Here is a 60,948-nt window from a genome sequence, read left to right as displayed (position 1 = left end):
CGGACGGTGATCGATCACAATAGCTCATTCTGAGCACCTGGAGCTAAAAATGGTAATTTCAGAATAAGTGATACAGACATTTTCAATATTTTAATGTTGTTAACCCAATAACACATTGTGCTCGTACCTTTCAAATACACTTTATTACTAGTAGCTTTTCATTACTTTAAATAAATTTCCCTACATATTGCAGACAGTTTTGCCAAGTACTTTAATTTGCAGTGTTCATCAGTCTTTAATTTTCGTCACACTATTCTTCGTTAATACAATGACTACATTTATCAAATCATACTTTCTTAAAACATCTAAATTAAAGTGTCCGTAGATAATTCTAGAGTTGTTTCTTCTTTCTTCACTTTCTATAAAATATTTTGAAGTGTAACACATGACCTTTACTGGATACTGGATACAAGAAACGAAATACCACTTTTCAATAGTTGATGGTTCAACTTAGACAGAAATCTTTTGATCGCGCAACTTTCTCTTCATCACGAAAGATATAAGCACAGAAAAGTATTACAGAGTATATTAGGATTTGTACAATATTAAAATGGGCATATTAACAATATTTTTTTCTCATGTTGGTACTGGTCGAAACAGTATAAATGATTATTGTCTGTATTGAAAAGAACGGAAAAAAACTGTTTCAGTTTTTAATTTGATGTTTATATGTTGATATGATAATAGAATAAAGAAGGACAATGTCAAGATTAACATTTTATGATTCTCAGACACATATAGACGATGCATTGTTATACGATCTTCTGTAAATCTTTTTGGTTTTGGCAAGACGTTCTATCATTTGATATATTCCATGAATATTGGTCCTTTACGTCACTTCTGAAATAGGTATGAATCCTGGTAAAAATATAAATACCTTCTTTTTGTAACTTTTCCCAGTATTCACTGTCTTGAGACATATCATGTAATGCCGCATCAGGTTTTTCTTTGAACGATCCAAACTGCTCACTGGGCTCTTTCGGTCTCACAGTTTCTCTCGGAAAAGAGGACGCTTTTGAGAAAAGTAATTGATTAATTGAATTAATCGGTAGGCTAATAACACACTTTGATTGTACTTTTCCTCTGTCAAATGTAAATAAAAAGCGATATATATGTTCATTGGTTTTTCTTTAGCAAAACATGTTTGTGATCACGTTTTTTACAAGTGACGAGATAATTAATATAGTCAGAAGTGAAACTGAACATAGCAGCAAATTTATCAAAGAACGGAACATATTTCCACAAATTTTGAAAATTCATTATAGTTCTGTTGATTCGTATCTAGAAATTTTGTTAAAACTTATACCTGGAAATTGTCTTTCAGACAACTGATGTACCTGCCGAGTAGTACCTTTCGAGGCTACGGTAGCATAATCCATGTGTTGTTTTGAATTGGATGATCTGTTGTCTCGATTACCTACTAAACATGATAGGAATTTTGCATATTTAACTATTTATCTCAGAGTAAACATATAGAGAAACCTTGTCATAATGCAATTCGCAAAAATAAAATAATTATTGTTGGTAACTCAAACGTTGTTTCTCGAATTGCCAGTGTAATAAAGTCTTCAATATGTAAAAAGTATTGTCGGTAGACCTTGCACATGGAAATAAATGACAATTCATAACTTTGCTTACGTAGCTACAATCATAACAAGGACAAAGTGGACTCAATTCATTCCCGCTCGATTTTGTTAATACAAATACATAAAACATGCAGTAAAATAAATTTGAAAAGAATACAATAGGTCACAGAAACTAAAGTTATTATATAGTACTCATCTATTAAATATGTACTATCGATTTTTATTTCTTAGCTACTTTTAAGTCAACCGTAAAATCAGTTACCATTTTCCAAGAAATTATCAGGCTCATTTGTAGAAGAGATTTTAACAGAAGTCACGACTACTCCTCGAATAACACTAGACTGAGCTTTCGCAGGGATATCAGAAGGTTGATCACTCCATGAAGTCTTCAATTGCGGCTGTGTATCCGTAATATAGTGCTCTAAGACATACAATATATTCTATATAAAACAAGCAAATTTGATGAATTTGTATTCCCCGCTGAATGGGTTTGTGGTGAGGAATGACAAAGAAAGATATATGGCAAAATGTTAAGAATGTTTCTAAGAAGCAATCAATTTCATTAGTCAGGATCAATTTAACAGAAAACGAATGTTTTAAGTGTACATAATAAATGTATGTTAAGTTGATCCTGACTAATGAAATTATGAATGGAATATGTTTACTGTAATAGACTTAGCTTTTAGAATTATATGAAGTTATTTGAAATGTGAGCTTGCAGTGTAACTAGAACGAAATATTGTATTTGAGTAGTTTAATCTGTGAAGACCACAATATTTACAGTGCCCATCACTTTGTGTACTGCAAGAAGTTTTACCTGTCCAAGCGGGGGTGGGGGCGTGGGTGAGTGGGGAGGTTTACAACTTCACATGTTGATAAATATTAATTATATAATAAATGTTCATGGAAAAATGAAAGAAGTTTTATGAAATTCTACCAATTGGTTAGTTTATGTACAAATATGTGGATTTTTAAACTATATCCTTCCGCCTTTGGCGGGGGAAAAAACGTCGCATTTCTCTATTTTCAGACTTACAGAAATGTTTACAGCAGCTTTCTAGTCAACGTTGTTCCTTGGTTCTTATCTACGATATGTCACGGTATAGGACTTGAATATTCAAGAAAGTGTGCAGCCAGACCGGGACTCGAACCGGGGCCTCGGAATACCGTTCCGATGCTCTACTGACTGAGCTACTGGCCGCCTACACACTTTCTCCCCGTTTTAATATTCAAGTTCCATACCGTGACACATTTCCCCACCAGTTTGAAATTCGTCCTCGAATTTCAGCGGGAATTTGGGTGTCAAATGTCACAGGGTGAGAAAAATGTGCAGCCAGACCGGGACTCGAACCCGGGGCCTTCCCGGTTTAATATTCAAGTCATACCGTGACAAATACTCACGTTTTGGAAGAAAAACAAAAGTTATTTCTTTCTGGTACATATATGTTATGGTAACTCCAAAACACATCTTACGCCGTAACTGTTTATTCTAATAATGATCATCACTGTCGCTGTAAAAAGGTATGCACTCAGCCAAATAATGTTTGATTAAAACAGTCTCCTCAGTTAAATTAGAACTATATCTTTATAACATGACTATTTGCTTTAAAACTTGAAAGAAATTTCTTTCAGAATATCAATGTAGTGTTACCTTCTTTAGTTTTTTCATTCCAAGGCAATTTGTGGATCGAGTCTTGAATGCTACATCGGGCCGCATCTCGAGAATTGTGAGAGTGTTCCAATGGAAAGCTTGCAGACCAAACCTCACTTCTTGTAGATGGTTTAGCATTCTTTGATTCTCCTATATATTCAAATAATCAAATATCTCCGTTTCAGACATCGACTAAGACAAGAGCACGTTGAACACGAAGTGCCCCCACTTTATGCATTCGGTAACTGCACAAGGAACAGAAAGTATTTGGTCACTGCGCACTGGACGTTTGACGTACTGACCTCAAATCAATAATTATATGTCATTTACCAGTCATAAGTGACCTCCCTATCAAATGTGATGTTAGACGATACCATTCCCTAGTTATTTTGCCAAAGAAGTTCTACTGTTCTTGGTCAATGTGCTCTTGACCTTTGACCTACTAATCCAAAAATCAGTAGGAGTCATCTACTGGTCATGGCCAACTATCCTATTTTGTGATTCTAGGCCCAAGCGTTCTCAAGTTATCGTCCCAAAACGGTTTAACTGTTCCGGGTCACTGTGACCTTGACCTTTGACCTACTGATCTCAAAATCAATAGGGGTCTTTTGCTGCTCATGACCAACCTCCCAATCAACATTCCTAGACCCAAACGTTCTTAATTTATCATCCGGAAACCGTTTAACTGTTCCGGGCCACTGTGATCTTGACATTTAACTACTGATCTCAAAATCAATAGGAGTCATCTGCTGGTCATGACCAACCTCCCTATCAACATTCATGGTCCTAGGTCCAATCTCTCTATTAGGTTTCGTGATCCTAGACTTAAGCGGGGCCTCCGTGGCCGAGTGGTTAATCACTTGCCTCTCATCGATGTGGGTTCGAGCCTCACTCGGGGCGTTGAATTCTTCATGCGAGGAAACCATCCAGCTGGCTTACAGAAGGTCGGTGGTTCTACTCAGGTGCCCGCTCATGATAAAATAATGCACGGAGGGGCACCTGGGGTCTTCCTCCACCATTAAAGCTGGAAAGTCGCCCTATGACTTATCATGTGTCGGTGCAACGTTAAATCCAAAAAAAAAAAAAAAAAAAAAAATAGGCTTAAGCGTTCTCAAGTTATCGTCCGGAAAATGTTCCGGGTCACTGTGACCTTGACCTTTAACCTACTGATCTCAAAATCAATAGGGGTCATCTGCTTGTCATGACTTAGCTCCTATCAACTTTCCTAGGCCCAAACGTTCTTAAGTTATCATCCGGAAACCGTTTAACTGTTCCGGGTCACTGTGATCTTGACATTTAACCTACTGATCTCAAAATCAATAGGAGTCATCTGCTGGTCATGACCAACCTCCCTATCAACATTCATGGTCCTAGGTCCAAGCGTTCTTGAGTTATTATCAGGAAACGGTTTTGCTGTTCCAGGTCACTGTAACATTGATCTTTGACCTACTAATCTCAAAAACAAAAGGGATCATCTGCTCGTCATGGTCAACCTCCCTGTCAACTTTCATGATCCTAACCCAAGCGTTCTTGAGTTATCATCCAGAAACCGATTGGTCTACGGACGGACGGACGGACCGGCCCACCGACATCTGCAAAACAATATACTCCTCCTTCTTCGAAGGGGGGCATAAAAATCAGACAGGGAGAAGAAGCTATGATTTATTTTAGTTTAATCAAAGACAGACTACGATCAATGTGGCACTTCAAAGAAGGTAGCAATTACAAGTTAAGATTTCCAAAGGCAAACCATAGAAACACGCTAATAATGATACAAATTTATGACAGAAGACCGAATTAACTTTTTATTATTATGAAAAATAGAGCAAGTGCACTAACTTCACATGCACATATAATAAATTAATCCTATATAGGGGACCGAATGGTTGTTAAAATATTACAACGGACAAGTCACAACAGACTCAGGTGAGCGTTTTATGTGGACGTGTCCACCTGCCATGTACCAATATCAAAATATTTATTACCTTCCGAATTAGACGAACCTTCTCTACGGCTGTGCGCTTTTCTTGACCTATTTGAAATGTCTGAAAAATAGAATACCTCAAAAAACAAGAGCTCGTAGAACACGAAATGCCCGCCTTGGTGCATTCAGTAATTGCACATGGAACAGAAATTAGTTGGTTACTGTACACAAATGTTCGACTGTTCTGGGTCAATGTGACCTTGACCTTTGACCTACTGACCTCAAAATCAATAGGGGTCATCTGCTGGTCATGATCAACCTCACTATTAAGTTTCGTGATCCTAAGCCTAAGCAATCACAAGTTATTATCTGGAAACCGTTAAACTGTTCCGGGTCACTGTGACCTTGACCTTTGACCTACTGACCTATAAAACAATAGGAGTCATCTGCTGGTCATGGTCAACCTCTCTGTCAATTTTCATGATCCTTTGTCTAAGCGTTCTTGAATTATCATCCGGAAAACGTTCAACTGTTCCAGGTCACTCTCACCTTGACCTTTGACCTGAAAATCAACAGGGGTCATCTGGTGATCATGATCACATTTTTTTTTATAAGTTTCGTGATCCTAGGCCCAAGCGTTCTCAAGATATCGTCCGGAAACGGTTTAACTGTTCCGGGTCATTGTGGCCTTCACCTTTGGTCTACTGACCTCAACATCGATAGGGTCATCTGCTGGTCATGATTAATCCCCCTATTAACTCTCATGATCCTAGGCCAAACGTTCTTAGAGTTATCATCCGAAAACCGTTTAACTGTTCCTGGTCACTGTGACCTTGGCCTTAGACCTGCTGACCTCAAAATAGATAGGAGTCATCTGCTGGTCATGACCAACATCCCTATTAATTTTCATGATCCTAGGCCCAAGCATTTTCGAGTTATCATCCGGAAACTGTTTAACTGTTCCGGGTCACTGTGACCTTGACCTTTGACCTACTGATCTCAAAATCGATAGGGGCCATCTATTGGTTATGTCAAACTTTCTTATGAACATTCATGATCCTAGGTCAAAACATTCTAGAGTTATCATCCGGAAACGGATTGGCCTACATACAGACCGACCGACCGACATCTGCAAAACAATATACCACTCCTTCTTCGAAGGGGGGGGGGGGCATAAATATCTTTATAGTTAAAGATAATTTTCTTATCTTTTTTTTTAGTAGTCTTTTCGGAAAAGCTACTTTATTTATAATCTTAAAAAGTCGAATATTTGGCCTATTAAGCCCATATTTATAATCTTATAAAATAGAAAAATCTGGGCTGTTATGCCTATATCTAAAAACCAGAAAATACTTTGCCTGTTATATAAACTTTCTTTGTGACAGTTTCACAGGAGATAGTTTGATCTCAAGCACTCTTTTTATGTGTGGAAAACTAGTAATGCATGTATGAAATCCAGGAACACTGGCTCGATAAAATTATCCCTGTTACGTTTCTCATAAGATGGGGCATCAAACCAGACCAAAAAATATATCATGTTTAAATTCTAGTTATATTTTCCAATACCGTTTGTTGGAGAACTTTTGCGCTGGTAAAGAGTATAGTCTATTTCCCTTGGTTTAACATGTACTGTAGCCTCAGACTCCTCAGGCGTATCCACGTTATCATCACCTCCACTGCCGGACAATTCCTCACCTAGATAATTAAAAACAAAAGTATTTCAATACTGTGTTTCAACTTTGTATTCAATATAGAGACACATACATATTGAAATATTTTGTTCGATATACCTATTCCTCACGTAGTAATGTTTAAGAAATCACTGTATGGTAACTACAACGGTAGCCGTGTGTTTGGATTTGTCCAATATGGCCGCTCAAAGCAAAAAACAACGGAAGGTCGTGTAAGTTCTTACAGACATTTAATAAGTCTTGCTACGTTCCGTTACCAAACTCTGTTCAGTAACACTGGTAATGTCCAAAGAAGTAATCGCCGGACTGACATGGCGATCGGAATCGTATTTACTATTTAGCATAAATATATCTTATAAACCCATGGAAATTGTTCATTTTCGCGTCAGATGTTCCAAAATTTCATTTTTATTATCTATAATCACTGTTTGTACTAAATGGGTGTAAATGTACTATATTATAATCTCTAGTATAAGTATGCATAATCTGTGATATGTACATAGCACCTAAGCTTCAAAAGGACTCAAAACGTGTAGTGTCGTGAAAACATGAATGTAACGGTGTACACCGGTTTGGATGATTTAATCTCTTTGGATGTTTGCGGTTTGGACTAACACTTTTAACTGCTAGTTTTAAAATAATGTTTGTTTCTAAGTAATGTTTTAATATTTTACAATGGTACATGTTCAAATATGTCTTGCGACAGACGACCATTTATTTTAGATTATATTATATATATATGCTTATAAAATACTCATATGTTGATCAATATGGATGCTACCTTTTCTAGTGTATTTAATCAAATCGATATTACTGCTAACAATTTTGAAACCAGACTTTTCAAGATTTTTTTTAAATGAGTATACAAATATCCTTGCTAGTGACCAGAAAAAAATGTGTTAAAACTGAGCAAATGATCAATGCATACTGAAGATTGCTTCAATTCTCTATACATTAACGCACACCTCACAAGTAATATTTGCTTTAGAAGTTACCCAAATGAATATTCTCGTAGGAGGCATAGCTCCATATTCTGTCAGACATACGTTAAGCGACAGTTTTAATACATAGTGTTTGCTATACAGGGCTAACACACGATTACACCGTGTTACCTTTCAGTATGTACTAAAAGGTTTATACCCCAGCGGGGGATTCAGTGTTGTTATATTTTCTGGTCCTTTGGGATCATGGAGTCCATTCAACATATGTGTAATAGAGTTCCGCTTAGGCCGGTGCTAGAGGGCTTGAGAGGTGTTGCACATTTCATTACCTCTCATGAACAGACTCAGTCAAATCGAGTCTGGTTTTTTTTTATTCTTGGTTGCATTCCTTGCTTCCAAAGGATCTTTTCACAGATTTTATTTGCTATTGACAGTGCCATTTCGACGTCCACATGTTTCTTTGTTTCTTTCTTCTATGTTACATATACGTTACAGTATGTATATATTATGAGAGTTTAATACATTTATATAACATTTATGCATGCACTGCTGTAGGCTTTCGTGTTTTTTTTCCTCCTATTGAATATATTTCTCTTTTTATAATTTCTTTTCTCAAGCGCAGCAGTGAAATTTTCTAATCTAAAACACCAGTGAAGAGGAGTGGCCACGAAAAGCAATGGTCAGCACTTTCAATCTTTGTATGAAATTCAAACTCACAGGCCTATTACTGAGTAAGATAGGCTGCAAGTGCAAGAATACTATTGTTGAATTATGCATGATTGTTAATTCAATAGTAGGATCACATTAAGATCCTTGTTTCCTGTCTCCCAACCTCACACTTTAAAAGCAAAGGATTCACTAGCTTGTTTAAATATATACTGACTTCTGTTCCAATTTCACGACTGTTTATATACCTTTCGATGAAAAAGGGCAAATATCAAGTATAATAGTCGACTATTTAATTGCCATGTCACAAAGAAGCTAACTGAATGAATGAATGACATAAGTAAGACATATGTTTTAGTCATATGTAAGACATATGTTTTAGTCATAGAAATGTCCCCTCTTCTGATGCTAAATAACACTAAGATACCTGCTTACATACATGAACATAACCATAACTTGCTATGTCAAGTCAAGTCAAAATAGCGATATATATTTGTTTTGATAAAGCAGGAGAATCTTTGAGCCTTTGCATTGTATGTCGGATAATTAGAGTGAACAGGTGTTTGAAGCATCATTTCATTCTTAAAAGTGGTACGAGAGATACCTGCTTACATACCAAAGCTACAGCAGTATTTGTTAGCTCAATGAAGCGGCATAACTCTGCAATGAAGTTAAAGTGTCAGACTTGCAGATCCTTACTTTGCATGTTAGATCATCCTAACTATTGATTATTGAGATACCTGAACAAAATTCAATTTAGTGAATCGGGAAAAAGAGTCATGCATTTGTAAAACAAGAGGGCCATAATGGCCCTATGTCGCTCACCTGTTATCATTGCGCTTAAGGACAAAAAGCTATTTATAGTGAAATAAAAGGGAAGTAATTAGAAAGCAATATTGTAAGTGAACAAAAGAAGGATCTGCCAAATAAAAGCAAGAACACTGCAATGCAACGCAAATGCAGAGCAATATACACACAAAACAAAATCATATGACCTTTGACCCCTAAGTATGACCATGACCTTGAGGTGAGCCATTCGAAACATGTGCTCTGCACGTCGTTTCGATGAGGTGAACATTAGTGTCATGTTTCTTTGAAATCCTTCAAGGGCTTCAAGAGTTACAGAACGGAAGGGAAATTGCTAACCAATAGACAGACAGACAGACAGACCGGCACCGAGGCAGTAACATAATACGTCCCTTCGGGTGTATAAAAAGGAATCAAGATCTTATGATTATACAAGTTGTGTGCAAGTTTGGTTAAAGTCAAATCATAAATGAAGCTGCTATTGTGCTATTTCAGGGGCCATAACTGAACCCATTCTGGGATCTGGCCGGTTCAAGAAAGGAACCAAGATCTTATGGTGACACAAGCTTGTGCAAGTTTGATTAAATTCAAATCATAAATGAAGCTGCCCAAGTGCAGACAAGGTCAAAATAGCTAATTCTGGCCCTATCAGGGGCCATAGCCATAACTTTGGAACCTATAACGGAATCTGGCCTGTTCAGGACAGCAATCAAGATCTTATGGTGATACAAGTTGTGTGCAAAGTTGGTTAAAGTCAAATCATAAATGAATCTGCTATTGTGCAGACAAGGTCAAAATAGCTAGTGATGGCCCTTTCAGGGGGCCATAACGTTGGAATCCATTAAAGGATCTGGCCGGTTCAAGAAAGGAAACAAGATCTTATTGTGATACACGTTTTGTGCAAGTTTGATTAAATTCAAATCATAAATGAAGCTGCTATTGTGCAGACAAAGTCGAAATAGCTAATTCTGGTCCTTTCAGGCGTCATTACTCTAGAACCCATAATGGCATCTGGCCAGTTCAAGAGAACAACTAAGATCTTATGGTGATACAAGTTGTGTGAAAGTTTGGTTAAAATAAAATCATAAATGAAGCTGCTATTGTGCAGACAAGTTCAAAATGGCTTCAGGCGCCATTACTCTAGAACCCATAATAGAATCTGGCCAGTTCAAAAAAGTATTCAAGACCTTAAGGTGATACAAGTTGTGTGCGAATTTGGTTAAAATCAAATCATAAATAAAGATGCTGTTGTGCAGACAAGGTCAAAGTAGCTAATTCTGGCCATTTCAGGGGCCATAACTCTGGAATCCACAATGAGATCTGGCCAGTTCAAGACAGGAACCAAGATCTTATGGTGTTACAAGCTGTGTGGAAGTTTGGTTAAAATAAAGACATAAATGAAGCTGCTATTGTGCAGACAAGGTCAAAATAGCAAATTCTGGCCCTTTCAGGGGCCATAACTCTAGAACCCATAACGGAATCTGGCCAGTTCAAGAAAGAAACCACGTTCTTATGGTGATACAAGTTGTGTGCAAGTTTGGTAACAATCAAATCATAAAGGTGCTATTGTGCAGACAAAGTCAAAATAGCTAATTCTGGCCCTTTCAGGGGTCATAACTCTGGAACCCATAATGGGATCTGGCCAGTTGAAGAAAGGAACCAAGAACTTATAGTGATACAAGTTGTGTGCAAGTTTAGTTAAACTAAAATCATAAATGAAACCACTATCGTGCAGACAAGAAATTGTTGACGCACGCAAATTCTGGCCTTTTAAAGGACAATAACTCTAGAGCCCATTATGGGATCTGGTCAGTTTTCAAAAAGAATCGAGATATCAGGCCAATACAAGTTTTGTACAAGTTTGATCAAAATTGCTTGCAAAATGTGGTCTCTATCGTGTTAACAAGAATTTGTGAACGGACGACGGACGAAGGGTGATCACAAAAGCTCACCTTGTCAATACGTGACAGGTGAGCTAAAAAGCAAACTAGAATTATGGAACATGTGTATTGCATGTCAGATCATCACATTGAACAACTAGTTTCAATAAATTCCCATTAGTCATTTCTGATATAACATCTTACAAATAATCAACAAAGAGTATGCGAAGCCGACGAACGGATGCGTGCAACAGCCCTTTGTATTCTTCAAGTAGTCTATGTAAATCATCTTTTGGAATAGTGAAACAGGTTAAGCTGGTAGATAAAAGGGCAAACAAACGTTTTTTGTTGATTTTGGGCTTTTAAGCATTTACTAATTCCTCTTCTAAACAAGCAATTGACAAATATAATAAACAAATGAACATTTATTGTAAAAGAATTCAAATCAAATCACCTCGAGACGGTAGATTGAACCCAGGCTTTCAAAAACGAACGACTTGGATATCTAACCAACCTGGCACTCAAACATTCTTACGCTACTTTTTTAGAACACATCTAACCTACTAGGATATACAGTGATTTATTTTGAAACTACATTTGTATTCCATGAAATAAATTCTTTATCGAATGTAACACATTTTTATGCACCAGTACCAAAAAATAATTACTCTAGGTACAATGTTAATTTCGAATCGTTTATACACATCTTAGATGATATTTAGTTTTATGACCTTCAGTTAATTTCTTTCCATAGATTTTATGCAATCCAAACAAAAGGTTACCTCTTATATCCCAGAAATGAATGAAGGAGATAGATGTGGTTATGTATGAATTTATCAACTTTGATACCGATTTTTCGTGCAGGAATATGAATTAAGTTGCTATCCAAACCGGTGCATATACTAAATCCAAACCGTTAGCTGCTTTTCAATTCCTTGCAGCCAAACCGTTACACACTTGATACATATGATTGACTTACGATGGTATTTTTCGCAAAAATACTATTCTTTCAGTTTAGAGACCAATGACAAGATATGTCAGAAAATGTTTTAACTGATTTGTCTGATGATACAATTGCAAGAGTTCTGATAACATTATTTACAAATTTTGTTTTCGCTTCTTGATTCCCATAATCTTTACGCTTTTATCACTTAGTAATTTAAAACTGGAATAATCTGATCTTTTTATATCGAATAACTTAAACCTTAGAATAAATACTAAATACCTAATAAATATTTTTGTAAAAATTATGTGTTTAATCGTAGAAAACATCAAAAGTTACGTGATGTTTTTGACATTTTTTCTCGGGAAAGGCCATATCGGACAGATCCAAACGCATGGCTACCGGTGTAGTTACCATACAGTGGAAATGTCATCAATACTTAAAGGAAATACAGCACACAGTTAAAGAAAAACAATGATACTTAAATAGTTTGCTGAAAAAGAACAGTTCCTTAATACCCATTTTGAACATTTAAAATGAAATCAAGGTAATATTAAAAATAAAAGAATGTAAATTTTGTCTTACATTTTTCAACAACATCGAATGCTCTTAGCCCGCTCCATGTGAACGCAAGCACAAACGTCACCTCACGGTTTCGAAGCTGTGCAGAAGGGTAAAATGCCTTTATCTTGAAAAGATGATTACCCTTTGGATATTGAACCTGCAATTTTGAACACAACTAGAGACTACGAACGCAAGCATAATTAAGACCATTAAACATATAACACTCAGAATGCTTTGAAGAGTATGCACACATGAATTAAAGATAAGGGTTTTAAATATTGGTATAACAAGAATTTATTGCACTGTAACTTACATGCATTCACAAAAGAAATTCTGTAACACAGCGCTTCGGTATAGAATTACGGGGAGAAAACACAAGAAGTGGATCCGTGCAAAATAATGCATGAGACACAAAGGGTCGAGGACATTATCTTTCTCGAATCCGCAGTAACGAGTGGTTTTGTCCGACTTAAAGCACTTTTGTAACTTTGTATGGTTTCATAAACAAAAAAACAACAAAAAATCAAAAAACAACAACAACAAAAAAGAGCGTTTTTAAAGACTTAACCATACAAAACCCATTCATTTCATAAACAATGTCTGTCGGATTTGACAAGTGGAAAATCCACTCGGTATCAGTTTTTCCTATTACAAAGTCCGGTCACGAAATCGGTAACCACGTGTAAAACTAATGCCATATTTCAATAATATTGTTTGATATTCAACACAGTTTATGGTACTTATGCCGTCGGTGCGGCCTTTAGAGAGGTTATATCATACAAGAGGGCCATGATGGCCCTATATCGCTCACCTGTTATCATTGCACTTAAGGACAAGTCTTCAAGGTCAAAAGATCATAACAGAAATCAATCAAAAGAATTATGAGAAAATATAGTTGAAATTTTCTTTAAGTAACTTTAAAAACAAGATTTGAAAACTTTTTGTAGAGGTCCACTAGGCAATGCTACATGTCAAATATCTAAGCTCTTCTGGTTTATTTTTAGAAAATTTTGAAGATTTTTCTATGTACAATCAAGTAACCCCATGGGGCAGGGTCAATTTGACCCCAGGGGTCATGATTTGAATAAATTTTGTAAAAGTCTACTAGGCAATGCTACATGTCAAATATCTAAGATCTAGGCCTTCTGGTTTATTTTTAGAATTTTTTTTAAAGATTTTCCTATGTAAAATCAAGTGACCCCTAGGGCGGAGTCAATTTTGACCCCGGGGGACAAGGTTTGAACAAATTTTGTAGAAGTCCACTAGGCAATGATACATGTCAAATATCTAGTCTCTAGGCCTTCTACTTTATTTTTAGAAATTTTTTGAAGATTTTCCTATGTAAAATCAAGTGACCCCTGGGGCGGGGTCAATTTTGACACAGGGGGTCATGATATGAACAAATTTTGTAGAGGTCCACTAGGTAATGCCAAATGTGAAATATCTAAGCTCTAGGCCTTCTGGTTTATTTTTAGAAAACTTTTGAAGATTTTCCTATGTAAAGTCAAGTGACCCCTAGGGCGGGGTCAATTTTGACCCCCGGGTCATAATTTGAACAACTTTAGTAGAGGTCCACTAGGCAATGCTACATGTCAAATATCTAAGCTCTAGGGCTTCTGGTTTTTGAGAAGAAGATTTTTTTAATATTTTCCTATGTAAAATCAAGTGACCCCTGGGGCGGGGTCAATTTTGACCCCGGGGGCCATAATTTGAAATTTTTTTGTAGAGGTCCACTAGGCAATGCTACATGTGAAATATCTAAGCTCTAGGCCTTCTGGTTTATTTTTAGAAATGTTTTGAAAATTTTCCTATGTAAAATCAAGTGACCCCTGGGGCGGGGTCAATTTTGACCACGGGGTCATGATTTGAACAATTTTAGTAGAGGTCCACTAGGCAATGCTACATGTCAAATATCTAAGCTCTAAGTCTTCTGGTTTTTTAGAAGAAGATTTTTTAAGATTTTCTTATGTAAAATCAAGTGACCCCTGGGGCGGGGTCAATTTTGACCCCGAGGTCATGATTTGAACAAATTTGGTAGAGGTCTACTAGGCAATGCTTCACACCAAATATCTAAGCTTTAGGTCTTCTGGTTTTTGAGAAGAAGATTTTTGAAGTTTTTCCTTTCGGTTGCCATGGCAACCAGTGTTCTGCATGGAATTCAATTCTTTGAACAATTTTGAAAGGGGGCCTTCCAAGGAACATCCCTGTGAAGTTTCATCAAAATTGGCCTGTTGGTTTAGGAGGAGATGTTGTTTAAAGGAAAGTGTGGACGGACGTACAACGGACGGACGGACGGACGCCGGACGGTGAGCGATCACAATACCTCACCCTGAGCACTTTGTGCTCAGGTGAGCTAACAATAGCAACTACAAAAAGTTTGAATGTTTGAACCTTAAAGGCGGCGTATTTTAACCGTATTTTATTCTCAAAACATTTTCCTGAATATTTTACTTACCTCAGTGACGTATTGTTCGGTAGCGATACATTTTTTTGCTATGATTCAGTATGTCATAAAGGTATGCCTTGGACAATTGTGACGTGCTAATATTCTTTATGTGTATATGGATGCATTATGTATGCCGCTGCTTTTTAATGTGAAACGGAAACAATGAAGAACTAAATAATCACAAAAGTATAAAAAAAAGAGGGCCAAAATGGCCCTATATCGCTCACCTGTTATCATTGCATTTAAGGACAAGAAGGTCAAAAAATCATAATCAAGATCAATCAAAAGAATTATGAGAAAATATAGTTGAAATTTTCTTAAAAGTTACTTCAAATAAAATTATTTTCAAATCAAGCCAGTAGTTTCATGCCCGAAGGATTACATCAGAGGAGGATAGGAGCAAAATTTTGACTGATGAAGCCCAAGGGAACAACAAAGAAAAGAATTTAACCAAAAAGAAAAAAAATTCTAACAAGGTACAGATATGTCAAAATATACCTCAAAATTGGAGGTACCATCCATGTTGTATCACAGAAAAGTGGTCTCGGTTTTTCCCTACGGCCAATAATAAAAAAGTTACTAAATAAGCTATTTATAGTAACACAAAAGGGAAGTAATTGAAAAAAATTATTGTAAGACAACAAAAGAAGGATCTGCCAAATAAAAACAAGAGCACTGCAATCAACGCAAATGCAGAGCAATATACACACAAAACAAAATCATATGACCTTTGACCTCTAAGTGTGATCTTGACCTTGAAGTGAGCCATCCGAAATATGCGCAATGCACGTCGTTCGATGAGGTGAACATTTGTGTCAGGTTTCTTTGAAATCCTTCAAGGGCTTCAAGAGTTACAGAGTGGAAGGTAAATTGCTAACCAACAGACATACAGACAGACGGACACCAAGGCGATAACATAATATGTCCCTTCGGGCTTATAAAAAGAAATCGAGATCTTATGGTGATACAAGTTGTGTGCAAGTTTGGTTAAAATCAAATCATAAATGAAGCTGCTATTGTGCAGAAAAGGTCAAAATAGCTAATTTTGGCCCTTTCAGGGGCCGTAACTCTAGAACCCATTATGGGATCTGGCCGGTTTAAGAAAGGAACCAAGATCTTATGGTGACACAAGTTTTGTGCAAGTTTGATTAAATTCAAATCATAAATGAAGCTGCTATTGTGCAGACAAGGTCAAAATAGCTAATTCTGGCCCTATCAGGGGCCATAATTCTGGAGCCCATTAAGGAATCTGGTCATTTCAAGAAAAGAACGAAGATCTTGTGGTGATACCAGTTGTGTGCAAGTTTGGTTAAAATCAAATCATAAACGAAGCTGCTATTGAGCAGACAAGGTCAAAAAAGCTAATTTTGGCCCTTTCAGGGGCCATAACTCTGGAACCCGTTATGGGAGCTGGTCGGTTCAAAAAAAGAACCAAGATCTTTAGGTGACACAAGTTGTGTGCAAGTTTGGTTAAAATCAAATCATAAATGAAGCTGCTATTGAGCAGACAAGGTCAAAAAAACTAATTTTGGTCGTATCAGGGGCCAGAACTCTTGAACCGGTTACTTGATCTGTTCAGTTCAAGAAAGGAGTCAAGATCTTATGGTGACACAAGTTTTGTGCAAGTTTGATAAAAATCAAATCATAAATGAAGCTGCTATTGTGCGGACAAGGTCAAAAAAGCTAATTTTGGCCCTTTCAGGGGCCATAACTCTGGAACCCATTATGGGATCTGGTCGGTTCAGGAAAAGAACCGAGATCTTATGGTGACACAAGTTTTCTGCAAGTTTGATTAAATTCAAATCATAAATGAAGCTGCTATTGTGCAGACAAGGTCAAAATAGCTAATTTTGGCCCTTGCAGGGGCCATAACTCTTGAACCCATAAAGGAATCTGGCCAGTTCAAGCAAGGATCCAAGATCTTGTAGTGATGCAAGTTGTGTGCAAGGTTGGTTAAATTAAAATCATAAATGAAGCTGCTATTGTGCAGACAAGGTCAAAATAGCTATTTCTGGTCCTTTCAGGGCAATAACTCTGGAACCCATGAAGGAATCTGGCCAGTTCAAGAAAGGAACCAAGATCTTACGGTGATACAATTTGTGTGCAAGTTTGGTAAAAATCAAATCATAAATGAAGTTGCTATTGTGCAGACAAGGTCAAAATAGCTAATTTTGGCCCTTCAGGGGCCATAACTCTGGAACCCATAATGGGATCTGGCCAGTTTAAGAAAGGAACCAAGATCTTATAGTGATACAAGTTGTGTGCAAGTTTGGTTAAAATAAAATCATAAATGAAACCACTATCATGCAGACAAGAAATTGTTGACACACAAAAAAAGCAAATTCTGGCCCTTGAAGGGGCAATAACTCTAGAACCCATAATGGGATCTGGTTAGTTTTCGAAAGGAAATGAGATATCATGCCAATACAAGTTTTGTACAAGTTTGATCAAAATTGCTTGCAAAATGTGGTCTCTCTCTTGTTGACAAGAAATTGTGGACGGACGGACGGACGGACGGACGACGGGTGATCACAAAAGCTCACCTTGTCACTACGTGACAGGTGAGGTAAAAAATCAAAGGGTTTCTATACAATGAGATTAAATTCATGATAATATTTAGGTAATGATTTCAGTAACTGCCATTAGCGAAGTAGGTTAAACTAAAGACTAAGAATCAAGGTTTGCGAGTTCGATCCCGTGCGGCGTATATGACAAATTTGATAACGAAAACATTTGTAAATCAGAAGTGGATTCGTGAAATAAATCCAACGGTTACTATAATAGAATAACGTCAGTAAAGTGATGTAAGTATCAGTATTCATAAGTCATTAAAGTACACGTTTGTTTTATTTTTGTCATATTTAGAACTGCAAAAATGTACATGTATATGTCATTAATTGAATAACAATATATCAAGAAAATCGAATCTTTCACCTGTAGGGGACTTATGGCGTTTGCCTTTCCGTCCGACAGAGCCTTCACACACATGAAGTGGGATCCAAGTAGAAGATATATCTTCACGAAACTTGGTACAAAGATACATGGCAGTAACGAAATTATGCACGTCCCTACGTTTACAAAATTAAGAAAATATGACAAAAATGGCACAGTTAGAATCCAAGATAATGTAAAACGTACAAGGCATTTCTTCATGAAAACTTGCAACTTACCATATGTTTTATAACTGTTCCAGAATCGTCAAGAGTGCCTGTTAACCTCTTAAGCTGATCCGCAACAAATGGCTCTCGCCAAAAATAGTCTTTGTAGACATGCATACGTGATCTCCCTTCTTCTTTTTCTTTTTTCTCTCGCCATTCCATCTCAATTTCAAACAAGTCAAGGACACCGAGGAGATCTTTGCTCAGTGCAAAGTAAGTTTTGCCTTTATTAGCTTTCATTTGTTCTCGGTTTGCAATATAATTGTTCTTGAGGTAAGTTTGTTCCCATTTTTCCATCAAACTGATGTACGTATTCGGCGACGACAAATTGCTGTACTTAAATCTCGATTTTAATGGCCAGTGAAAAAAAGAATAAAATAGAAAAGCTTCTAAATACGGTCTTTTGACATCTTTTTGTGTCTGGGTATCAAGCAGTTTGGCGGAATAACTCAGCAACTGGCGATACAGTCTTTCATCAATGATCGAGCCTGTCGTCAAAAGTTCCATAAAACTGTATCCTATGAAAAACAGAAGATCCCTTGTATCTGCATATTCAAGTGGTAGACGCTCAAGATTTCGCTTTGCTTCCAAATACCTCGATTCCACAAGCGGTCTTTCCTTGGATTTAAATGCCCTCATTAGCGGCTTCAGTCCGTACCCGAACTTCAGTTGATATTTTAAACCATGACTTCGATAGAATCTTTCATATCTCTCACGTAGGCTCAGTAAAAGAACATCTTCGGCAGTGTATATGGTGTAGATCTTTTTTACCTGGTAGTCCCGTTCTTCGACAAAACGTAGAGCATCTGCCACATGAACTTGTCTCTTCCCACCCTGAATTATCTGGTCTATACTTCCATTTTTATTCAAATCTGACAGGAAAGATCCGTTGATGTCTCTGTCAGGATTTGTCAGTATATCTAAGAGGTCATCTTCATTTGTATAACATTCGAATAACTCGAATATTTCTAAGAGCCCAACAAGAGTTCTTACTTCCATAAAATAGCAGCTCAAATTACATTTATCCTTCTCGTACTCCTGGTTCGTAATCTGGCCCTCCGTGAATTTGTCTATAGCATTATATGCTAAAGATATAACCTCTTTTGCATGGTCATCGCTAATTTTCTTGCCGCCTTGGCAGTTCTTTTCCTTAATGTATTCCATATTCGTTTTGAATACTTGGCCATAGGTATCAAGTAAATACGAATTATTTTGACAAATATCAATGGACTCACAGATGGCCTGCTCAGCAGCTGTGAAATCTTTTGTGTGGATGATATGAAATCTCGCCAGCTGTTGTCCAACAAAGGCATCTCCTGTTATTGTGATGCATTTGCTCATGACTCGCACGACACTGGCTTTACCTTCTTCTATATCATTTGTATTTCGTTCATCAAAGAATGCAAATATTAAGCGCGAAAATTTGTCTTTCACTCCATCTCTTCCTTTCCCGCTATCTTCTCTCGTTTTGAATAAGGAACAGACTACTTCTACAAAGCGTGTCGACTCATAGTTATCTTTTGAACAATGGTGCTGTGTTTGGCTAAGTATGAACATCACTATGTCTTCAAGACTCAACGTCTGAGTTTCCTGTATATAGCGTAAAATAACCTCTGCAAGAGGTTGGGATATTATGCGCAATCCTCTGTTTCTTAACTCATAACCAGATCTGCAAGCAAATAAACTCAAAGACTCAGAATTAAGAATTTCTGGAAGTCGTCTAATTTTTATTGGTACCTGCTTTCTTCGCATTCCATATGGTTTTCCATCTCCAATCTTATTCTGCTTTGTCGTTATTGGTATACCGACAATTGAATCAAATGTACTCTCAGGAACAAGTGTACCTATCTCATAAGTGCAGATCAATGAGAGAACCTTCAGAATGTCCAGCTCAGTTGGTGAGACTTCCTTCATAATTTGCTCTACCGTGGACTTGATATATTCCTTGTCAAAGGAATTTCTCATGACATTGAATGCTATTAAAGTATTAACATCAACATCTGACTTTTCCAATTCCTTATATTTTTTCTCAAACCATGCTCTCTCCCTGTCTGTCAAACGATGTTTCACGGTGTTTTTCACTACTATCTTTCCATTTTCAGCCTCTTCCACAGGATCATTTGCCAATGCAACCCGTGATACATTTATTACAATGCCGAACAGTTCCCCAGGAGATGCTGTTTTGTAAGCTAACTGATGTAAGCCCTTTTGAAAAAACATGTTTCCATCTGGCTCATCATCTAGAAGTATTATTACAGGTCGAGGTGTAGAGTCTTTGTATTGCCGAAACTTTTCTATTTCCTCGACGGTATTTTCTGTTATCTCTTTTACGACACAACACCTATAAGGTTCATTGATACACCGTGTTTGACTGAAATGCCATATCAAATGTCTGCCTAATATGCTTCCACCAGCACCAGGCTCATGTCTCACCTCTACTGATTCCACCAGCATTTTACCGTCTGTTCTCGTCAATTTCTTTTCAATTGAAAACCTCAATTTACTGAAAAGATCTCTTTCTCCATGGTGCCCATAGTAGAAATTCCACCATGAAGCCTTCTTTCCTTGATAAAATTTAGTCTCTTCTTCCTTTTGCTTAATCTTTTGTTCATCAGGTTTCATTTGCTTTTCATCATGAACGCATTCCTCCATGCTAAGAATGTCAATATATTTCCATTTTTCCTTTTCTTTTTGTGTTAGTTCTTCATATGTTCCGGATGAATTCGGCAGTTTGCATATATTATCCGAACTTTCTTTAAATGTTTTTCGAAAAACCTTAGATATTTCAAACCAGGAGAGACCAGAAAACAAAGAAGAATTTATCTTTTCTTGTCCAATCTTCCTTGATATTTCAGAGTTAAAGGCTTCTAACACGTCAGGAGTTTCACCTATGATGATACATTGATGTTTGAAAATTCGAATAAAGGCCTCACGCGCAAATTCAACCATTGGGTCCTTTAAATCAGTTGCTCCAAAAACCAAAAAAAGGACTTTTGCTCGTAGTGGAGGTATCTTTTTCTTCATGTACCGCATGACGTTTTCCAGCGGAATCATTCTTTGATCTGTCCAAGTATCTGCATCCAGTTCTGAGATTCCAAGTTCATCATTTCCATTGCAGTAAATCCATAGCTTGTCTTTATCCGAAAAAGAGATATCTTTTTCATCAATATCAAAATCTGTTGCTGACTTAACTGTAAACAAGGGACTTCCATCTTCCATTTTCTTGCGCAATTTTCTTGAGGAACCGAAGTCAAATACTGCGTAGGAATTTTGAAACGCATCTTGAAAACCATGGTAATCCAGAAAATCGGTTGTTTCCATTTTCCCCGTACATATTATTGGATAAAATATTTCTGTTACATATTCAGCCCCTCTCGTGAGTTCATAGGTTAAATGCTGAACAAGATCAGAGGCTGAACGGTAATGACTCAATGTTTCTGCATCAAGCATATGTCTCTCTCTTATAGCATCCTTCAACTCGATTTGTACGGCTTCGACCCTGCCTCTTTCTATTTCAACGATATCACAGTTTGGACCAACTTCGTACAAAAAGAACACTTCCTTTTGTGGACCATTTGGCGGAAACATTGCGGTGTAGAACGAATCAGATAAATGTTTACCGAATGGCACAATGTCAATTTCTGCGACCACTGAATGTTTGTTCGAGACATGTATTATATGTACTGGTCTAGTACATCGTGCTATATTTCTTTGTAGGCAAGTATTAAGGTGACCAAAACACCTTGCTATACCATTTACAATGATTGCATCAGCAGATGTTATAACAGCTGTATTCTCACAGCCAATAATTTCACCTTTATTTCGCCCAGTGCGTTTTATACCAAAATGAATAGTGCCATTTTTTCTTGCATTCAGACATGCCGAAATAAACCTTATTGTCTTCTTCACAATTAAATGTTTTGTCAATCTCGAAGACACCGGTTGGACAAACTCGTGTGCGGGAACATTCTGGTCGCCTCCCAAGCAGTAACTTACTTCACATTTTTCGTATTTTTGTAGGCATGGCTTGTCAAATTGTCTAAGAGACCCCTCCATCTTTGCAGTTTTTGTTGTTGATTTTACATGGCTTTTTATATGCGTTTGCAGAAGCTGGAGCTTTTTCCTTGTACCGAACGGCAAATGTGTACAACCTAAATAATGACCAAAGCATTCATTCAAATCATCCTCTGTAAATTCTACAAATGTTTCCATCTGAACTGCTTCCTTTTTAATGGCATTGGTTATTTTCTCACAGACATCTTCGCCAATGCTGCGGAAATTACGTCCAATGTATTCTGCATATTCTTCGAACGACAGTGCAGCAACATTTACCTCATCTAGAATCACAGAGACAACCAGAATTTACTGATTTAATCTGGATCGGAGAATATTTACATGCTATAAACTGGGTATTATCAGATGTAGTCCTTGAATTCGTAAACATTTCAAACTGCATTCAGGAGGAGGAGCAAGAAATAAAACTAGTCCAACTAGTGTAAGTTCAACAACAAACAGCTAAGTTAAAGCTGAGAAAGAAAGACATAAAGACTGAACAGAAGACTAAAAGGAGACTATATATTTAAAGTATTTAGAAAAAATTTCGACGGACTGTAAATCCAGCATTAACTCTATCAAAAATGTGTCAATACAAATATTTTTAAGTTTTATAAAGGACGAAAGACCGGCTACATAACATGATATAAACCGATAGTAAAGAAAATTTATTTTACATTGTAAAGCTAAAATAGTTCTAAATTAACAACAAAATTTCGTACTTTCATCAAACACTTCCACATAACATTGATCGGGATTTAAAGTTTAATTTAATACAAATAAACACTTCGACATATACTTTAAACATCGGGAGTATTTGTATCACCCAACGTATGCTTTAAAGATCGGGATTATTGGTATAACTCCACATGTGCACATTAAAAGAAATATGAGATATTTTCCTCAAAAAAGTTAAGCAGAAAAACGTCAGCTCAACGATATATATTTAACCTACATTTTCCATTTAAACTGGAGCGGTTTTCAGGTGAAACTGTGGAGTTTTCATAAAATGTCTATTGAAGAGACCATTCATCGCGTTGAAAGTTGTTTAAAGGATATAGTAAGTTGGATGAATACTAACATGTTGAAACTCAATGCTGAAAAAACAGAATTAATCATATTTTCATCTGAACACAAGACACAATCTGTTTCAAACATATCTGTGAAAGTGGACGGCTCTGAAATCAAACAATCAGGCAGTGTCAGGAACCTCGGTGCTTTCCTGGATTCGAACATGAGGATGGAGCAACATGTGAATAGTGTGTGTAGGAATTCCTATGCACAGCTGCGGCAAATTAGTCACATCAGACAATATATAACCGCAAACGCAACCAAATCTCTAATCAACTCTCTTGTTACATCACGTTTGGATTATTGCAACTCTCTTCTATATGGAATTCCAAAACGGTCAATGAACAAACTGCAATATGTCCAAAACACGGCAGCTAGAATCGTAACCAGAACATCCAGATACGACCATATAACGCCTGTTCTGCGTGAACTCCATTGGCTTCCTGTGCAATGTAGGGTAGAATACAAAATTATAACACATACATATAAGGCACTCAAAGATCAATCACCAGCTTATGTAGCGAACATGCTAGAAATATATACACCATCCAGAAATCTGAGGTCGCAGAATAATGCATTAAAACTAGTGGTGCCCAAATGTCGAACAATACGATTTGGTGACAGGAGCTTTCAGACAGCTGCTGCGAGGTTATGGAATGCCCTCCCATCTGGCATAAGAGAGTGCAAGACCGTGCAAAGTTTCAAAAAAGCGCTAAAGACGCATTATTTCATGCAATTCTTTGGCAACTAACATCTCACTGATTACCTGATTTATAATGTAGGTACTTTGCCGGCCAATTAATTACTTTAATTAAGAACTCCAGTGTGACAGAATAATGTTGGCGGTGTTTTTTTCTGTGGGATGTATCATGGATGTTCTCCGGACCGTTTAGGTAGGGACTGACCCAATCATCCGGGACGGTTTGCATGCTGTGATGCATTTCGCAGACATCATACCGTTTAATTCTGTCTGTTCAAAATGTAAGATATCTTCTGTTCTATTCTGCTCTGACCTGTGTCTTTGATAGGTCAGTTAATGTTTTATGATATTGTATTTTTGTTTCATGTTTTGATCTGCCTACCTTCCAATTTAAAATGCTTGGTATCTTATTACCGTAATATAATTTTAATTTCTTCTATAATAGTTCAATTCCCATTTTTTATTGAACATTATATAAATGTTTTTATGTAAAGCACTTTTGAACGTATTTTTATATGAAAAGAGTGCTATATAAATGTGGTATATAATAATAATAATAATAATAATAATAATAATAATAAACAACCGTTGTGATCTTTTGAACTTTCTCGCTACATTCTAAACCAAATTGTTACCTATTAGCAAAAATCTTTAATCGAATATAGGATGTTGTTTTAAATATTCTAAATGTTCTAGGGTTCCCTTACTGTTGCAGATAGAACAGTCTTTCTCAATACCGATGATTAATTTCAATTCTTCAATGGAAACCTACAATGTTCAGGATATTCTGCATTTTTGGCTTTACACGTGTCATTAGTGTTTTCAATTCACTGTATCAAGGACACATTTGTAGGATGAACATCATCTTACTTAATTTTAACAAACCGTAGGAAAACCATGAAAGACTTGAACTGGAACAAACTTGTACTTTGAAAAAGGACACCCAAAGGTTATGAGGCACAAGTGTTAACTTGTTTGTGCTTACCATCAAGTCTGTCTTCTTTTTTGTCATCGTCATCAATTTTCGTTGCAATAGATATCCCTTCATACCTTAAATAAAAACGAAAAAACATTAAACATTTGTTAGTTTGTTTTAGGTTTAACGCCGTTTTTCAACAGTATTTCAGTCACGTAACGGTGGGCAGCTAACTAACCAGTTATCCTGGATTCTGCAAGTAACTGCCAACTTCCTCACATGAATTATCAAAGATGGAGGACGAATGATTTCAGACACGATGTCTTTTATCAAATAGTCACGTAGAACAAACGCCCTGCCCGGGGATCGAACTCGCGACACCGTGATCCGTAGACCAGCTTTAAATCTGAAGCTGTTAGAGGTCAACCTAGAAACCATCCTATTGATTTTTTTCGGTATTTCTTCATAGAAAAGTAGTCTTTCAATAGGAAGCTGTTTGAGGTCAAACTGAAGTTCGATCCTGATGATAAACTTTCCATTATTTCTTGACGGAAAAATACTATCAGTTTAAACATTTAGCATTTGAAGAATTTGCATTAATATTGTGGATTAAAAAAACTATTTTCAAAAAGAGAATTCATATTCTTTGGATGAAATTCTAACCCCGTTAATTCGAGCAAAATGTATTCTAGTAATCTGTGGATTTTTATATTATGTATGTAATTTGAAATAAATATTGATTGGATTTAAATTTGAACAGACCAGGATTTAAGTATTTCTTGCATATAGGGAGTGGACTTAACGACGGTATTTAAATTGTTATTTTTAAAACTAAATTTTGATATTTTGCAAGTTAGCTTTTCTGTTAACATTTAGAATATTAAGTAACAAGCAGTTATTTCCCTTAGACTTGATACTGATGTATATTCTTACTCATAGGAAGTAAAGCAAATGCTGTCCGTAAGACAGCGCGCTCCACTTTTCGACGATTTGACAGTAAATTGAATTTATATGTCGCAACAAGAGACCTCCACTTTTAAAGGAAGATACACCAAGATGATGATGATAAAGATATATCTTAAGTTTCAAGTCATTATCTTATAAAGTACCAATGTTATGTCCAGAAAATAAAGTTCGTCAAACAGATGAAGTATGAAATTGGCAAAATTTGGTCAAAAATAAAAATCAGAGTGATTGGGGATTGTTACCACATGCAGATGATGATGATAAAGATACATTTAAAGTTTAAAGTCATAATCCTATATTGCAAAAACAAAAATTGTATCCAGAAAGCAAAGATGCAAAAATATTTAAGTGCGAAAGAGACATTATTTTGTCAAAAGTAATGGGCTGCAGTATATAATCACACACTCAGATGAGGATTATAACTTTTTTTTTTATTTCAAGTCATTATCTTTTAAAGTACCAAATATATGTCTGTAAAAGAGTCTTCCGAAATAAAATTAACATGAAAATATTACAAGTACTACTACTTGGTGACGCTGACCTTGGGTATAATTGGCCTACCATCGCTCATACTTTGTTTGTTTGCTGGACAATGTTTAAGTGAAGTAACAGTAAGATATCAGAGATAGTAACAAATATATAACAGAAAAACAAAGGTTGCCGAAAAATAATAACCTTCAAAAACCTAAGTACAACACCTTTGTGACCTTGACTGTGATTATAATGGACCCATCTCCCAAACATACCTTGTATGCTGGACAGTATCTACGTAAAGTTACAGTAAGATATAAACATTAATAACAAAGATATGACAGGAAAACTAAGATTGCCGAAATACTTTAACCTTAAAAATATCAAAGTTTAACACTTTGGTGACCTTGACCTTGGGTATATAGGGCCAAACGCAGGCACATACTTTGTTTGCATGCTAAACTATGTTTATGTGAAGATAAAGTAAATGTAAAGCAATAGTAACAAAGATATGACAGAAAAAAAAAAGTTGCAACAAAAATTTAATCTTAAAAATAGTGACTTTGACCTTGGGTATAATGGGTCCAGACCCTGCATATACTTTGTTTGTATGCTAAACAATGTTAGTATGAAGGTACAGTAAGAAATAAGCAATAATAACAGAGAAAAAAAAACTGTAACCAAGAATGATCACGCCGACGCTGATGTAGACGTCAGGGTTAGTGGATTACACCCCTATTCTCCGAATAGTGGAGCTAAAATGTACAATAAAATGATACTTACCGGCCATCTTTCTCCGTGCAGCCAAATAAAGAGCCAATAACTCCATTTAGTACTGAAAATTCAACATCACAGCCTAGTTTTTCTTCAACATATATGTGTACAGCCTCGCATGTTTCATTGCTATTTTCCTCAGCGGTCAGGTGCTCCCGCGACACTTCTTTCAGTCTGATCTCCTCGTGTTCTTTAATTTCATCAACTTAAGATATAACATAACAGTTCATAATATATTCTTTTTAACAAAAAGATATTTAGAATGTTTCGATTGTTACTGTGTCATTAGATGCACAGCGCCCGGCCTGTGACTACATATTTTGATATTTTCTTTCTTTCTTTTGTTAAAAAGAAAAAAAAATCAGATGGTATCGAACACTTCTAGTTAACGAAAAGAAAAAAAAAAACAGAAAAAAAAACTGGTTGTAAACATATTTAAACAGTAAAAGTTAATAGATCGCTCTCTATCTTGCCATGGTAAAGGGACGGAAGAGAGACGACGAAAAGTAAAGAAAAAAAAAACTTTGTGAAGTGTAGCAACGAATAAATACAGTTTTAATTAATTTCTTATTCGTGTTTAAAGCATGCCTATTTCCCGTCAGAAATGTACGATTTATTTTTAATGAAACAATAAAAGATGGACCCCGACAAAAATGAAGAATACTTCGAGAAATACGATCATTTTATAGTTTCTTTCTGATGTATCTGAAATAAGATACTCATACAGCAAACAGGACAAAAGTTGTCCGTTCAAAACAAATGAATAAAAGAGCGGTATTTGTTACATTTTAGACAATACGAGAAATTGTCTAAATAATAGAAACATAGGACCATGATGACCCTATATCGCTCATCTGAGTTAAGTTGCTTGCTTGAACAAATTTCTTTGCTAAAGCTTCAAAAACAAGAAAGTACGTCAGTAGATCATATTCATGGTCACTGAAAGTTAGTTCTAAGATAACTGTGCAAAACTGTACATGCCATTAAAATTTCAAGGCTGTATCTTAAAAAACTAGAAAGTAGGTCAGTTGGTCAAATTCATGATCACCGAAAGTCAATTTCAAGATCGGCGTGCAAAACTGTACATGTCATCTAAATTTCAAGGCTGTATCTTAAAAAACAAGAAAGAAGGTCAGTAGGTCAAGGTCACAGTCGGGTGACCCTTATTATCTGATATATTTTGAATTAATTTTTCATATATAACTCATATAATTATCAAGTAACCCCTGGGGCGGGCCTCTTTTCGCCCCAGGGACATTATTCGAACATACTTGTTAGAGATCGTCTAGGCAATGATACATACAAAATATCAAAGGCATAGGCTTTGAACTTTCAAACAAAATGATTTTAAAAGTTTTTTCCTATATAAGTCTTTGTAAAATTTGGATCCCCCAGAACAGGGCCTCTTTCACCCAAGGGGCACAATTTGGACAATGTTGGTAGTAGTCCACTAGGCAATGCAACATTCCAAATATCACAAGCAAAGTCCTTGCAGTTTCAGGCAAGAAGATTTTTAAAGTTTTTTTCCTATATATGTCTGTGTAAAACCAGGGGACCCCGTGGCAGGGCCTCTTTTCACCCCAGGGGAATAATTTGAACAATCCTGGTATAGCACCACAAGGCAATGCTACATGCCAAAAATCAAAAGCCTAGGTCTTGTGGTTTCAGACAAGAAGATATACCTACACAAGTCTATATAAACCACTTGAACCGCCGGGGAATATCCTAGGGGGTTCATTTATACAATCTTTGTAGAGGCCCACTATAACGCTACATGATAAATATCAAAGACCTAGGCCTTAAGGTTTTGGAAAAGGATTTTCAAAGTTTTTCCCTGTATAAGTCTATATAAACAATGTGAACCCCGGGGCGGGGCCATATTTAACCCTAGGAAACATACCTGGGGTCAATTACTTTAAAATGTAATTAATTAAATTACAATTACATTGAGAAATGTCCAATTAAATTACCATTACTATTACATCAAATTTAACAATGTAATTAATTAAATTACAATTACATAGCAAATTGTAATTAATTACATTCAATTACAATACCAAATGTGGTACTTCTTACATGAACACTGTAGCAAAGTTCTTTTACTTTGTACTACATATACATAATAATTCACCTGTAAACTGATTTCAATTATTTCAAAATTGAATTTAAGCTCAAAGTAAAATGTGTGTTTGCGGGAAATTATCACTTAGTCTTTAATATTATTGCAAAAGGAGCTAAAAGTCAGCCCAAATTAATAGTTAATACATTGTCAAGCAGAATTCGGTTAGAGAAGAATAATGCATGTAAAGTCAGGTATTTCTCTGAGGTCTGAATTTCTCTGAAGTTTATATGATCATGGTTATGCAATATGTTTCTAATTCAACTAGTATACTTCAGTATTTAATCATTTACATTTTAAACATATATTTAATTTTTTTATTCTTGACACTACATGTTATCCAAAGACCACATTGAAAATAAGTTGTAAAACATTCATAAGCCATCCTAGAATAACTGTGTCATGTAAACTGTAGATTTCTCATAATATCTACAATAATTATATTTTTTATCTTGTTAGAACTGTGATGTCAAATGCTATGTTGTTTGTATCATTTAATACAATAAATTTTATCACAGATAAAAAATGATATGCTAAGCATTTCAGTTTTTGCTCGGATAAAAATCTAAATAATAATGATGCAAATAACAATTTCAAATCATAATTTGATCATTTTGTCCAAAATCATAGTGACAAACATCACCAAAGATTACCAGTTGGTTCTAATAAGACAATTATATCAGAACAAAGGAGCTATGTCCAAGGGATTAACACCTACCATAATATTCTATTATTATTTTTCACAGCTATGAAATGCAAATTAGCATGTTAAAGTGAAGTGTCACTGGTAATAAACGTATATATACTATTTGTACAACAAACTGGATTAGCATGTGCCAATGTGTAATTGGAAAGTAATTGAAATGTAATTGTCAATTACACCCCAAAACTGCTCTGTAATTAATTAAATTACAATTACATGTAATTGATAAATGACACAATTACAAATTACATTCAATTACTTAGGAAATGTAATTTAATTGCAATTAATTACAATTACATTTTTAATTACCCCAGGTCTGCTAGGAAAAGGAAAGTGTGGACGGACGGACGACGGACGGACGCCGGACGGCGATCACAACAGCTCAACCCGAGCCTTTGGCTCAGATGAGCTGATTAAAGAGAACCTGTTTTCATGCAAAATTTGAACTTTGTTTTAAATTTTAATCGTTACACCAATTACGTAATAATGTAATGAACTGAAGTAATGTTAAGACGTTAAAATCAATTTGTCATGCAGTGTGTGCATAATTTACTTCAGTGATTGGTTCTCATATCTGAATTTCAATCTGAAACTGGTCGTGCACTGATGCTGCCATAACATAAAAAGCGGGCACGGTGACATATTCTTATGATCGCTTGAAAGGATCGAGTACTTATTGCAGTAGATCCATGAAAAATGAAAACAAACTCTGTTCACTGAACATACTGTCTAGGAAGTGTCTTTACATGCATCAGGACTGTAAAACTTCCGAACTGTATATGAAATTCAAGGAAATAAAGGTATATTGCCTATACCACATTCTTGTACGCACACAGCGTCTTAGCAAATGTACACATTTATACAGACAAAAACTAAATAACACGCAATTGTTTCACACGAGCATGTTCCTATACTTCTAGACAGTTGAATATTGTACACACGTAATAGAAGCCGCAAGAACAATTTGTTTTACATTGTTTAATATAGAAAAATACGGAATTAACAAAACAATCAAACGTACATGTACCCATTTCTACGCTATTGTAAATAATAAATATATGTATAAATACAACCATAATAGCATTTTACCGATGATCAATGTTTAATATAACGGCTAGATTAGGGAAGTGCTGTTAAGGATAACATGGTGTAATAGCCATATTTCATATCTTTTAACTGGATGGTAATATCTAAATGAAATTTGGTCACTTTAAAGACTGTCAAAATCAAAAACGTTTCACCGAGTTTTTCGATTTTTTATCTTTTTTTTGGGGAGATAATCGGTATTGAGGTTAACATTGATGCCTATGGGAAATATATAATTTCTTTGATTATGAGAATCTGCGCTTGAGTTTCGAAACATTTTGTGGTAGAAAGCTGCATATATGTTTCTGATACAAATATCAAAAAGAAATCTAAAATTCACCGTAGGGAAAAGGAGAAAATTATTAATTTTCTAGTTTTCAGGGGAGATAACTCATGAAAAACCAAAATTATCAGGGAGGTAATCTAAAGGAAATTTTTGAGAACTTCTGTCACTATATAACTTGTCAATATGCACATTATTTCTATCGTTTGACATTTTCAAAGCTTACATTTTTAAGTTGTACGTACGCTCTTGGTGAAATTGAGGCCTATTACGGGAAGTCATCCTTAAAGGTAATGATGACATTTGTAGCGATAAGGTGAATAAAACGTCGCTTTCAGGACAAAATAAACACAAGTCTGCGACACATGGCATGCATTTAGTTTTCACGGTAATGCCAATAAACTGTCAAAATGCTGACTAATTACAAGACGGGGTTCTTACAAACAACGTAATATTGTAATATTAAATAGTTCAACTAGTAAAATCGCTCTGGCATTATCAAGAGCAAATGATAAGCGATTTGACCTTATTAAAATTAGGTGTATCATGTGTTTCACGTCGCGGAAGTGTAATAAAGTTATTAAATCAAAATGATAATACACTACTGTAATAAAGAATTGACGTCGACTTTGTTTATATAGTATTGGGGATGTTGGTTTAATTGACTTGTTTATATAAAAAGAAAGTAGTGATGATTCGACAGAAAAGGCTAACATGTGATAAAACGAATACAATATTTGATGCTTTCCGCATTGAGTTTTGAAGAAATTAAGCTCGTTGAATAAATATACAAAATAATAAGCTATGTATCTTTAAAGTTATCAAAATTGACACAACCTGGTAGTTCTTGATATTAAATTTACTGAGAATGTTTTCGTTATCCTTTACAGACCGAAATAGATTTTCTTGAGTATTTTCATATACTTTACATTTAAGGTTCATTCTATCGGAAAAATAGTGGGTCTAAATAATTTAGATTGGCGGGTTTGTTACTGGACAAAAGTCATAAAAAGTATACACCATTAGATTCGTCTTGGAACGAAGTATACGGCTAGATAATCAAACTACGACTACGACTCTTTCATAAGTCGTACGACGACGAGTTTGATAACAAAATTGGTCATGTTTTTTTTCAAAATCAAGGGTTATTTCAAAATACACGCGGAGTCCATTTAAATTGTTTTAATAGACAGACAAGACATGTATCTAGTTCCTGTTACCCTTTAAATTACCCAAACTTTTTCTAAAAGGCTGACAATTAACGATTGAAAATATACTTTGAAATGCTTCAGACGATTGTTTTCATCGTGTTTTGTTGACATGACGGACTACTTTTTTGTTTCTATAAATACTAATATTGCACGGCGAAAACGTGCTCGATTCCCGCCAAATAAAATAAAGGATAGTTCTTCACGCCGTTTACCTGAAGGGAGAGTTCTTTATCCCGATTATCATTCTCGGCAGATTTTATAGATCCAATAACACTATTCTAATAGTACTGTCCGTAAGTATTGACCTGGCACTCATTAATCTTCGCCAATATTATCGGGCGTTTTCGTAAATTTACGTAATATTAGTATCCTGAAAGTATCTACATTACTAAAGTTACATGTAAAGTTAATCGATGTCACGATGGCGTAGAGGTAAGGTGTCTGACTTCCACACACGTTAACACGGGTTTGAAATCGCTTAATGAATAGATCCTTTTTTCTCAATTTAATGTAGATCTATTGTAATGTTATCGTTTAAATTATTTTTGTATCATATTTCATGAATTTTAGTTGTTTTTTCTTGTAGTATCTATTTTCTGGAACGCTGGTGACAGGTAATTTGTATTTTTATCTAAGATACCTTTAAAACAATTTAATTCCACATTTTTACAACGGGTAAATATGATTACTCTTATTAAATGAACCAAAAATATCATGATACGTTTGATAAAATGAGTTGTAAGTCTGCATACAAAATTTGGGTAAAAAAAGATATGGTCAGACGTAGTACTCGAACCCACAATCCTGATATTTGCAGGTAAACGCTTTGTCCGCACTGCTACCTGCACATGTGATAGTATATCAATTAAGAATTATATATGTATTGTGCTATTTAATTGACCTGTCAAAACATGTCCCCGGCTTTCATGTTTATCTTATATAGGTTCGAACAGAATATAATAAAAGCCGGGTCCATTTTTTGATAGGTCAAATAAATTGGACAATAATATTTAGTTATATCGTTATTTATGTTCGGACACCGAAAATTAATTTACGGAAATATACGGAATATTCATGAGTGCCAGGTCAATACTTACGGATAATACAGTCAAAAAGTATTCGAAAAAATAATAATTTTTTTCAAAATATTCTACAACCTGAAATAAAATCTTTTTTTTGTTTGTTTGTTTCGGGTTTAACGCCATTTTTCAACAGATTTTCAGTCATGTAACGGCGGGCAGTTAACCTAACCAGTGTTCCTGGATTCTGTACCAGTACAAACCTGTTCTCCGCAAGTAACTGCCAACTTCCCCACATGAATTATCAGAGGTGGAGGACCATTGATTTCAGACACAATCTAGAATATCTGATTCATTGAACTATCCTACATTTTTTCAAACGGTCTACTTAATATGATAAAAGCGTTATCGTTCCAAACGTTGTAAAAAAATTCTTACATCCATTACGTTTTCTTTAAAAAAAATACTACCTCAGGGGCGGATACAGTATTTGGTGTAAGAGGCGGCGTAAAATATTTGAAGACTATAGCAAATAGGGGGGTCCGGGGCACGATTCCCCGGAAAACTATGAAAATAATGGATCCATTTGGTGCATTTTGGGCGTTCTGGGGTACTTTATTTGTTATTGACAAAGGACAGGTTTTGTGACAAAATCAACACAAATAACATGCTAATTATAGTCACGTCTTATGAATTGTCAGACTTATTCTTGCGCGAGTATCTCGGAATTTCTTAGCCGTTCGTTTTTTTGAGGATTTTCATGAGGAGGGGTTACCTAGGACTAAAATAAAAGATCAACAAGAGGACCATGATGGTCCTGAATCGCTCACCTGCCCCCACATGAACTGAGTATGACGTCGTTTTTTCTATTATTTGACATAGTGACCTAGTTTTTGAGCTCATGTGACCTACTTCTGAACTTGACCTAGATATCATCAAGATAAAAATTCTGACCAATTTTCATGAAGATCCATTGAAAAATATGGCCTCTAGAGAGGTCACAAATTTTCTATTATTTGACATAATAACCTAGTTTTTGAAGGCATGTGACCCAGTTTTGTATTTGACCTAGATATCATCAAGATGAACATTCTCACCAATTTTCATGAAGATCTCATGAAAAATATGGCCTCCAGAGAGGTCACAAGGTTTTTCTATTTTTAGACGTACTGACCTAGTTTTGACCGCATGTGACCCGGTTTCGAACTTGACCTAGATATCATAAAGGTAAACATTCTCACCAATTTTCATGAAGATCCATTGAAAAATATGGCCTCTAGAGAAGTCAAAAGGTCTTTCTATGTTGAGACCTAGTGACCTAGTTTTTGACCGCAGTTGACCCGGTTTCAAACTTGACCTAGATATCACCAAGATGAACATTCAGACCAACTTTCATACAGATCCCATGAAAACTATGGCCTCTAGAGTGGTCACAAGGTTTTTCTATTATTTGACCTACTGACCTAGTTTTGACCGCATGTAACCCAGTTTCAAACATGACCTAGATATTATCAAGATGAACATTCTGACCAATTTTCATGCAGATCCCATGAAAAATATGGCCTCTACAGAGGTCACAAGGTTTTTCTATTATTTGACTTACTGACCTAGTTTTTGACCGCACGTGACCTAGTTTCGAGCTTGACCTACATATCATCAGGATGAACATTTTGACCAATTTTCATACAGATCCCATGAAAAATATGACCTCCAAAGAGGTCACAAGGTTTTCCTATTATTTGACCTAATGACCTAGTTTTGGATCGCACGTAACACAGTTTCAAACTTGACTTGGATATCATCAGGATAAACATTCTGATCAATTTTCATGAAGATCCCATGAAAAATATGGCCTCTAGGGAGGTCACAAGAATTTTCTATTTTTTGACCTACTGACCTAGTTTTGGACCGCAGTTGACCCAATTTCGAAATTGACCTAGATATCATAAAGATAAACATTCAGACCAATTTTCATGCAGATCCCATGAAAAATTTGGCCTCTACAGAGGTCACAAGGGTTTTCTACTATTTGTCCTACTGACCTAGTTTTGGATCGGACGTGACCCAGTTTCAAATTAGACCTAAATATCATCAAGATAAACATTCTGTCTAATTTTCATGCAGATCCCATGAAAAATATGACCTCTAGAGAGGTCACAAGGATTTTCTACTCTTTGACTTACTGACCTAGTTTTTGACCTAGATATCATCAAGATGAACATTCTGATCAATTTTCATGCAGATCCAATGAAAAATACCGCCTCTACAGAGGTCACAAGGTTTTTCTATTATTTGACCTACTGATCCAGTTTCAAACTTGACCTAGATTTCATCAAGATGGACATTCTGACCAATTTTCATGCAGATCCCATGAAAAATATGACCTCCAGAGAGGTCACAAGGATTTTCTATTATCTGACCTACTGACCTAGTTTTTGAAGGCCCGTGACCCAGTTTCGAACTTGACCTAGATATCATCAAGGTGAACATTCTGACCAACTTTCATGAAGATCTTGTGAAAAATATGGCCTCTAGAGAGGTCACAAGGTTTTTCTATTTTTAGACCTACTGACCTAGTGTTTGATGGCACGTGACCCAGTTTCGAACTTGACCTAGATATCATCAAGGTGAACATTCTGACCAACTTTCATAAAGATCCCATTAAAAATGTGACCTCTAGAGAGGTCACAAGCAAAAGTTTACGGACGGACGACGGACGCAGCGCGATCACAAAAGCTCACCTTGTCACTTTGTGGAACTATTTATTCAAACTTGATGGAGTTTTATTGTACAAAAACGGCCGTCGTTTTGGAGTTCAGACAACAGAACAAATTCATAATCTCTGCCGACGTCGTTGATAAGCTTATATGTTGTAAAACTTTTCTACCTGCAAATTGACAATATCAGAAACTCGGATGAGTGCCAATTACATGTAACATTAATTAGCACAATTTAAGTTGGATCTTTAATGTAGGTAAGATTTCTTCTGACAATTATTGTCAACGGCTTCCCAGGCTAGTCCGGATCCAGAAATACCTTTATTTGATGCAGCGAGGCAACAGTTTAGAAAGAATGTGTCACCAGCGAGACACATAGCTCCCAGCATGAGTAGGAGTCAGGGTGTTCTCCCTCTGCAAAAGTTTGAAATATAGTTATGTAATGGTGGCATCTGATTTTTTGGTCTGAATTTTGAGAAAATATGTTTAGTATACAGCATCTTCTGTGTATGATTGTGCTATTTACGATAAAAACGAGGAAAGTGACGACAAGTAAAGTAATCAATGATGACTGTTTTAATTTGCAGTATAACAAATTAATGCATGGTTACACAAAAAAAAAGTGTTATGTATATGAGTTTGTTTTGTTTGTTTTTTTTTGGGTTTAACGCCGTTTTTCAACAGTATTTCAGTCATGTAACGACGGGCAGTTAACCTAACCAGTGTTCCTGGATTCTGTACCAGTACAAACCTGTTCTCCGCAAGTAACTGCCAACTTCCCCACATGAATCAGAGGTGGAGGACTAATGATTTCAGACACAATGTCGTTTATCAAATAGTCACGGAGAACATGCGCCCCGCCCGAGGATCGAACTCGCGACCCCGCGATCCGTAGACCGACGCTCTTACCTACTGAGCTAAGCGGGCGGGTGTTATTGTTATGTATATGAGCAAGACACAATAATGCATAGACAGTTGTGCTACAAAAGGAAGCAAACTCTTCCCCTTATCGGTATAGTTTGACAATATTCCTTCACGGAGGTTGCAAAGCGAACTAGTAAGAATGATGTCGACAAAAATGTTTCATTCAATAATTTATAATAACGACGGGTCAATAATGTCATTAAGGGAAAATATATAGAAGTTAAACAACTGAACAAGAAACAAATGCGCATGTCTACATAATGTTTATGATGCTTAACAAGTTTTATTTGAAATGAAGAGAAGGAAACTACAATGCAGTTGTCATTCGTCGTTAAAGAAGGGCCACAACTCCAGACAAAATAATCGATCATAAAAGTCAGGGTAACATGTACATATTCATTTCATGCTTCTGATGTATACCTAGTTTCAGTTTAGTTGGATGGAACTGTTCGACTTAAGTTCACGAGTTCACGATGTGATGAATTAGTTCAAGATCAAATAGGGCAATAACTCCAGAAAAATCAACAACAAGAATTTGTAACAGAGTTAGCAACGTCCCCTGCCTATGGACATTTTCATCATACAGGTAGATGATATAATAAAACATTTTCTGTACAAAACTATAAGTTTGATAGACAGAAAGCCAAAACAATGACATATCCAATTCTAACAACCAGGATAAAAAGTTTCAAGAATAATCGTTTGTTATAGTGACAACAAAGAGAAGTTAATCTGAAAACAAATCTAAGTCCACACAAAAGTACTTATCAGGTAGCCTTAGGTCAAAATACATCAGAAATTGGATGTAACATGCGTGTTGTACTACAGAAAAGTAGTCCCAATTTTCTCCTAGGGCTAATATCAACCCTTACCCTGCTGAATTTCTATAATGAACTTGTCCATTTTTCAATTTGTACAGTACCATCAACTGTTAAAAGGGATGCTTACTTAAAATATACTGATTGAATGGCGAAGAGTGCTGATCATCATCATGCATAGATGTGCAGGCTGATCATGATCTACACTGGTCGCAAAGGCAGAATAAATCATTTTCAGCATGATAAGGGTTAATAGAATAGAACTTTACAGTAATAGCTATTTATAGTAACAGCAAAGGATTAGGGGCCTGGTTCTTACTCATGACACACCATCTCATGATGATGAACATTTTGCCATTGTACATCAAAATCCTTCCATGCATGAACAAGAAATGCTCGGGACAAAGTCATTTTTGTATCTGACCTTTGGCCTCTAAGTGTGACCTTCGAGCTAGGGGTCTTGGTCTTGGGCATGACACCTTGTTTCATTATGGTGAACATTTATGCCAAGTTATCTAAAAGTCCCTTCATGGATCGCAGAGTTATTGACCAGACACCAAAAAGTCTCTATTAACATTTGACCTCTACGTGTGACCTTGACCTTGGAGCAAAGATTTTGGTCTTGCGCGTAACACGTTGTCTCTTTGTGGTGAACATGCCGAGTAATTCCAAAATCCCTTTATGTATGGCAGTTATTGACCAGACAGAAACAGACCCTTTTAACCTTTGATATCTAAGTGTAACCTTGACTTAGGAGCTAGTGGTCCTGGTCTAGCAAACTTACATTGAAACATCCAGAAACATTTTCTATAAAACAAGTATGAAAGTCTTACACTTTTTCTACAAGACTATTTTATAAAGTTACAATTTTTATGTAGAACTATGCTCAGAGAAGTTGAAGATTAAGTCCACACTTTTAACTTCCATATTCATAATATCATTAACAGTTGTGAGGCTAAAATGTATTTTGTAAATTAATACTTAGCAAGTTCTTCGTTCATGACAATTATTTCATTTTCCCTCATTCTTGATATTTCTTCTCTGGTGAATGTGTTTGGAAATAAGATTAAACCTTTTGTATTATCCAAGAAGCCATGTTACAATTTTTATGTAGAATTATGCTCACAAAATTGAAAAAGAAATGTGGCACTGGACACATATTTTCCAGAAGAGTACACCTTTCTTAACGTCCATATGCGTTATGCAATAAGTAATTGTTAGATTTCAATGTATTTTGCAAATTATTCTTAGGCAGTTCTTCATACATGATGCATACTTTTCTTTCTCTTTAATACTTGATATTTCTATTTCTCTGATTCTGGAAATATGGTAGTACATTCTGCACATGTATAATCCATCAAATAGTTCAGTTTTTGTTGACCAGTGCTTTAAACAATCGTGGCCCTTCAGATGATCATCTGAAATGGAAAAAATTAGCTATTTTTACACTAGTATAAACTTTACATCTTTTGTATGTTCATAAAAACACAAAATTTTAGAATGTAAAATCTTACAATTATAATAGTATCAGTCTGACAGACATTGTCAAGAAAATGTCATTAAGAAGAGGAAAAACAGTACCTTACACAAGTAATAAAGACTAAGAAATACAGCTTTCAATTTAAACAGATGATATATATTTGTCTGTATGTCTTCATGCATTCCATTTTCAACTAACACTATATATAGGCACATGATCACTTCATGTCCATAATGTATACTAAATTTCTTATGAACTGTTTGAAACTGTGAGTAGGCATACACAATGTACAAGTGTATTTGTGATATTTTAAAGGACATCACTCAATAAAAAGTAACCTGAAATGAAGTCTTGCAATATGTGCATGCCTACTTCATGTTGATAATTTCATATCAACTTACTTTTGCACTGTGACACAGTATGAAAACTATAGGAGGAGATGAAATATAATTCTTATAATATAAAAAGGGGCATAACACTCCAAATTTAGATTTTAGGCTAAAATAGATAAAGGCTTTTACATTTAAGGTAGAAGTGTATTACAAGTTTCAAGAGCATTGGATAGAAAGTGGGGGAGGAGCTGAGTACATAAAGAGCAAAAGAAAAGAAACTGTAACTGTTTCATTTAATTCAAGATTCTAAAAGGACCATAACTTTAGAAAACTGTCATCAGATGTAAAATCCACTATAATAGTATGTGTATAATTCTGCTGCTTGGCCATGAAGTATACCATGATCCATTTGAATATGATGGAATCTGCAGAAAGAGAGTTTTAATGCAAAAGGTATGAAGGAAGCTATGATATGACAATTTGAAAACGAAAATGACATAATGACTGAAGAAACAAATAATCAAATTTGATAGTCCTGACAATATGTGCCTGTCCACTTCATGCTGATGTACCAAATTTCATTTGAACTGATAAATAGTAATTACATAAAAAAATAATAAATGCAGCTCTAAACTATCCTGTACCTTTTGGTGTCTACTGTTCATAGTCTAACCAAAGCTCCAGAACTGGCTGCATTGCCCAAGGTATTTTTGTTCACCATATCATACTGCAACTAAAAAAAGCACAACATGTACATTTATATATACATAAATTTTTCTTTCACAATTAACTGGGATTTCTCTATAAATTTCCATTGCTGACACTTCACATTAAAAACAATTTAAAAGTACAATGTATATAATTCTAAAATCAGTTATTATAGTTTGTAAAATAAGTGCTGAATGCCATATCTATTTTCAAAACACTTTTAAACACCTACCTGTATAAAATGGTGTGTAAATTAGCAGTCTTCTTCTTGGCAATTTTAGCATTCATTGTCCCATTATTTTTTTGGAATAAATTTATATCTTCATCTGAAATAAGTATAGTATAATATATAAAAAACTATGAGGAAACATATTGGTGGTTTTCAAAATAATGAAGCAAAAGTGTGACATAGGGGTTGGAAATTCAAACCTATTTCTTTTGGTGGTCACCTATTTTTTTTATGATAGCAAATAATTCAAATTTCAAGGAAATATACAACTTTGGGAAAGTGTTGAGAAATACCAATCAGATAATGTTTTGAAAAGCTTTCAGTTCATAAGTTCAGAGAATTTCCAGTAAGATGGGTGATATATATTGCAGAGTTTTATGACAAGGAAATAATAACAGTATTTTTTTACATATATGAATAGGTGTTTGTGTATAGTTTGAAACTTATTTAATAAATGTTTGTGGACTTTGGTTTTTAAAATCACGCTTTCTGCACAAATCTGACATAAAAATAAATTTTTACCTAGAAAAATTGTTGCTGAATGAAAAATAATTAACACATTATTATAAAACCTATTTTTTTCTCTCACATTTTGCAGGTTTATAAACCACATTCCAAATTTCAAAAATGTCTGGTGATTTTAATTTCTAAAATTGTCAACTCAAAATTGAGTTATTTAAGAGATGCACAGGGGACACATACTAACAATCAGTGTAATATTCATTAAGTATTAGTTTTTCTGTTCAAAACAAGATTAATGGTGATCTTAAGACAAAAGTCTATTGAACAATTAGTTTATTCCACAAAATAACTACAAAACTGAAAATTTTCACAACACAAACATGAAAATTCAGCAGCCTGTAATGCTTTAAATGAAAAATAAGTGACTTTAAACACAATTAACACATTGAAATCATTTAGTTTACATGCACTGCTTATTCAGAGTAGAAAAATGACAAAATGCCATGCATGGTAAAATGGAATAATAAAGTTCATACATACTTTATAATGCTACTAATTTTAAGAAGATGCACAGGGGACAAATGGCAGCAAAATATATATTCGTGGAATATGTTCATAGTGTGTAAAATTCTGTCAACTACACAATACTCGCTATTGAATATTTACATATGTAGGTAAACTTTAATTAAAACTGATGTTCCCCTTTTAAACCTGAAAACTGCCAACTTGAGAAAAATGCAAAAAATAAAATTTAAATTGTCCCTGGATTCTTATATAATGCTTAATTATCAAGTAATGCCTGCATTTAACTTACGCACTGCTAAGAATATAGAACTGCCACAACATATTACAATATAAATTCTATGATAATTGATGAATGTCAAAAAAGGTGCACAGGGGACACCACTTTTGTCTTAATATGTGAAGCTGAAAGCTGCTTTTGTAACCATTGTAACTTCCATTTAGAGGGAATTAAGTAAAAACCCATTTTATTTAAAGAATACTTACAAGGGACATTTTTGGGTGTATAGACATATATGAAGATTTTGAGAAAGTTAAAACAATGAAATCATAAGGTGTCTTCAAAGCTGTAAAGAAAAAGATCTTAAGAAAAGTAATGAGGTTATGAAATTGTAGGGATCAACTTTTAAATTTATCACTATTTTTTATGAAGGGGCTTCCATCACAATTAAGACATGAACTATTGGTAAGAATAAAATGTAATTAATGTAAAGAAGTACTTTGTTTTAAATGTGCAGAGTTTAGATTACATAAGAAAAGCCAAAGCTGTGACAATTAAGTTTGGTTTGAAAAAGTAAAACACAGTTGAAAACTATCCTTCATGCAAAATGTTACACTTTTGGTGCAGAGGGGACAAAATCAGCTATATAATTTAATATAACTTTAAAAATGCTTGAGCCATTCATCTGAAATTGCACACATTTCTTGAATACATTGATTTGGATATGATTTGCCCCAAAAAATTCATTCTAAAACTGAACTGAATTAAAGAAAGGTGAAAAAGAAGAAAAAGCTTCATTATTTTGAAAACCACCCACAGAAGGAAATCAGCATTATATATGGAATCTTCACAAGTGTGGATTTATGTATCTTAAAACTACTCATGTAGCTTCATTTCTTTATGCTGATTCTGTAGGTCTACAGAACAGCTGATTTATGAAGTTGAACAATTCATGCATGCCATGTAAAATAAATAATTATGATACTATTTATTAATCACATCTTGCTGTAATATAGGCCTACTGTATGTTATTTCATTCCATTGTATAAATTTGTTGATATTTTGGTGCATGATCATGCTTCATTCAGACCCTTAGCCTTGTCGGCTATGCAGAGGTGTCCTTTCTTTGGCTTACTTACAGACACTGTTCATTTTTTTTTACGAAATTATTGTAGAATATATATAGAACATTGACATTTACCTAGCTGTACTGTTGGTCGACATCATGTATTCCTGTTGAACAAGAAATGTCTGTGAATGCCCAGCACAGGTTCAAAAAGTTTGCAAATGACATTGTTTCCATGGTGCAGGTATTCATTCATCTGAAACAAACACATGACGGATTAAATGCTCAGTAGACCTTGATTCTAATTAATGTTACTTTAGAAATATTGATGGTTTTTGCCGGATAATTCATTACGTCCAATCAGACATATTTTATGGCATAAATGCAGAATCTATGTTCAAATTATGTCAATTCGAATGCCAAAAAGCTGAAAAAAAGTACATCAACGTTTTTTTCTATGACAATGATCTATTCTGTCTATTCTGATCGATTCACTATCTATGAAACAATGCGTTAATTCTGCAACGACTCTATTTCAAGATCTGAGAATGATTTGGTGTAGATCTACCAGTTGATCTAATGATAATCTATGGTGGCAGTGATACAAGTATGCATATGCTATGTTCTCCGCCCAAAAATAGGCAAATCATTATCAGATCTTGAAATAGAGTGGACTGATTATCAACCTTACTTTGAACTCGTTGCAAAAATAATTAATTTATATAAATCTATATAACTTTGCACTTACCATTGTTCCTAATCCCAGAACAACTCGACCTGTCAAAATATGTAAACACGAGGGAGGCCTTTTGACAGGACAGTCATGTAAACTTCCGAAGGAAATAGTCCAAATTTATTCCAGTTACTTCCATATGCGGTATTATCGTGAATTATAATTATATGCATAATGTATCGCATATAGATTTAAGCATAAATTCAATGTTTGTGAATCCTGTACTTTAACTGTTTTCACGTTAAGCGCCGAAAATTATGAAATCCATAAGACTATGTGCTCAACCTGATCACATTTCTACGCACTCACACATTTTTGTGTGAAAAAATATGCTGAAATTTACATTTTATTCTGTCAATTACTTTGTGACTGCAACCGTTTCTAAAAATAAAATTGACACATCTGACTTTTATGTGTATTGCCCTTGTAATAATATTATGGATTTGTGTCATAGATAAGCATGTTTATCTTAAAGATGTTTTTCACAATTATTTCTAGCGGACAGAATTTTTTGTAACTCTGCATATTTATAGATTGATGTATGACAAGTTAATTTATTTCTTAATGATATGAAAAATCTAGCGGACAGAATTTTTCCATATTTTATATTATGTAAGCTAGAACTAAGACAAAAAAAAATCTAAACCAAAAAAAATAATATCGACCCGTGCTTGTTTTCAAGAAAAATTAAAAAATATTCACTCCACACACAAAAGTATTTTTTCATTACCCCACCCACCTAAAAATTATGAACATTTTTTTTCTTACAAAACAAATTGCACAATGTTATTATCAGTTCCTTAACCAATATTCTTACTCACATGCGGAATAATGCTCCTTTAAGGTTGCATGCCTCTAGGTCAAATACTTTTTGAGATACGTGCTACACAAGCTTTCACATCCCATTTACGTATATATTTGACTACGTCAAGGGACACAAATCTGTTTTTATTGAGTGAAACCTCAAATAAAAGCACTGGTGTACAACTTCGCATGCTGAATTTAATTCTTGTGTGGTTTCATGACTCTTGGCACATATCATTTTGAGGTACATGCGACACAAATGTTTAGACACCTTATGTACAATTTGACTATCAAGGGCCATAACTCTGGTCTTATTACGTGAAATGCGGGATGGGACACAAAAAGTATAACAACATTTTTAGGAAGTCACATTTGAACTTGAAGGAGATATATCTACGTTAAGATTTTCTAGAATTTTATTTGACTTGGAGTCGGCTGCATCATTACTGGACGAAATAGTTTACTTTCAAATTGGCTGTCCACAATGTATTCGATTCGAGCACTTCCTACAACTACTCCTCCAATAAAACACCATCACTTTTAAAGGTAAAATATGGATGCACGACCTATATTGTCAGTACATACGATATATTTTGCGCGAGTGCGCTGCATATCCGACAATTATGCACTTTCGGCAGCGAATTCTGGATTTACAGTAGATATCGCTTGCTGCGCGATTGAGCTGCGCACAAAATATTGTGATGAACTCCTTTAAATTAGTTGTGAAATGATGATGTCTGTATGAAAAAAATAGAAAATAAAAATTATCTGAAATTATCGACTCTAAAAGGCACTTTCGTCAAATTTATTTAAAATTGATTGCTCGCAGGAAGTAGATATATTATCTAGGTATGTTTTTGTCACAATTTTAGGCAGAATGATGCTTGAATGTAGCAGCTGTCGATTTTGAAAAAATATGACCACCTAAAAATATATTTTCTGTCTTCTGTCCGGATTTTCGGGTACAAGTTGGCATTTGGTTTTATAAGATATATACTTCAAAGGAGAGCTAAATCATTTTCAATAGGCATTTCATTCATCAAATTATGTAATTCTTCAATAAAAGTTCGCAAAATGATTGTAAAGACAAGCACTAAAATGTCGATATTTTGGCTATAGAATGTACCTTAAGTCAAGTCAGTATGGTACAATATTTAAAATTTTGAAATGCTTGAAGAGTACATGAACTAGAATTTTTAGAAACTTTTAAGGCAGTTTATTAAATCGAGTAAGCCAGCAATTTATCCTGCATATCACTAACCGGCTTTTCTACAAATCCTGAAGAAGAATGTTAGTTCCGTATAGGCCGTGGCATAAACTTTAAAAAGTGAAATTTTCAGTAATGCGGCCTATGCGGCGAATCAGCTTATACGTCATTCTATTTTTTCTAAATGGGTCTTTCATGCGGCCTATATAACTGTTTCAATTTTTCACTTGAAAGCTGTTGAAATTCATCTCACGATTTTAGGGAGACGCTCAAGTTTGTCTTTTTCTTGTTTGCAGCGACGAACACATTTCTTATCAACCTAGGAAATAATTAAAAGTGCTCGTCAATTAAGATTTATTTTCAAAACGGTTTTTGCTTTTTTCAACGCCCTATAAATCTCGAAAGTTATACACCTCGGTAAAATCTCCACGATTTCGGCGTTTATTTTATATCAAAAGACAAAGTGTGAAATTAGCCAAGTTGTTTCGCATCTTTATTGTTCTGTAGACAAAGGATGAATAGACACAAACTGACGATTACAGGTAGTGCGTCAAATTTGTACAGTGTGTGTGTCAATTGTGAATATAATAGCGATAAACAGTGGCAGTTTCAGAGAAGAGAAAGAACTACATTTCATAAAACTCTTGAAACCAGAACTTATTAGTGTTTGACTGTAGTATCATATATATTCTCCCTTTGTTAAGTCTGTCCGCTTCATTGTGGACCTTTTAAGGTTTAGCAGTATATCACAAAACAATAGATTTTTTAAGTAAATGAACAGCATCTTGACACACAATTTATCTGTCCAATACATGTTTTACTGTTCTGTCCCACAGAGTTGGATACTTAAAATATTCTAAATGAGTTGTCCCCCTTTAAATAAAAATGCCATTTGTAAAGAAATAAATGTAAACAAATGTCAAAAACGATGTTTTACCTTGTTATGTAAAGTTTAAACACTCGCACGATGTTGCAAATGCATCAAAACGAAGGCATGTAACAGCTTTTAAAAAATGGTGAGTTTTTAAAGGCACTGAACTGTCCAGAAGTGTGGCCCCTTCATGCAGTCCCTATCCGGAACTCAATATATTTATGAGTAAATTGGCAATGGTTTTATAGAATAATATAAATGTTTTATACGCTGTTAAATTTTCATGTAAAACAATGCTTTCTTTCTATGATTTGATGACGTTCGAACTTTTTGCTCCGAAACATGGACCTATACCTTAAATTCAACTGTTGTTCATACTACGTGACATGCGAACCCGCCCGCTTAGCTCAGTAGGTATAGCGTCAGTCTACGGATCGCGGGATCGCGAGTTCGATCCTCGGGCGGGGCGTATGTTCTCCGTGGCTATTTGATAAACGACATTGTGTCTGCAATCATTAGTCCTCCACCTCTGATTCATGTGGGGAAGTTGGCAGTTACTTGCGGAGAACAGGTTTGTACTGGTACAGAATCCAGGAACACTGGTTAGGTTAACTGCCCGCCGTTACATGACTGAAATACTGTTGAAAAACGGCGTTAAAACCCAAAACAAAACAAAAACGTGATATGCGTACAGAATGAACAATTTGCCGAAAGGGCTTTGAAATCAGCTCACGAAACCTTACATTCGGGCTTAACGGTTCACTGCATTCGACGAATTGACAAATGTGATTACCTGTAAATACAATCGATTTCAATAACTATTTAACGAGGAATTTCGTTATACGACATGGTCATGTTCGCAGCATTGTAGTGTATAGGCCGCGGCCAATATGCCGGAGCGGCCAATACGTTAAATTTCATTTCTGAAATAGTTAAAATATACGGCTGTGGCCGTTACGGTGCAGCGGCCAAATGTCCGCAAAATACGGTAAAATGCCGATTCGATGAAGTCACAGAGAATTATGGTAATTGTTAATTAACCATTCAAAATTCTTAAATAATGACAGCGTCAGATGATAGTAATTATATAATTGACTGTCTTATATGCAGGGACAAAATATTTTGTTTATGGTTCGTCTGGACTGTTAACTTTAAATGTCTGAAAGTAAATATATATCTGCGAGGAAGAAGACAAAAATAATAATGCCCCTTTCACAGTTGTAAGAAAATGTGAACATACTTTTTGTCAATGACATCATTTGACATAAATGCGTCCGAAGATTCAACAGTCTGACCGCGATAAGTATCATTGTGAATATTTTAAGGCATTCTCTACACAAAACATATTTTCTCCAGTAACGATAAAAAATACTAATAACAAAATTTAAAGATCTTACATTCTCAGTGAGTATAGCTAAGCGATAAATCTGTCGGATTTAAAACAGCGAATGGACAAAAGCACCGAATTTCTTGCAAGACTTTAATAATAATAATAATAATAATAATAATACATGTATATTTTATGTAAAATTTCAAAAGCAATTAGGGTCTTGTGTTACGTCAGAGGGTACCAATTTCTTGTTACAGTGAATAAAAGTAATAGAAAGACAAACCAGCAACTATAACAATAACACAATTTTATTCATGAATTTAAGTAAAAATCCAAATACCTTTGAAAATGACAAAAAGCTGTAAAATCCAATCTAATAAGTAAAATAGTCCAAATCCTGCCCAGGTCAAATTTAAATCCAGTCAGAATGAATTCCACAATGTTTCATACAGTTCAAAAGTGATATCCAAAATTATAATTCCTCTTCAAAGATAACTTTTTTTTTAAATCCAGAATTTTCTTTTAATATAAATCCTTCAAATAATCCTTCCAAATATTAAATATCCAAACTGGTAATAATTTGTTTTTAAGAGATACAGGAAAGTTTCATCAATATCTACAGTTTAGCTTCTAAGGTTCTTAGGTTCTATTTCATTCTAAAACAACTGATTATATATTGTATCATGGAAGGTTCCAGAATTTTCAGGTAACAGTAAGAATTAAAAGAAATTTCCGGATAGTCTTTTCTAAAAATAACTGACATACACCGTTTATCAATAATTGATACATTACTGATAGAATTTTCTATATAAAAGGATAATGTTATAGTAAATACAGAATAATGTCTTAAAACAAGGTCAGTAAACAATGATTTGCCTTAGGGAAAAATGAGAAAAAGTATCTATACATAACACTTGGTACCTACTCCTCTGCTCATACCTATACTGTAAATCAATATATTTCAGCATTTAAACACAAATTGACCATATGTGGCAGAACGTATTTTATCGCAATTTTATGCCGGTGAAGTATGAAGAAATCTGTTTTTTATTTGTTTCACTTCTAAAACTACACAATAGTTTACATTTATAATTTATTGATTTTAATTCTTTTTTTTTTTCAAATACCGCGGTACCAGTGTGGACTCTCTAAAACACTTTTCAGTTAACCTAGAATGCTTTAACAGCGATTTGGAAGGATTTGTGTCAGAAATCTCAGCTGTAGATATTTATGAGATATAAAATATTGTTGAAATACAGCACTGTGTCGCTGCCATAGAACAAAATGGCACAAATCAGCCACCATAGCAAACGGCTTATTATAAATTTAACAATAACTTTCATTTCTATCTTCGGGAAGCGGAGTTTTATCAAAGAAAAATGTAACACCGTAGTTTTGTAATGAGCCCTTCGGAGACCGAAATTAGATGTCGCGCGCACGAAATAAGATATCATGCAAACAAGTTTAGACGTCCTACACTCGAGATAAGCTGTCGTGAGCAAGAGATAAGTTGTCGAGTACACGAGATAAGATGTCATGCGCACGATTAAAAAGTCGAGCATATGAGATAAAATGTCTTGCGCTCGAAATACGATGTAATGCGCACAAATATGATGGATTTATTTTTTCATTTGGTTTAACGTCGCAGCAACACAATTATCGGTAATATGTCGACTATCTTTGACGATTGAGGAAGACCCCGGGTGCCCCTCTGTGCATTATTTTACTACTCGGCCACGGAGGCCCCTATAATTAAATGGAAATCGAGAAACGTTATATATACCATATTTATTTTCAAAAAGTGTTGTTTTTTTCACAATGCATGTTATCTTTATTTCTCCAATTTTAAATCTGATTTTTTTCCCCAAATTCTATTCATCATGATTTATTTGGTGTTCCTCAATTACATACGTTTTGAAAGTGAACGTAAACAATTGTGTGAATGCTCTTATCTATGAACCATTTGATAAGAATCAAGTTTTATATGAATATTGGTAAACTCCTACTTGATAATTTATTTGCAAAAAAAGATTATATGTAAAACAAACACACACTATGGAAAAAGAACCCTAGACAACGCCGAAACGGCTTGTCTGGAGATACTGACCCGTTCATCTGGAATCAGATGATACAGATATTGGTTCTTACTCTTAGACATTTTCATTTATACATGCCCTCAGTAGTTCCCGATACACATAGGGATTAGTTATTTAACAAAATCCATATCCTCTATCCAACTACATTATAAACTTGAGTAACGTAAGAATATTAAAAAAGGGCATTGCATGTTTTGATGCAGTTGAGCAGTACAGACGATAAATAGACATACCTAAAATTTTATGATACACCAACTTTTGCTAAGCTGATTACCTGTCGCCAATGTAAAGATAGGCTAGGCAATTTATTCGTTTATTGGACGTTCAGATATCGGCTCACGTTGTCGTTTTGTGCGGAAACTTGAGACGTAAAACATTTTGTAATATTTAAATCACAATAAAATGAATGCAGTATGTAACATTCTATATATACGAAACCAAAATTCAAAGCCGCCAAAATGATATTCCATATGTCACATGTGTATTACTTTTGGTACCCAGTGCATGCGCGATAAAAGCTGGTATCCAGCGCAAGGTGTTCCCTATGTCAGTTTCTCTCATTAAGTGTTGAAATATTCAGAGCATTGCTAGTAAGAGGTGAATTTTTACAACATGCTGAAATTGTGACAAAACATGACTATGGCAGGTTGCCCCCATTTACTGTTGGGTCCTGTATATAGCGAAAAGCTATCAAAAGGACATAACTGCACTAAAATTATTCACAGTAAAAATCCTCCCATTGGTGGTCATCTGCACACCAAGCTTGTTTATCAAGCATATCAGGCCAATAGTGTGGGAAGAGTTGGACGTACAAGATTTTCGTATTTACGAACGCATATACGGAAAGACGTACGGACAACAGCAACGCTATGTCCTCCTCAAAACTGTTTGGGGCATAATAATGTAAAATATTTACAACGGTTTCAGACGAAATATCAAGCTGCCGCGTATCTGTTTTGGCTGTAATTCGTCAGAACTTCGTGATCGAAAAAAAGTTAAGCCTAGGACCGGATATTGTAGTCGATATCCACTTCAATGACAGATTACCGTAATTAAATGGAAGGCATGCATAAAGTTTTATTCAGTACTAAGGAGTAACACCTGTTACAAGCTTGCTGTGAATCGTTATCACAGGTGACTATATATATGACATAAGTGTAGAATCGGGGTTTTAGCAATAATTCTTGTGATATTAATTTTGTTAAGAGTAACTGACTACATACCAGTATCACGGCCATCCGTATTCTTTCCTTCAATAAGATCGGGTAGGTGTCCACTTGGTTGTCCCTGTGCCCTGAGTTGTTTGCAAAATTTTAAGATTTGTATTTTTGTCCCGTTTTTGATTAAAAACTCGATGAATGCAATCGGTTTATCATTTTCATATTCAATGTCATCTATCATCTTTACTACTTCGTCCGCTATAACATTCTGCTGTCGGAGATGAGTCAACATGCTTTGCAGGTCAAGGCCTCGTGATATCTGTCTCACCCATTTTGTTAAGTTAAATTTCAGCAAGGTTTCTTTGAATACCTCGTCTTGCACTGTGCAAAAATAAAATAAAAAAATATGTATTAAAATGAGTTTGTTCTACTTCTACGATTCAAATTCAGAATCGTTTCCAAAACTTCAGAAAAAGTATAGTGTGTCAGAGTCTTCATCGTAAATTAGACTTACTAAAATTTGACACATTAGTGTAAAGATATAGCAGACAGAGTGGTTTGAATACCAAATTAAAATATCTGTGCTCAGCGGATCCTGCTGAATCAAACATATTTATGCATGATACTAGTATAAAACCATATTTCAGAAAAACACGTTGTTTCAAAAGTTGATTGTAAACAAATAAAATTGTATTTTCAATGCGCACTGCATGGTCTACAAGGTCTTCACATATCATTTCTTAGAAATATCAAATTATTACTTTTTGTAATATTTCCTTTGTTCTTCGTTAAATTCATTTTCACTAAGGTTAACCTTGACAATTAAGGCATGGCATGACTAATGGAAACGTGGTCTTTTCATGGTTTAAATTTCTGTGAAGTCAGTTGTCAGGTTAATAGCTGCATAGAAATAGTTGACGAGAAAAATGACTTTAAATATTTCATCTCTTTGTGAGTCTTGTACATGTCATCCATATTTCAAGGCTGTATCTTAAAAAAAACAAACAACAAAAACCCCTCAAAAAACAAAAAGAAAAAATAATCAACAACAACAGCAACAACAACAAAAACAAAGAAAGTAGAAGATAATTGGGTCACATTCATGGTCACTGAAAATCAGTTTAAAGATGGGTGTGCGCAAAAAGTATATATCATCCAAATTTCAAGGCTGTATATTAAGGTATTAGGCCCCTAATAGTAATGTTTAAAAAATGGCATTTGCTTGTTATATTCTTACAGTTGACCATGCTTCGCACTTTGTTGCAAATTTTTAAAAACTTTTACCGTGCCGTTTTTTATAAATTTTGTGTAATTTATGGTATTTCCTCAAGCTCAAGTAGAGACATATTTCAAGGTGGCGGCCTGTATCCAAAATGTTTGCAGAGATTTCATTATACAATTATTTTTTATGAAACAATCATCAAAGTATTGGTAAACAATTATAAAACTAAAAAATATAAGTGTCAGTATCATTTTTGCTAGGGTGCCTCAAGTAAATGGATTTAATGAGACAGAATTCTATCTCCAACATTGAAAAATTAAGGTCAAATCCTGCGGTTCTTTTTTTAATTTTGCTCACTTCATTCAAAAATAACTGTGGGGCAGAAGTAAAACTTACCTAAATTTCTTCCACGATATGTAATCTAAAGAACGAAGGCAAAATAGAGAACTTTTACCGCACGTAACTCAGTATTTTTAAAGATGTCTAACTCTACCCCTTTTATTTCGGAGGTAAATTCACTTTGAACAGCAAGAAATTGCTTATCAAATGAATATTTTCCATTTTTTTACAATAAATCAATAACAAGTCTTGAAAGAAGTAAAAACTTAAATTACTAGAAAAAAAGAAAAAATAAGGAAAAAAATTTTGGTCCCAGTGGGGCTTGAACCTACGCACCCCTGAAAATCACAGTCAAAGTAGGTTTATAGCAGAAATTGAATACTCTTCAAAGAGGAGATACTCTATTATGGGCCTAATACCTTAAGAGAAAAGAAAGTAGGTCTGTAGGTCATATTCATGGTCAGTGAAAGTCAGTTTAAAATAAGTGTGCATAACTGTACATGTCATCCAAATTTCAAGGCTGTATCTTCAAAAAAAAAAAGAAAAATGGAGGTCAGTAGGTCGAGGTCGGTGTACAATTAACCATTACCACTTGAGGGTATCAGGTCATTATAATTACACAGTCTAGGAAATATGATCTGATAATGTTTGAAGTAGTTTTTCTATCAAGTGACTACCGGGGCGGGCCTCTTTCCATGCCAGGGACATTATTCGAACAATCTTGTTAGAGATCAACTAGGCATTGGTAAATAAAAAATATCAAAAACTAGGTAATGATACATACAAAATATCAGAGGCCTAGGCCTTGCAGTTTCAGGTAAAAAGATTTTTATTTTAAGGTTTTTTCCCTATATACATGATATAAGTCTATGTAAAACTTGGGACCCCCTGAATGGAGCCTTTTTACCACTCGGGGGTGGGGGCATATTTTCAATAATCCTGGTAGAAGACCAATAGATAATGCAACACAGCAAGTAGCAAAGCCTAGGTATTGCAGTTTCAGACAAGAAAATATTTAAATTTGTGCCTTTGTTAGTCTGACTAAAAATAGGGACCTCCGGTGCAGGGCAACTTTTCAGCCAAGGGTAACAATATGAACAATCTTGGTAGAAGACCACAAGGCAAAATTATATACAAAATATCAAAGGCCCAAGTCTTGTGGTTTCAGACGAGAAGATTTTTAATGTTTTTTTCCAGTATGTCAATGTAAAACTTTGGACCCCCTGAGCGGGGCTTCTTGTAACCCGATGGTATTAATTTGAACTATCTCGGTAGAGGACTTTGAAGTACATAAATAAAATCACTGCAGTCACCGCTTTGACAGATTCATGATTTTATATTGTTACATGTGTCTACCATATGACATACAGTCATAAAGCAGGATTATGTGCGTTAAATTTGACTAACAGAATAGTAAAAATAAATATTGAACCTATTTTCTAACCAATTCTTTCAACGCATTAGAGGCATGGCATTCTCGCAGTCACGTGCCATAAATTTAAGCAATAATGTAAAACTATGCAACACATAAACTGGTGTATCATTACATAGATGCGTACATAAATATTACATAAATGCGTATTGGTCGTACTGTGGGAATAATTAAATCGAAGTACTAGATGCAGATACTTGGACAGATCAAAGAATGATTCCATTAGAAAACGTCCTGCGATATATGAAGAAAAAGATCCCTCCACTACGTGCAAAAGTCCTCTTTCTGGTTTTCGGAGAATCTCAATTAAAGGATCCGATGGTTGAATTTGCGCGTGAGGCCTTTATCCGTATTTTCAAACATCAATGTATAATAATAGGTGAGACCCCTGCAATGTTAGAAATCTTTGGCAATGAAATTTCTAGAAAAATTGGAAACGAAAAGATAAATTCGTCTTTGTTTTCTGGCCTCTCCTGGTTTGATATCTCTAAGGTATTTCGAAAAACTTTCTAGGAAAGTTCGGATAATATATGCAAACTGCCAAATTCGTCAGGAACGTACGAAGAATTAACACAAAAAGAAAAGGAAAAATGGAAAGACATTAACATTCTTAGCATGGAAGAATGTGTTTATGACGAAAAGCAATTGAAAGCTGATGAAAGAAAAATTAAGCAAAAGGAAGAAGAAACAAAATTTTATCAGGGAAAGAAGGCTTCCTGGTGGAATTTCTACTATGGGCATCATGGAGAGAGAGATCTTTTTAGTAAACTGAGATCCTCAGTTGAAAGGAAATTGACAAGGACAGACGGAAAAGTGCTAGTTGAATCTGTGGAGGTGAGGCATGAGCCTGGAGCTGGCGGAAGCATATTAGGCAGACATTTAATATGGCATTTTAGTCAAGCTCGGTGTATTAGCGAACCGTTTAGGTGTTGTGTCGTAAAACAGATCACAGAAAATACTGTTGAAGAAATAGAAAAGTTTCGACAATACAAAGACTCAAAACCTAGACCTGTTATAATACTTCTAGATGATGAGCCAGATGGTAACATGTTTTTCCAAAAAGGTTTACAGCAGCTAGCCTACAAAACAGCATCTCCTGGAGAACTGTTTGGCATTGTAATAAATATATCTCGGGTTGCTTTGACAAATGACCCTGTGGAAGAGGCTGAAGATGGAAAAATAGAAGTAAAAAACACTTTGAAACATCGTTTGACAGAGAGGGAGAGAACTTGGTTTGAAAACAAATACAAGGAATTGGAAAAGTCAGATGTTGATGTTAGTACTCTGATAGCATTCAATGTCATGAGAAATTCCTTTGACAAAGAATATATCAAGTCTACGGTAGAGCAAATAATGAACGAAGTCTCACCATCTGAAATGAACATTCTGAAGGTTCTCTCGTTGATTTGCACTTATGAGATAGGTATACTTGTTCCTGAGAGTATATTTGATTCACTTGTAGGTATACCAATCATGACAAAGCAGAATAAGTTTGGAGATGGAAAACCGTACGGAATGCGAAGAAAGCAGGTAGTCAGAAACAGGCGACCTCCAGAAATTTTGAGTTCTCAGTCTTTAAGTTTGTTTGCTTGCAGATCTGGCTATGAGGTAAGAAACAGAGGCTTGCGTATATTTTCCCAACCTCTTGCAGAGGTCATTTTACGCTTTATACAGGAAAATCAGGCTTTGAGTCTTGAGGATATGATGATGTTTATACTTAGCCAAACAGAGCGTCATTGTTCAAAAGATAACAGTGAGTCGGCACGCTTCGTCGAAGAAGTTTGTTCCTTATTCAAAACGAGAGAAGACAGTGGAAAAGGAAAAGATGGAGTGAAAGACAAATTTTCGCGATTAATAGTTGCATTCCTTGATAAGCAAAATACAAATGATATAGAAGAAGGAAAAGCCAGTGTTGTGCGTGTCATGCGCAAATGCATTGCAATAACTGGAGATGCGTTTGTTGGGCAACAGCTGGCTAGATTTAACATCATTCACACAAAAGATTTTGAAGCTGCTGAAGAGGCCATCTGCGACTCTATTGAGATGTGTCAGAATAATTCCTATTTGCTTGATACCTATGGGCAAGTATTCAAAACAAATATGGAATACATTAAGGAAATGAACTGCCAAGGTGGTAAAAAAATTAGTGATGACAATGCAAAAGGCGTCATTTCGTTAGCATTTAAGGCTATAGACAAATTCAGTGAGGGACAGCTTACGAGAAAGATCGGTGTAATTTGAGCTGCTATTTTATGGAAGTTAGAACTTTGGTTGGACTCCTAGAAATATTCGAGTTATTTGAATGTTATACAAACGAAGATGACCTCATAGAGATCTTGACAAATCCTGACAGAGACATTGGTGGATCTTTCTTGTCCGATCTTAATGAAAATGGAAGTATAGAACAAATTATTGTGGGTGGAAAAAGACAAGTCCATGTTGCGGATGCACTACGTTTTGTCGAAGAACGGAACTATCAGGTTAAAAAGATCTACACAATATACACTACAGAAGACGTTCTTTTGTTGAGTCTCCGAGAGAGATATGAAAGGTTTTATAGAAGTCACGGTTTGAAATACCAACTGAAGTTTGGATACGGACTGAAACCTTTAATGAGGGCGTTTAAATCAAAGGATAGGCTTGTGGCGATGAGATATTTAGAAGCCGAGCGAAATCTTAATCAGTTAAGACCAGAAAATGCAGATACAAGGGATCTTCTGTTTTTCATTGGTTTCCGTTTTATGGAACTTTTGACGACGGGCTCTGCCATTGATGAAGGCCTATATCGCCAGTTGCTGAGTTATACCGCAAAACTACTTGATACCCAGACGCAAAACGATGTCAAACGATCGTACTTAGAAGCCTTTTTATTTTATTCCATATTTCATTGGCCATCAGGAAAGCGGTTTAAATTCAAGAATTTGTCGTCGCCGAACACCTATATCCGTGTACTGGAACTATGGGAACAGTCATATCAAAAAAACAATTATATTTCAAACCGAGAACAAATGAAAGCCAATAAAGGCAAAACTTACTTTGCACTTAGCAAAGGTCACCTCGGTGTAATTGATTTGTTTGAAATCGAGATGAAATGGCATGAGAAAAAAGAAAAGGAAGAAGGAATATCTCGTATGTATCTCTACAAAGACTATTTCTGGCGGGAACCATTTGTTGCAGACAAGCTTGAGAGGCTAACTGGCACGCTTGATGACTCTGGAACAGTTATAAAGCATGTGGTAAGTTGCAACTTTAATGAAGAAATATCATGTAATTTTTAGGTTATATTGAATCACCACTATGCAACTTTGTGTAATATTTTTCTTTATTTGTTTACATAGCAAATAAACGTGCATATTTTCCATTTAGTCGTGTATTCGGGTACAAGGTTTCATGAAAATATATATTGTACTTTTAAACTTTACTTCGTGTGAGTTAAGGCTATAACGGACGGATGGGTAAAAACGTAAAGCATGATTTGATTTTCTTGATTTGCAATTAACGACATATGACAAAACTGAAATGTGTATTTAAATGAATAAAAGATATTGATACTTAAACCATTGTTCTGTAGAACAGTATTGAATTGTATGTAAAAAGCAGCTGCATTCACAGTCAAATTTCGATTACAGTGGCTCAAAATACTTTCAACGTAAATAAATTGCAATTTCTTGACATACAATGGCTCAAAAATGCGATGACTCGAAAATTAGTTTACTCCCGGCATGAGTAAATCCCGTTTATTGATATCTCAATCACTCGAAACTGTCAGCCGAAGTTGATTGATAAGCGTGTTAGCGTGTCTCGTCTTGTGTTTCCGCTTAATTCATTACGTTGTTAGTTTTATAAACTCTGGAAAAAACTGTTGGTTACCTTAAATTTGTATGACATTATTAACATATTTGCGATGTACATTAAATTGAGTGATTAAATGTTTAATAACAATTACGACTTAATGATTATTATAACACCGTCCATAGTTACCTAAAAATTATCCGTAGTCAACTCGACAGATTATCGGATGCGGTCACTCATCAGACGCGTTTACTTTAAAATTTTGGGCAGTCCCTTAGCACTTCGAGTGATCTCAATCCAAATCCATAATGCATGTAATTATATGAGTAATTAATATAAGCACTTACCTTTATGACATACTGAACCATAGCGAAAAGGTATGGCAACTGAACAATATGAAATAAGTAAAATATTCTTGAAAACGGTTCAAACGTACAAACTTGTTGTAGTCTCTACAGTATGAGATAACCTCCCAAAAGACCGCGCCGATAAACTGTGTTGAATATTAAACTTCATACTTTTCAGCTGTAACATCACTTTTACAAGTGAAAACCGATTATTTCGTTACCGAACAATATATAATGAATCAACTGATACCATGTGGATTTTCCAGAGATCGAATTCGGCAGTCTGAGTTGATTAAATGAATGGGTTTATAATGTTCAGTCTTTATTAAAATCATTATTCTTTATAAAACCATACAAAATTACATAGAAAATTATATCAGAGAAAAACTACTCGTAACCGCGGATTCGAGAAAAATATTGTCCTCGACCTTTCTTGCCTCGTGAATTATTTTTTACGAATCAACACTTTTCATGTTTCATCCAGGTATTCTGAATCGAGCGTTGCGTTAGAGTATTTATTTTTCGACTGCATGTCAGTGACAGGTAACACCAATATTTCAAACTCTAATATTTAATCCATGTGCCCCTACTCTTCGAAATAATGTATTATATAATGGTCTTGGTTTGCTTGCGTTCGCTGTCTGTAATTATGAACAATATTTCAGGTTAAATATCCAAAAGGTGATCATCTTTTCAAGATAAAAGCATTTTACCCGTCTGCACAGCTTCGAAATCGCCAGGTGACGTTTGTGCTTGCGTTCACATGGAGCGGGCTAAGGGCATTCGATGTCGTTGAAAAATGTAAGACAGAGACAAAATGAACATACTTTTATTATAAATATTGCCTTGATTTCATTTTAAATATATTCAAAACGGAATTACGGAACTGTGCTTTTTTCTACAAAATATAAAGTTATCATTATTTTGCTTTAATTAATTGTAGTATTTCCTTAAAGTTTTAATGACATTTCTTAAACATCACATGTCTCTAATTTGCCTACAACAAGTACTACGTGAATAATAGGTATACCGAACAAATTTTTCAGTATGTATGTGTCTCTTTATTGAATACAAGGTTGAAACATAGTATTCAAATACTTTTGTTTTTAATTATCTAGGTGAGGAATTGTCCGGCAGTGGAGGTGATGATAACGTGGATACGCCTGAGGAGTCTGAGGCTACAGTACATGTTAAACCAAGGGAAATAGACTATACCCTTTACCAACGCAAAAGTTCTTCAGAAAACGGTATTAGAAAATATAACTAGAATTTAAACATAATATATTGTCTGGTTTGATGCCCTCTATTATGAGATACGTATCGGAAGTAATTTAATCGAGCCAGTGTTCTTGGATTACTAGTTTTCCACACATGAAAAGGAGTGCTTGAGATCAAACAATGATATTTGTGAAACTGTTTGCCGGGTATCAACATCAAAATACGAAAACGTGTCATCTTTAAGCAAAACAATGACGAAATAAAATATCATTCACAAATTGGCAATAGAAAACATAACATGCAAAATATTTCTGCTTTTAACGATTATGGATATAGGCATAACAGTCCATGCGTTTGCTTTGTAAGATAATAGATATGAGTTTAAACAGGCCAAATATTTCGGCTTTATAAAATTACGAATATAGTAGCTTTACAGAAACAAACTACTAAAAATGTAAAAGGTGAGAAATTATCTTTTTATTGATTTAACACAAATATTTTACTGAGGTATTCTGTTTTTCAGACATGTCAAATAGGTCAAGAAAAACACACGCCCTTAGAGGTTTGTCGAATTCTGAAGGTAATGAAAATTTTCATATTGGTACATGGCAGGTCGACACGTCCACATAAAACGCTCACCTGAGTCTGTTGTGAATTATTTTATTGGGTTTAATGTCGCATTGACACACTTAGTCATATGGCAACTATCAAGCTTTGATGGTGGAGGAAGACCCCAGGTGCCCCTCCGTGTATTATTTCATCACGAGCGGGCATCTGGGTAGAACCACTGACCTTCCGTAAGCCGACTGGATTGATCCCTAACACGAAGACTTCAACGCCCCAAGTGATGCTCGAACCAACATCGATGAGGGCCAAGTGATTTGAAGTCCGCGACCTTATCCATTCGGCCATGGAGGCCCCTCTGTTGTGATTTATGTCTGCGGTTATTTTAACAACCATTCGGTCCCCAATATAGGATTTATGATATGTGCATGTGAAGTAAGGCAATTACTCTACCTTTCATAATGATAAAAAGTTAATTAGTGTCTTCTGTCATAAATTTGTACCATTGTTAGTGTCTTTCTTTGGTAAGCCTCTGGAAATCGTAACTTGTAATTGCTATCTTCTTTGAAGTGCCTCACCTGGTGTGGCAATTGATGGTAGTCTGTCTTTGATTATTAAACTGAAGCAAAATCATAGCTTCATCACCCTATCTGATTTTTTTTATTTTCTTAGTCGATATCTGAAACGGAGATATTTGATTATTTGAATGTATAGGAGAATCAAAGA

At 35.1% G+C, this 60,948-nt stretch overlaps 2 protein-coding genes across 2 annotated transcripts in view; one reads left to right on the top strand and one right to left on the bottom strand.

The window, feature by feature from the left end:
• Positions 1-752: 752 nt before the first annotated feature.
• On the bottom strand, positions 753-51,685 carry LOC123539776 (sterile alpha motif domain-containing protein 9-like). The gene is made up of 11 exons (XM_053525777.1): positions 51,372-51,685; positions 27,218-27,413; positions 25,067-25,131; positions 18,270-22,594; positions 12,675-12,810; positions 6,728-6,856; positions 5,223-5,282; positions 3,238-3,387; positions 1,849-2,007; positions 1,307-1,417; positions 753-1,012 (listed from the first exon to the last, which is right to left on the bottom strand). The coding sequence occupies exons 1-11, from the start codon at positions 51,598-51,600 to the stop codon at positions 753-755; spliced, it is 5,820 nt and encodes a 1,939-aa protein (XP_053381752.1). The 5' UTR covers positions 51,601-51,685.
• A 2,795-nt stretch (positions 51,686-54,480) lies between these two features.
• The window catches only part of LOC128549490 (uncharacterized), an 18,510-nt gene continuing 12,042 nt past the window's right edge, over positions 54,481-60,948 (top strand). Inside the window, 6 exon segments of the mRNA XM_053526191.1 lie at positions 54,481-56,536; positions 56,539-57,537; positions 59,106-59,241; positions 59,559-59,687; positions 60,182-60,238; positions 60,937-60,948. The exon segment at positions 60,937-60,948 is cut by the window's right edge and continues 138 nt beyond it. Of these exon segments, the coding sequence (XP_053382166.1) occupies positions 54,917-56,536; positions 56,539-57,537; positions 59,106-59,241; positions 59,559-59,687; positions 60,182-60,238; positions 60,937-60,948 (2,953 nt within the window). The 5' untranslated portion in view covers positions 54,481-54,916.

This window comes from Mercenaria mercenaria, chromosome 16, assembly GCF_021730395.1.
Source record: "Mercenaria mercenaria strain notata chromosome 16, MADL_Memer_1, whole genome shotgun sequence".
Lineage (NCBI taxonomy): Eukaryota > Metazoa > Mollusca > Bivalvia > Venerida > Veneridae > Mercenaria > Mercenaria mercenaria.
This window is presented reverse-complemented; position numbering and strand designations above follow the sequence as displayed.

Coding starts and splice junctions, on each gene's coding strand:
- LOC123539776 (XM_053525777.1), bottom strand. CDS start 51,600: ATGTTGACTCATCTCCGACAGCAGAATGTTATAGCGGACGAAGTAGTA. Junction 22,595..25,066: donor AAAAGAAGACAGACTTGATG/GTAAGCACAAAC, acceptor CTGTGATTCTAG/ATGAGGTAAATGTTGCTGCA. Junction 1,418..1,848: donor TGATAATTTCTTGGAAAATG/GTAACTGATTTT, acceptor CATGTTTAGTAG/GTAATCGAGACAACAGATCA.